We start from the raw sequence: 72,089 nt of genomic DNA, 5'->3' as shown, positions 1-72,089 counted from the left end.
TGGAGGATGTTTTAAAACAGGGTTTGATAACCCACGCCTCACTGTTCAACAATATACAGTATTTAAAGCTTTTAGAAATAAAAAGTTGGAAATTTTTTTGTATTTTCAAATAAAAAAATTAAAATCCAAGTGAACATATTGCGAACAATATGACAATTTTATAGCTAAGTAAAGCATAGGATACACATAATATTTGTTTGACATTAGTACCTGTGTGAAGGGTTGCTCAGTAGTCATGGTGTTGACCCCAGTACTATCACATTCCCACTTGGGCCCATGACAAAGGCCCTTAACCCTCAACTGCTTAGATGTCTAAGATGTCAGATATAAATGTATTTATAAATTTATTGTAATTTACTCTGCATAAGGGCATCTGCCAAATGCTGTAAGTGATTTCCCTTAATAGGTAAAATATGATAATTGTGAAGAAATATTTTTGAATAAATATACTTATCATCAATAGACATGATGTACACCAAATTATTAAATGACTCATATTACTTAAAAACATACACTACCGTTCAAAAGTTTGGGGTCACTTGCAAATTTCTTTGTTTTTGTTCAGTGATTTATTTTCTACATTCTACAACAATACTAATCAGCCTGAAAAAGGACCAAATAACAGCACCTCAGATTAGAGGCGTTATGAAGTCTTTACAGAGCATAAGGCAGACACATCTCATTATTAACTGTTCAAAATGTTTAATGCATTTTTTGGATGCCTTCAGCTCTCCTTTACAATGTAGAAAGAAATAAAAATCAGGAACGATCTAGAAAGTGACCCCAAATTTTTTGAACAGTAGTGTAAGTAAAAATGATACACAATGTGTGTATTCATTTACAGATCTAATATATTTATTGCCAATTACCAAAAATGCATTTAAAAATATATTTTTTTTTCTTTAAACAGTTAAGCCTGGTTAAAGAATGCAGCTAATTTAGTATAAATATATATGTATAAAAAAATAATATTAAAAACACTTTAAAAAGTTAATTCTCGTACAAAAGTCGAAATAAATAAAAGAAAGATTTTGTCTGTATATTGTACAGAATTCACGCTTATAATAATATTGTTATGTTTCATACATTAGAGGACCTGAAACCATTGTCTAAATCAAGGTTTAAATTAAATGCCAAAATCATTTTACAATTAGGAATAGAGTTTAGACAGCTAAACAATGTACAGTAATATAATGATGTTTTTGTGTGGTTTGGAGATAATTTGATATGTTTCTCAAAATGCAGTAAAGTCATGTAATGCATGAAATAGTTGAGCAGATTTTTCTGACACTGTTTTGGTCTAAATGTTAATATTCTGCAATGATTATTATTGAGTTGGCACGTTTCTGGCATATAAATGTGTGGTTGACCAAGGGAAAAAGGCACGGACGGGGTTCGAACCCGCGATCTTCGGTTTACGAGACCGACGCCTTACCACTTGGCCACCGCGCCTGCGCCGTTTCGCGGTCCCTGACCTCATTTAAAGAAAACTGATTTTACGTGTTTAAATGTAACATATTTTATGTTACAGTTAAACATCAAAAGTTTACACAGGATGAGTAAGGTTTACCGTTAACTCTTTATTACGTTAATTTGAATGATAATTAAGGACGTTACCTCGTACAATGTTAAATACGGACGTTATCATAAAGACACACGCTGGTTTTAATAATACTTTAAATAGTGTAGGATTAATTTGTAAAATGTTGAAATCGATTTCATTAACTTCCTGATTTTATGTAAGTTACTTATGTACTATTAAATTTAGAGCAAATCCCTAAGACGATTTTTCTTATCCACAAGGGGGCGCTATGTCGTCGCAATATTTCCTGAATTCTTTTATAAGGCTCATGTAATGGATCACAGGTGTCCACTCCTGGTCCTGGGGCTTCCTCTGCCCTGCACATTTAAGTGTTTTTTTTTTCTGCTCCAGCATCTTTAGTTTTTTTTATTGCAAAATGAGATTTAAAGGTCACCTGTTGTGCAAAATTCACTTTTTAGACTAGGCATTTTTATTCAGGTGGGCTTCAACTGTGTGTAGACATACAGTACGTAGATCAAAGAAACATAGATTAGTAAAGACAACCCTTCACATTTTTCCTTTTTTCCACATGTGTACAAACCATATACTGTATTTATTTATTTTTTTACTGGACTTTTCTGAAGCTCGTCTATGGGAGCTCTGGTCATCACCATCATAGTAGTGCACACTCACAAGATCTTTCACACACTACGTTTCATACAATTTGGGAATGTTAATCAGCCTAATTTGCATGTCTTTGGACATGAAACCGGAGTATCCACCAAGCACACATGCACACATGCACACTCCATACACCCAGACCCAAGGCGGGAATCGAGCCTGGCCCCTGGAGGTGCAAGGCAACAGTGCTAGTCACCATGCCACCATGCCACCTCCAGTTCATCCATAAATGAGCAAAAAGGTGAAGTGAACAGAGGCTGACTTGCCTAGCCTTATCTTAGCTTAAATGCTAAGGTAGCTAATATTAAATCATTCGCTTACATTACTTTGCATTTGATTGAACTCCATTATCCATACCCTTCGGGTCGTCATTAGGTCTATGATTGCACACAGCTAGCGATTTGACACTTCCAATTCAACTGCCACTTAATTCAGCCAAATCCATCATTTATGAATAACTTCATCATTTAATATAATTTTAACTGATAAGTTACATAAAAACTCTCATGAGGGGAAAATCTAGCTCCCATAAAAGGAGTTTCCATAGCGGATCATACGATCCGCATAAAACTAGGCACAGGTTTTATGCTGGATGCTCTTCCTGATACAACTTCTTTCATCATTTTATCCAGGCTTGTGAGACCGGCGGGGGTTTGGGAAGGAGTTGAACCATGGTATCCCACATGGCAGGCCAGAAATCTGCCACTGCGCCATGCTATGAAGACAAAACCCTTTTTCGTACAAGGCTGCAATTGTTTATTTTTGTTGTAAAGTTGGACATTTTAACGTTGGGAGTACCTTATCGGGGGGGGGGGGATGCCAGTTAGATATACCCATATCTCTCCCCCCAACAACATCATATTAAAATGATGAATTTGCATAGACCTGTCTCTGTCTCTGACCTGTGCCTCTTCTCTGTGTGTCATTGTGATTTCCTCTTATCAATGTTCTCTCGTTTGGAGTACAAAAGAACACTTTTCACTTCTATCAATTGCAAAGCACACAAGCACGCACGAACACACACATTATGAGCAATTTGGAGATGGAACTTAGCTTACTTTGCATGTTTTTGAACTGTTTAAAGAAACTGGAGTACCTGAAAGGAACCCATCCAGCATGAGGAGCCCTGAATGGGGAGCTGAGGCAAACACTCATTCTCATGCTCATTCATACACTATGGGTAATTTGGGAATTCCCATTAGCTTAATCTGCATATCTTTAAACACAGGGAGAACATGCAAACTCCATGCACACAGACCTGAGGCAGGAATCAAATCAAGGCGATAGTGCTACCCACTAAGCCACCCTGCTGCCTTGGAGTTATTATTTTATGAGTTATATCAGGTCAGTTTTTTAATCTGTTAAATTATCTAATTATCTGGTATTAAATCTCACTTTGCTATAGTCACCCCACATGTGTTCTACGTCATCCTCACCCCATCTCTCCTTTCCCTGTGACCACACCAACAACTATCCTGTTCTAACACACTGACTTCAAGGCTAGTTAACTGGCTAATTAGATACAAAAATACACGCCAAAAAAATCAGTACATGGGGTAGTCCAGGACCTGCTTTGGTATTCTATGTAGTATACAGTACAATATACAGCGATCTTCCTAGTTGAGGGGTGTTTTGAATGGGTGGGCAAGAGGCGGGGCATGAACCTAGTGTTGGGTGGCCCTAACACAGCAATACTCATCGTCTATACCACTTCATCCTGTGTATAGAGTAGCAGAGCACCTGGAGCCTATCCCAGGAGACTTAGGGCATGAGGCGGGGTACACACTGGATGTGGTGGCAATCCATTGCAGGGCACAGACACTACAAGCAATTTGGGAAGAACAGTTAGCCTAATCTGCATGTCTTTGGATTGTGGGAGGAAACCAGAATACCCGGAGAAAACCCACCAAGCACAGGGAGAACATTCAAACTCCATGCAGACAGACGTCACCGTGACGCCATACAGCAATACGTTAATACTAAATAATGTTAATGTTCAAATGCTATGATAAGTAAGGACAGAGCCTCATGGAATTGTCCTTACTTAATTCATTTAATGGCACCCCTGACTGTCATGTTTGCAGTGTTGTTTTTTTATACTCTTATATACAAGATGTGGTAAAGCCTACACCTTTTCACATTTAATAGATGGTTTAATAATTAATCTATGATTATTTTTACATAAGCAGGGTTACGGACAGATTTTAAATGTATATCCTGTCTAAGCTTTCTTGCCGTACATAAAAAAAACAAAACATCCTAAAACAGAATACAAATCTGAAATCCTCAAGGTGTTGACTATCGAAACATGATGAAAAATAGATCCGTTCAGACCCTGTAGTAGTGGAGACAGGGGTGTCTCCACTCTGACAATTGTGTCCAAATAGCTTTCATATAAAGAAAATAACAACAACATGCACAAAACCTGCATGTCATCTTTCAAAGTGATGAATTCTATTTCTGAATTTCAGCTTTCCGTGTGTCTTTGTTGTGGAGCGCTCAATATCTCAACAGCCGGCTGACCTTCAGGTTTGTTTACAGCCTGCCAGAACTGCCAGATGTAATGTGGTCATGTGTGTTTTTGGACATCACAAACCAAATACTATCACCACCGTCGAAAATAAATAAATAAATCATGCCACAACAGTAGCATACAGCTGACAGGTAAAACAAGCATTACATCATAATTTATTTAAAATGAAACTTTTTAAAAAACATTTTCTATTTTGGTACGTCCCTTTTATTATATACGCTAGTCGTCATTGTTGTGTAGTGCTTACATTTCAGCACAGTAAGAGTTAAATGAATAAAGTCTGTTTATCTATCTGTATGCCTGCATTCATATCTATCTATCTATCTATCTATCTATCTATCTATCTATCTATCTATCTATCTATCTATCTATCTATCTATCTATCTAAAACTTTCCTAAAGTCCCTTTTACCATCTTCTTTTTTTTTTTCTTTCAGATTGTTTTTTATGTCATTCGCACAGTTTACATAATATACACACTTTTCATATGTATGTTATTTTGGTTCTAAATAGAACTTGATCCCATCAAACTCTCTCTCTCTCTCTCTCTCTCTCTCTCTCTCTCTCTCTTCCCCCTCTCTAGCTATTATTAAATGATATCTTCTGTCTGTCTGATCAAACATGACTACTCCCCCTCTTTTTTGTCATTTCATGTTTCCAGGAGAACATTTGCCCGATTGTATATCTCTGTATCCAAATCCTAACTGTATAACCTCCTGCATGATGCCTGCTGTAGACTATATGTTACTTTTTTTCTTTTTTTGTTTTTTTACAATAATATATGAGTGCAAGATAAAAAAAAAAAATAAAAAAAAAAAACAGTAGCACAGATGGTTCGGTCAGATGCACTGCTTATATCTCTGTGTCCTTTAATCTCCCCTTGTTGTGTGTGTGCTCTTTCATGGCAGGCCCAGGCTTCAGTCTTACAGCCTGAAGGGAGGAATAAACAAGCACCTCTGGGAGAGTGGGAGACAGCTAGGAGAGGGAGGGGGAGCTGCAGAATAACAGAATAAAGATGGGGAGAAGAGGCTGAGAGGAGCTCAGCTTGGGATGGAAACCTGAGCTCGGTGTGCCGTTTCTGTTTCTGAATAGCAGAAATGTGGTATGTAAGTGAGACGTGGGTTGATTTCTGGTGTCGAGGATGTTTTACAGAGTGTGAGGCATTTTATGCATGCGTCACTCACTAGTCTTCATATCCACATGCACATACACATGTACAGGTCCTGATGGCACAGAGACAAAACACAAGCTTTTGGATCAGTAAAAATTGTGTTATATAGGCTATTTTATAAAAATATATAACTCTTTTCTGTAATGTGTACAATATGCGAATAGTAACTGTCAGTACAATGATACAATATTATCTACCTGTATAATTTCTACAATATTTACCAATGCTCTTGGGCCATCTCTGATACCCGTCTAATTTGTGCAATACCTTTTCCTTTTTCCCTTCCATGTGCAATATCTGTATATTGAATTATGTTTAGTTTGCAGTAAGGTATTTAAAAATGTTTATTTCGCAATACAGCATTTACTCTTTTAAGACCTGTTTCTTTTTTTTTCCCTCATCCTTGTCTAATTTATTACTCTTTTCCTCTCTTCGTTTACAAGAATAAGCAATTTCCCTCTAGGATTAATAAAGTTCTTTAAATCTTGAATATATACTGGACTGGACATATATACATAATTGTTTCTAATCATAAGCATACGTAGTGGCCTGGTTCTAAGAAGAAGTTTCTATGTTTTTGACATAGGGAAAATTGGGAATTTATCCAGAGGTTAAGCCATACAGGATCATTTATAAATAAAGGGACACAGAGGGTCTATTCTGTTTCTGGAAATAACCAAACATTAAAAATGTATAATTTACCAAAAGAAAAGAAAAATACAAACACATTTTGTTTTTCATTTGAGAAAAATATCTTGGTTTTAATTTTACATTTTGAATCAGTTTTTCTCAGAGTTGTTATTTTTCTTTAATACAATAGAGAAAGCCTTGTTCTTCCACTTTATCCAGGCATCATGGGGGATGGACTAGATGCTCCATTTGTAATTTTATGCAAAATTGATTTGTAGAACTGAGCATCCTCGTCCTTCCTTGATTTCAAATCAATGATGCACCATAACCTCAGATCTATTCCCCAGCTCTAGATATACCTCATAATGAGCCGTTTTTATTCACATGGTGCCCTGCTCAGCTTTCTGCTCTTCCTGTCTGCTCTGAGTGAAAATATTAAAGGACGTGAATAGCAGAAAACACACTAAAATGTGTATGTTACAGCGACTCACACAGATTGATTAATTATTAGATCTTTGAGGTGAAATAAGATGAAAAATTAGATTTTTTTTTGAGAAATAACACTGTTTGTTACTGCCTGTGATATAATGTGTCATTGATATTATCTGAGAAATGAATGCTATCTCTGGCACACTCACGTTCCCTCGGCATGAGGCAAGCTTTTTCCACCCATTTTTACAACAACTTTTGATGTCACATCACATTACAGTCCGTAAGTTTGATCTTAAGTTATCTTATCCTCCATCAGATTTGGAATCTTTCATCAAACCTTTTTATTTCAGGTTCATCATTCGTCTTTGCAAGGATAGGTGAGAGACGTACGCACATATCAGAGATTTAATCATTTAGATTTGGCATCTTTGTGAAAATGAAAGGAGGATCATTTACATAAACGTATATTGTCTTGGTTTGCTGCTCCCAACATGATTTCTGAAAGAAAAAAGAAACATCTAGCATTTAAGTCATTAATGTTGAATCACTTGTGGCTAGAAGTAAAATAAAAAAAAACAATTATCAAATTGAGTCTTGCCTCAGACACTGCTTTACATGAAAAAAAGATCAAAATTTACATAAATTTTATGAATTTACATGAATTTTTTTTTTTTTTTTTTTTTTTTGTTTTTTAAGAAAAAAGGAGTTGCTTGCTTGCATATTTCTGGCTTGTATTTGCATTTAACTGCTGAATAATGACCTAAATTGAGAATCACATTCTCTTGGCTTTTTAAAACGAGAAACAAATGATTTATAGTGTATGAATTTTAGAGCTTGTAGATTAAGAGTATTATTTACAATTGGATATCATATAATAAATAATATAAGTATGTCCTGTAAGAAATTATCCCCCCAATATAAATAAGTAAGTAAGTAAGTGAGTAAGTGAGTAAGTTGCGGATCAAATGTATGTTAAATTTAGCTGGATGTTTCTAATTTCGAAGCATTCCTTAAATATTTAATCGAAACGAGCTGTCGTACTTCAACATGTAGGTTTTCGCTCTCCCCTAGTACAGAATGACCCCACCAGCCCCCCAAACCCCAGGATCCTAACAGATGAGCCCTCAACTCCAGTGTGTGTGGTATGGAGCCACTGAGCCTAGCTGAGGCCAGCTGCTATACTATCCAATGATTTTCTTTCTTTTTCTTTCTTTCTTTCTTTTCTTTTTTTTTTTCTTCTTCGGTAGTCACTGTTCTGTTTTTGTACATGCAGCGTGCGGGATCCTAACCGTCTCTTTGGAAGCCCTCCACCGTCAGCCAATGCGATCCTGAAAGCAGCGGGACGAGTGGTCCGGCAAACAACACAAAGTGTGTATAGCGAATTTGCTTAAAGTGCGGTGGCGTCTACGCAAATGCGAGTGGCAGGCAACACCAAGGATGTTTTGAATGGAAAATCGGGCATTGTGGGAAGAGTTTGCTGCCTCTGACCCTGGCTGCTACCAGACAAGCAAGTGTGAAATCTGTATGAAAGGTAAGCAGCTGATAACATTACCCAACAAAGGCAATATCATCTTCTCCCCCCTCCACATTTTTCTTTCCACCATTCTCATCTGTCTCCGCCGATATTTTGTCCCCTTCTGTATTCGCTCTTCGGTTTCACTTTGCCTTTCTTAGCTATTTCCTTTTTAATTGAACTCTACCAACAAATAAATGTAAATTGCTGTTGTGTTAACAGTGTCGTACGAAGGACTGGTGTAGTATTGGCGGTGTGCTTCTGTGTTTTTTTTTTTTTTGTGTGTGTGTGTGTTATCCCGCTCAGGATGGACCGCACTGGCATCGTACAGCTGTCCTTTCATTTTCAAAGCTTGTTTGATTTTTCTAACCGTCCCCCCTCCACCGCACCCACCCCCGAGTCTCATCTCATACTGTGATCACATCCCGCTCCACGTTCTAATGTTTACTGTGCAATTAGGAGCGGAAAAAAAAACAACACTTGTGCCTGTGGGGTCTGTTGCCATAGTTACAGTAGGGTTTTCAAGGTCTATCATCTGGTCCTCAGCGTCCACCAATCAGCTGCAAGCGCCGAAGCTTCAACATAAAGTAAAGATGCACATCTTTTACCAACACCGTAGTAAGGACCTGAAACAGATCCATGAGTATTACAAAGTACTCTGGGGTGGCAAGTAAGCGACCGCGTCCGGTCATGGCGGATCTTGGAAATCACGGCAGGGGAGACACCCAGCAGGAGAGGCAGGTGAGAGCATCGTCCATTTTGAGACTTAGCTACAACTACTCCATGAAATAAGACTGAGAGTGAGCTAATAAGATTAGCATTAGGCGCCAAACAATGCAAAATGGGCAAGGGATGATAAATTCGGTTATTGTCGCACGGATGGTGGCCATGCAACGACAACAAAAAAAAAAACGGACGCAAAAACAAATGAAGATTGGCCATACTTCAAAAAATTAGGGTCGAAGCCTTCTTAGATCAATTGGCTCTCTGGAAACCGCGATCAAAGAGCTCCAGCCGGGCTCTTGTTCAGTTCGGATACATTTTTTTTCCTTTGCAATTTGCGAAAATGAGGACGCGTTGTGAAAACTTCATTTGATCAGTCAGAGTCCATTTACGTCTTCGTCTTTTGTGTGCAGAGCTCCTTGTGTGTATAAAATTGGCCTAGATTAATCATTGCACTCTAAATCTCATTATATGGAACATCTGAGAAAATGGCATCTTCAAACACGTCTTGGGATGGAAAGAGTGGGGGGGGGGGCTTTAAATTCAGGCCTTCATCAGATCAAAGGCCTCATATCAGGGATGAATTTTTGTTTTTCGCCGGATACGTTTGGAATCGAGCATGCTCAGAAAATGAGCGCCGTGGTGAGGCGTAAGCAGCCAGAACTCCATATTCACGCCGTCCTCCTATCGAGCGGCCCAGGAGCCTGTCAATACGGTGATATGAATTTAGTAAGAAAAGAGGACCTCCCTTCAATAACAGTCTTAAAAGGGGGCTAGAGTTGAAAGCAGACGAAAGAAAGGGACGATGGAGGGAAGAGGCGGATCGCCAGCTGAATCCAGCCAATATTAAAGATGGCGGCTGGGCATGCCGCAGACTGCGTAGCACTGGACCCAATCTGTGGAAAGACAATTGGAATAGTCTTCGCTTCAGTATAGGTACCACATACAGTCCTGACCCCACGTGAACATGGTAGGTGCATCGTTTGTGTAATATTTCACCACCACGTGTAAAAGCTGCTGTTACTTCTCGCTCCTGCTCTCTTTTCTTTTCCTATTTTCTCACCTTTATCTTTTATTTGTGGCTTACAATTTTTGTACCTATGATTCTATTATGACCCTCTTTCTTCTTCTTCTTCTTCTTCTTCTTCTTTCAACACTAGCACATGAATAGTTTTGACTGCTTTAACCAGGCTACGATCTCAAACTGGAAATAACGACAATCTTTTGTGTATTTTTCCTCTCTGTGCTCTCTGCGCTCTCCGTGTGTTGTCCGATTTAACAAAGTCTACACGATGTCAATCGTTCGTCTGTTTCGTTTATCTCTTGCTAGATACACCTTTTAGGTTTAAGCGCAACCTCTAAACTAGCAAAATGGAGCGAAAATGCATTTTTTTATGCTTTTCTTTATGCATATGGTAACATTAATGACCGGTTTGGTATTAAGTAAACTTCAGGCGGCAAATCATTTAATCCTCTGTGCCTAATCCACTTGGTGGATTGTTAGCCACGATATATTCAGCGATGACAAAAGATACCAGCAGGACTCCGAAATACACTTTGACAGGCTTTCGGGTTCCTCTTCTCCCAAGACTCTCAAATACTTAAAAGAGCAGCTTATCAATACACCAAAGACGCCCTCTCTTTATGATGTCCCAATCACTGAAAATAGCTCAAGTATTATTCAACAGATCGGGCTTCTCTCTCGGCTTCAAAGAGCGTATCCATAAATATCATCTTTATTTGTCTCTCTTCCTGTCTGTCTTGTCTGGTTCTGTCTCAAAAATTTATATTTCCTTTATTGTTGGGATTTATTATAACATTTTATCGCAATGTTCTGTTAATGGGACAATTAATTGACTTGGACTTGTTTTGCAGGAATATAATAAATTTTTTTTGTATGTATTAAAAGAACGTAGAGTTTTAACATCTAAATGGGCTTTTGTCCACTGATCATGCCGCTCAAAAGATAAGCCCGTTTTAAGCAAAGCCTACAAGGAGGCCTAAATCTGGACTGGCAGCTGTAACAAAAACCAACAGAGAAGGATTCTGAGGGAAGAGAATGCGTTTTCCTGTCAAGGGGACTTTTATCATGACATCAGAATGAATTCTTTAGTGGTTTTGAGATCGGCGATATAAATAATTTATAATAAAAAAAAGGAGGTAAAAGATAAAAAAGGTATCACGTCTATATTAATGTATAATGCATTGTGTTGTGAATGTGTCGCAAATGTGTCGTATAAGAAAAAATATAAAAAAAGAAAAGAGCACTAACTGACTGGCTATACAAATCTAAAACCATTTTTTCTTGACGTTGTTCTTATTATGACAGCAACTTGTTGCTCTAAAATAAAAGCATGTCAAGTTTTCCGGACCCAATCACCCCGACAAACAGCATGCTGCCTCTCAGCCACCGTGATTAAAGGCCAAAGGAACACCTGCAGAGCCCAGTGCTTTTCTTCGGCGTTTCATTCAACCAACATGGCTGTCATCACCTTTTTATTGAACACGTGAGGCGCATATTAGTCTGTCACAGCTCCTGAAATGCTTTAAACTGACTGAGCGGAGCGCACACCAAATTCAGTGACATGCTGCTGAGAGACTGAAATGTGCTTTGTCTCATTTCTTTTCTCTTTACAGTTGACATTCCTTTGTGCAACATTGTCTAGTCTCACGCCGTTAGCCTGGCGGTGACGTGGTTGTAGGACATATTTAGTTGCAGTAATTGATTAAATGAATTGCAGCAAATGGAAATTAGTTAGTAAATTAAATTAAAATAATGAAACGCATTATCAGATGATGCAAAGCTGAAAAAGGGATGTGATCACCATTAATGAAAAAATGGGGTGGGGGTGGGGTAGTGATAGTGGCTCAGTGTGTTAAGGCTCTGAGTTACTGATCAGAAGCTCGGCGGTTCGAACTCCAGCTCCACCAGGTTGCTGTTGTTGGGTTTGTTAACGCCGTCTGCTTCAGGGGCGCTATATAATAGCTGACCCTGGGCTCTAACCCCAGCCTACTAACCAACTGAGATACGCAAAGAATAAAGAATTTCGCTCTGCAATAATGTACGTGTGACGAATAAAGGATTAACTTTGATTTTTTTTTTTTCAACAAACACACAAAGCATCTTCTTCATTTTGACTTGACATCACAAGAGGCATGAAGATATGTTAGGTCATGTGACTTATAATTCACTATTCAACCAGAAGGAATTCCCATTCATAGCAGTCTCTTCCACCCTGAGTTCAGAAAGTTGTGTCAAATCAACATGGTTGCTCCCGGCATTAATTGCATGTAACTGTATTGTGTGTTTACAATATAGCCCGTATTTGCTTGAACAGACTTGTTAAGTCTATATCTCTCTAGGACTCTCACCATACAATATATACCACTGTTCTGAAAAGTAAAATAAACCTCACTCATTACGGTTAGATGGCTAGCTTTCAATCTGACTTCGTACAGAAATGATTGTTCTAAATTCTTACACTTTAAGGTAAGTTAAATCTTATTCGGTTCTTTTCTTCTTTTACATTTATAGAAGACCTAGCATTTACATTTACTGTATACTTACATTTCTGGTATTTAGCAGACACTCGTATCTAGAGCAATTTACATTTTATCTCCTTATACATCTGAGCAGTTGAGGGTTAAGGGCTTTCTTCAAGGGTCCAACTGCGTAACTTGGTGGTGCTGGGGTTTAAACCTGGGACTTTGTGATCAGTAGTCCTTACAGAGAGAGAATAGTTAAAGAAATAAAAAAACAAACAAAGATACATAAACGCCTTTAATGATATCGCTTACACTCAGTATTTCAGTATAACTATTATATGAACGATTATATAAATATGAGCTATAAAATCTATTTTTTTTAGATTCATTTTATACTTTTGCATATTTTTTTATATTCTGGCTTAATTTTATGTTGATATATATATATATATCCTTTTTATTACCTATTTTTTTAATACCCATATATATATTTTTTACAAAAGTAGAAAATAAGCATAAAAATGGAATTAGATTCCATTTTTATGCTTATTTTCTACTTTTGTAGTGGTATACAGATTTTTATTGTACGAAGTAAACATGTTTCTTTACTGTGCATAAAACTTAAAATTTAAATAACTATTATACACTCTCTGGTCAAAATAAAAGTCACACACTTTTGATTACAGCGCACAATGTGGAGGCGAATTCATGTATGAAAATGATTGCTCATGCTTCCAAATCCCTCTTTCATCTATTTAAGTCCTGAAATATGTCCATGCCATCAACAAAGAAAAACTCAATAGATGTGATAAACTGGTCATTCAGTACATTTAAGTCGTCAGATGACTTTTGACATTTTATTGCCACATAACGTTGCTGAGTCTAGACCTGAGCAACTGAAGCAACCCCAGATCATAACACGGTCTCCAGAGGCTTGTACAGTGGACACTATGCATGATTGGTGCATTGCTTCCCTTTGATTCCCGATGCACTCATGACTCTGGAATAGGATCAATCTGGTCTCATCAGACCACATGACCTATTTTCATTGCTCCAAAGTCCAGTCTTTATGCTCTCTAGCAAACTGAAACCTTTTTTTTTTTCTGAGGAGTTTCACTACCAAGTGGTTTTCTTATGGCCATACAGCTGTTAAGTCCCAATCCTGTCAAATCTTATATCACTGTGTGTGCGTGGAAATGCTTTTACTGTCACTATTAATCATAGCTTGGTTTCTACTGTCCATTTTTTTTCTTACAATGCAACTTCACCAAGTATTTAAGTATTTTCTGACCATTATTCCTTTCTTTAATGAAGCTAAGAGTTCATCAGTATAATCCAAGATTTTAAAAACTCATTGGATAATTCTTAACCCAGGTCTGATAATTTAAAATCTTCTTTTTAGTTGTTTTCTTTGCCTCATGCAAACCAATAATTTGACTCTCCTGACTTTTTTTTAGGCCAGTCAGGGTTCCCTTGTACACTCAAACATGATTGAGCTCTGTGAAATCCTGATCATTTTGGTATAGCAGAACCTTTCTGAGTCTAAGAAAAAACAGTTTTATGTTCACAGCAGTAGTTAATGTGTATCCCTTAAAAGTGGATCATTTTATTCCCCTTCCTTTAAATCACTTGATTGCAATCAAAACCTGAAATTACTTATGTACATTTTGTCCAAAGTCCAGTACAAACTCTAAAAGTTTCTAATTTACCAGATTATTTTTTTTTTAATTTTCAGTTTGGATTCCTGCTTGTGCAAGCATAATACATTACAGAATAATGTAATAAAGGGTATCGTAATGTGCTTAATCACTATGTAATCGAGCAGATGACATCATAAGCGACTGCATTTATTGGCCTGCTGTCATGCTCTGGGTCACGTACCAGAGCGTTCCTGTTTTATGGAGCAGCCTGTCTTTGTAACAGTAATTCGCTCCTGCTGATAAAGACATACTGAAAAAAAAATTTACTGAAGTGCTACAGCTGTCTCATCAAGCAAAACCTTTGGAATTATGTGTAGGGAATGACATGTGTGGAGGGTTTATTGTTTACTGTATAAGTATAAACCCTTATACATGATAAAAGGCAATGAGAGTAAGGATAAATACCCTTAATTGTGTATTTATTCATTACTACATGGACTGCAAATATTAATTTTCACAAAGTCTGCTGCTTCAGTGTTTTTAGATCTTTTTGTCATATTACTCTGGTATACTGAAGTATAATTACAAGCATTTCATAAGTGCCAAAGGCTTTTATTGAAAATTATATTACGTTTATGCAAAAAGTCAATATTTGCAGTGTTGATCTTCTTTTTCAAGACCTCCACAATTCACCCTTGCATGCTCTCAATCAACGTCTGAACCACATCCATTGAACCACATCCATAAGCCCATTTTTACATCATCAGTGCTTGGAGTTTGTCAGAATTTCTTTTTTTTTTTTTTATCCACCCGCCTCTTGAGGATTGTTCACAAGTTCTCAGTGGAATTAAGGTCTGGGGAGTTTCCTGGATATGGACCCAAAATTTCTGTGTTTCTTTCGGAGGATGTTTTCGTCCCATTCTTTACTCATGGTTGTGTTCTTAGGTAAAATTGTGAGTGAACCCACTCCCTTGGCTAAAAAAAGCAAACATCTAAGGGTGGTACTCACCTTTTCTTCTCTGGACAGCCTTTGGTGGACATTGCTTAATATATTCGTATTGAACATATATATATATATTTTTTAAATCTCACAGATTCCTGAGTTTTAGGAACAATCCTTTAGTCATCAGTATTAACCTTTATTTAAACTTAAATAACAAAACAACCTTAAACTTAAGCCACCAAACAAACTTCACCCCAGAATATTCTACCATTTGGGCAACTATTAGGTGTTCTATCAGCTTCTTTTAAAACATAGGCCTGAGTATTTATATTTGTATTTTTTGATGCTGGTGTTTTTTCACACAAACACATATTTGAATATTTGAGATAATAATATTTAAGAATAATTAAGAATCATTTTTATATAATTTTTATATGCCATTTAAAAAGCCCACAATCTGACTTTGGATAAGCGGTTGAAGATGAATGGATGAATGGATAGATTTAAAAAGCTTATCCAAAATATTGGTTGACATTCACAATATTTTTTTAAAGATTTAAAAGAATTATTTTTATTTTTTGTGCATGCTTTATTAAAATTTTATTTTATTTCCTTCCATCATTTCTGCTCATTTATTTTATTTTGATTTTATATGCATGTAGATTTTTGTATTTTTAAGGTTTAAGGATTTATAGTAGTAGAATTTCAGTTGGTGCTCATAACCTTTATACCACTTAATATGTAAGATATACTGTATTGTATTATTTCCTGAGTTGTTGAGATGAGAGAACCAGAATAAATATTGTATTCCGGGCATTTTACTTGATATTCCTTTTTACTGTTCTTTTATCCACAATGTTTACGCATTTGACATTTCTTTATAAAGAAGAAATAAAATATAAAAAATAGAGCATGGGGAAAAATGTAATGTGCTTAGGAAACCTGCATATGGTGTAAAAGCTGAAGATAAGATACAACATAAGGATAAAGTATAAATCACTTCTTTCTGCGGTTCCTCTCAAGATTATTAGTTGCTTTATAAAGGTACAGGTACTGAACACAGAGATTGCACCTGTCACATCATTTGTCTAGATGTTGCAAGGCCACTCAACAGGTAGGTGATTGACAGCTACAGCTGCCAGTCATGAACCGTGACAAACCTGCTGATAAATAGTTTCTTCTGAGACTGCGGATCGGGAGAACAAAGCAAGAGCACTGTTAAATGCAACCATGTGGTCATCCTTGGGATATTATTAAGCCAAATGACTTTCAAAGGACATAATTCTTGCTGCGCGCCTGCCCAAAAACTGTGCTTTGTAACAGCTCCAGTGTTAAAGATTAATTTGGGTTTTGAACAATTACCAAATACTTCTCCAATCTGTGTGATCTTGCCAAACCACCGACTTTGTTCCAAATGCCTCTATTTTCTCTTTTTCCTCTTGATTGTTTCCAAGTGGCTGGTCAGAGTCCTTGCCCTGAGTTAGTATGCACCCGTGGCCATGTGTTGGCTCGCAGTGGGGGGCCCAGTGATCAAAGCCAGGCCTCAGGAAGGGCAAGGATAGGGTTGAGTTTGCAGCTGCTGATGCCATCTGATTTGAATGCTGGCCGAGTGTACCTTATGCTATTCACTGGGCCAAATATGGAAAGCCTGTTACTCTGTGCGAGGTTTGCAAACCTGTCACAATCACCAGCGGAGTCCTGTGCTTTGTCTTGTACATGTTACATACTATACGTATTATACGTCTTAGCACATGTGGTAACACGATGATGACATAAAGCAATACCAAGTCGAATCACCTGTAATGGACCTTGTCCAGAAACTCCACGTTCCTAAGATTTTTTTAGACTCTTAGGTATAAAAAAAAAATGTGCAGTCAATTTTTTTTTTCCTCTGATGTTTTTAAATGCTTTGGATTTGTGAACTCTGTGGGGTCTTTGAATGAGAAGACTATAGATTGTTACACGAGTGTTTGATGAAACTCACTGGTCCTGCACATGCTGAACACTTTTGTGAAACGTCACTATGGTAGGCAGGACAGAAATGACTCATATCTTGATTTATTTCTTAACATTTCTACAGTATGTCTAGCATGAAGTAAAAAAAAACAGGACTTCAGCTTTTTTTAAAGGGCCACAAAAATGTACTGTATACTCAAAAATCCCAAAACTGTTATTTATACCACAAGTCTCATATCTGATCAATCAGAAGGAGTGCATTATTCTTATGTAACAGCGTTCTCTAACAAGAACTGTTAGTATTAATGCATTTGTTCTGTTCATCGTGTTACTGTTTCTATAGTAACAGCTCATACACAGGATTTATAAAAGTGCAATTGTTCAAAAAAAAGAGAAAAATATACAGAATTCTTGTTTTTTGTTGCGAGACATTTATTTAATTTTTTGTGGAAGGAGACTCAGGTGACAGGGCTTTACAACAATCACAGTGCTTTTTAAAGTTTCCATTACAGGAAAGTCTTTAGAAGAAAGAAGATTGTGCTGTCCAGCTGCATACTTTAAGAGAGAGAGAGAGAGAGAGAGAGAGAGAGAGAGAGAGAACATAAATGAGCATAAATGAGAACAACAACAAACTTGTCTCGCAACAACACTAAATCTAAACTATAAATCATTACTATTTAGAATTTTTCATTAATAAATGAATCATTATAATCATTTGCAAATGGCTGTGGAATTAGTGAGGTACATGTAAGTATCACAATCCAGACCAGTGCTGGGCAATTAACCAAAAATTAATTAAAACCAACAGAGCCTCTAACTGATGTAATATTGCTCATGTAAATTATTATTATCATTTTTATTTTCATTCTGTTGTTTATTTTATTACATTTTATTATTTTTAAAAAGTTAATACTTTTCCCGCTGTGTGTTCATGTACTGCCCCTCTAAAACATACTGTTGTGTCGCATGTAGTCACATGACCCCGCCATGGTCATTCTGCGTCCTACTACCAACATGGAGGAAAACTGTTTCATTAGAAAAAATGTCCCAGCTTTAGTTACCTTGTCAGTAAACTATGACAGCAAAAAAGAAATTATATATACACTTGGTAATCATATTAGAGGTGCAATTTGATTAATCATTATATTGATGAGATGTCAGACCACCCTGCCCTACCCCAGACTGCACACTCCTGCAATGTGGCATGAAATTAAAAAGTGCATTATTTTCATAAAAAATAACATGATCATAAAATGCTCAGGTTCACTGCATTCAGGTTCACTGACTTCCTGGATACAAACTACGATACAAATGGATACAAATAACGAAAGTTAGCTGACATTAAAGTGACCCTTATTCCCAACCGTTAGTGATTTCACACTACACCCTTACAAACTTACCTAAAGAGAACCCAGTTGGGCCTTTGCAATAACATGAAGCCTTTATTGCCATGTTATATAGAGATGCTCTAATGGTTTGAACATCAGGACAGACTCAATAACACATAAGGGTGCTAGATGGAACCAGTTTTCCAAAGATTATTTACCACAATAATACCAAAACCCAAATGCATAATTACTGTAATTACTGTACTGTAATATTATAATCCTAGAGCTTGCAATTTGCACTTTATGTTGGTATTATAATATGGTAATATATGTTTAAAGGCATAACCTTGATAGTTTGACAGTGCAGGTACAGTTATAATAACTATTCTTTATATATTTCACATGACGCTACATTCCAGACATCAAAGCATCTTCATATCTCTGTTTCAGATACGAATGGATGCAATAAACAACCAGGAATGGCACAATTCTCTGTGGATAATCAACTCGCTAACTGGGAGAAAGCAGAAGATGACGTCTTTACTGGCACTTGATCTCATTATTGGACTAGAGATGGTCTCTTTTGCCAGCGAATGGAGATTCGGGGGAAGCCTGCCAATGCAAGACAGAAGCATCACCTTCCCCCAGGTGAGGTGTTTTTTTTTTTTTAGAACGCCCGATGACGCGAATGATGATGTCTGATCAGCGATAACTCATTTCTATAACTCATATCATTGTAAAAGTAGCATCTCACTTTCTGGAGCGCTTATTCATCATTTCTCAGCGTGATCGTCAGTGCTTTGTATGGCGGATCGTTTGGAGCTTTTTGGTCTGTTTGTGTTTTGTTGGTGGTGATGGAATGACTGTTTAAAGCTGCTCTAGCAAAAGTAATAACAGGAACTAATTGATCTCACTAACATTTCACAAGCTTTACCATAAATATAAGCATTTGCTTAGCAAACAATGCCTCCCATTCAGGAGTTGGTGAAAGATTGTGGATTATAAGCTCTGTTTTTAGTATTTTGGTCCGTCCGCGTGCCATCCTGCAGATCGGGTGACGATTACTCCCCACCCTGGAGATACTGTACGTATATCAGGCACTTCTGTGGCAGTTAACTAGGGGGTCGAGTTGCCAGTAAGTTACACATTCACACACTACAAGCAATCTGAGAACACCAGTTAGTCTAACCTGCATGTCTTTGGACTTTGGGAGGAAACCGAAATACCTGGAGGAAACCCATCAAGCACAGGGAGAACATGCAACCTCATGCACCCAGACATGAGAAAGGGAATCGAACCTCAACGCTGGAGGTGCAAGGTGACAGTGCTAAACACCAAGCTACCATGCCGCCCTACTAAGCTCTTTTGGTGCTCACTGGTCCTAGATTTAGGTCTGTGTGCGTGGAGTTTGCATGTTCTCCCTGTGCTCGGTGGGTTTCCTCTGGGTCCTCCGGTTTCCTCCCACAGTCCAAAGACATGCAGATTAGGCTAACTGTTAATCTTAAATCGCCTGTAGCATGTGAATGAGTGCGTTATTGTGTGTGTGCCCTGCGATGGATTGGCACTGTGTCCAGGGTGTACCCCGCCCCGTGCCCTAAGTCTCTTTGGATAGGCTCCAGGCCCACCATGACCCTGAATATAGACGGTAAGTGAGAGTAGTTTATAGCTTGGTTTCCCAACTTGCAGTGTGTGTACCCTTGAGGTTTGCGGTAGTATTACAGGAAGTTTTGATGACTGTTTAAAAAAATAGGATATTTCCCAAACTGAATAGTAACGTGATTTAACTGTCATTTATTTTGCCATTTATTACAAATATTTCACTTAGCCTCTATAAAGTCTGAACCATTAATAAAGACAAATAATTTGCGTTAAAGCAGTTCATCTGACAACTAATATTTGGGAAACTTTGGCATAATTTTTTACCTTAGGGTAAGTGTGTGCAGAGTTTGCATGTCTGGCTCCTCCGGTTTCCTCTCACAGTACAAAGATATGCAGATAAGTGGAGTTTAGGAAATTGCCTGTAATGTCTGAGCGGGTGTGTGAGTTTGTGTATGCATGTGCCCTGAGATGCGTTGGCACCACACCCAGGGTGTACGCCGGCTAGTGGCCCAAGTCCCCTGGGATAGGCTGTAAGTCTCGCTTGAGCATGTACAGGAGAAGGGGTATAAAGAATAAGATGAATGAACCATTCATGTTTATCCATGTTTAACATTTAAACTCTAGACTCAATAAATTAGATAAATAAATAAATAAATAAATAATTATTTTTGGCCTGCAGACATTTTATGCATGGTTAGAGTATTGGTGTATTTTCATTACAAATAATATTCTGTTCATGAACTTTAATTGCTCACAATTTTGAAATTCTCTGTTGTATATTTAATTTTTTACTTATTCACACTTAAATAATATTAAATTAGCATTTTTTGCTCATGGCAATTCAAAAATTGGCTAGGAATCCTTTGCTCATGGCATTTCGATAAATCTTTTAGGATAAGTTATCTTATTTTTACACTTTATATGCCATGCAATTTTAAGTTAAATCAGTTTCTAAAGTTATAATATAAGGTTTCTTGCCTGCCATGCGAAAGGCCCGGGTTCAATTCCCACCCAAGGCACAAACCCCTGCCCTGGGATGCAGTGCCAGTCCCAAGCAAGGGTAAAATGGGAGGGTTGCGTCAGGAAGGGCATCCAGCAGAAAAACCTATGCCAAGTTGTATGCGGATTGGACAGTTCGCTGTGGTGACCATATACAGAGTCAGCCAAAAAAAATTCAGACACACTTTTATTGCAAAAAAACAAAATTTATTGCTATACGTTAAATATTGATAGGCATGAGAATATTATGAGAATATTATTAAAATTATTTTAATATAATATACATCATACTATTTTTCTTTTCCTGAAGTGTGTTTTTTTCTTTTTTTTTGGCTGACTCTGTATATACGTATATCCACTACAGCGGACCATGTATGTGTCTACGTGTGTGTATGAAAGAGTGATGTCATGTCAAAATGTCTATGTTAAGGGGTTAAGATTTGCACCAAGAAGCCTTTAAAGTAGTGGACGTGGGTGATATCTAATGCTAGGGGAGACTGAGCAACTATTAGTTGAGAAATGCTCCACAACTCTCCAGAAATAATCTGCAACAGACTCCAATTTTCAGATGAGCTAATCTGTTAAAGTCATAAAGTGAAAGAATGACATTCTGCATTCCATATGTCTTTGATCTTTTTCACTATAAGGGCCCGAGATTACTTGCTTGATTATATCCAGGTGTTGAGTAATAACTTATGCAGGGTCGGATCACACAGAGAAGCCCTCATTCCTAAAGACCACTAAAAGTTTCAAAGTACCTGAAATACTTGTAGGCTCACAATGAACTTTGACATAATGTGCAGTGTTGCCTTAAACTGCTAACTTGCAGATATGTACAAAATTAAATTCAAGCTTAAGGTTTAAGGCTTTGTTTGTTTGAGAGTAATTTGGGTGAAGTACTTTCTTTCCATTTGTGTGCAGAAGTATCATGTGTGTTATTGTTTAGCGACAGGTTTTAAGGTCCAAAACGAAAAAAAAAAAAAAACAGTTGAAGACCATACAGAAGATACACAGTGTAAACTAAAGTATACAGGTCTACTTTTGTACCTGGTACATATCCAACAGTTGGTATTAAACTGTGCACATGACCAAACGATTAAAAAAACACACAAAAGATCAATATAATGACTATCTGGTTTGATCCTGAGCTCAGGGGCACAGAGGTTCTCCTACGTGCACCCCAGTTTCCTCCCATTTAAATTGTTATGCACAATTTTCCCTAGGTGCAAATGACCATAGTGCCTATAGCACTCAGAGACAAACTGGCATCCAATTTAGGAGTTGGTTCCCATTTCCTGTTATTTATATTTAAAGCATTTGATTGACTTATTTAGCCGTAAATGTATCTCATTAATCATCACAAAGCATTTGAGCATTTGGGGCCTTGCTAAAGGGCCCATTAGTAGTAAAGCTGGGATTTGAATTAGATTTTGAATCAAAAGCAAAAGCATTAATAAGGTCAAGGCATGGGTGTTGGGTGAGGATGCCTGAGGTTGAATCAGTGTTACAGTTCATCCCAAAGGTGTGGGGTTGAGGTCTGGGAAGGACACTCCAACCATTTTAAGCCATGTTTTCATGGAGTTCCCCTTAGTGCACAAAAGCAGTCATGCTGGAACAGGTTGGGACCGCTTGGCTCCACTGAAGGGAAATCGTAATGCTACAGCATTCTAGACAGTGCATCCAACGTTGTTGAAATTGCTTAGGGAAGGGCACAAACTTTTGCCCATATAGAATATAGTTATTCTAACCTCATCTACAGTATCACAGCCGTTTAAGGGGTGTACCTTCAATAGAAAAGGTAAATATCTCATTCACAGACATGTAAAAAGTGAAGTGACACATAGCTATAGTTGTATGACAAAATGTCCATACCAAAATTGGTTGCAGTTATCATGATTATTATTTGTTTATTTTATTTGTTTGAATTGAAATATACCCATCTCTAAGCATGCCTAGAAATGTCAAATATTTATACATAGCTGCTTGAAGGTTCAATTTAATTTGGTTTTAATTTTGATTTTGGTCCCCGCGACTCTGCGTACAGGATAAAGCAGTATAGAAGATGAGTGAGTGGATAGTAGAAGGTGTGGTGTTATTATTGAAGCTGGAAAAGGAAAGTACCAACAAACTAATAAATTAGTTGCAAGCAATAATGTGCGGGTCCAAGCACCTGAAGCCATCGCCTCCCATGTACATCACTGTTCCATCATGTCTGCTCAACCTTCACACACTATACAGGGCAGCTTGGGCCCCAAATTTTTGTTGAGTGTGTTAGTGTGTGTGTGTATGGGTGTATGTGTGTACGTGTTTTATGTATGTGTATGTTCGTGCATGCATGTGTGAGAAAGAAAGACAGATGTGAGTGTTAACATTTCTGATGTGTACGTGTGTAGAATAGGGCGAATTTTATGTTTAGACATCCAAAAAGCCGCAGATGCTGGGAAAAAAAAGCATCACATTATAATGTTACTTAAAGTGATGTCATTTAATGTGATGTCACGCAATATAATGCCACACAGAAAGTTTTTAACTTTTCAGCATAGGGCTAAGGCATCGTCAAGGATGACCCATTTGAGAAATCTAAAAACCCTCTACAATTTTGCTTGATTTATTAAGATCACACGGGATCGGTTTGGTGGCAATCACATAAATTCCCTAGGAAGCATGTATCAAAATCTTTTAGGTGAGTTTTGCAAGCGACCCAAAATAACTGCCTTTGCAGAGTAGAGCCCATGACATGCAATACGAAAGTTGTTATCCTCAATAAGCTTTAAATGTCTTTCGGGTGCAGTAGAATCTTGTGTGTGGGCCCTGTGCCACGCCCGGGGCCCAGACTCTCAGGCACCCTAATGGCAGCAGTTTCTAACCTGTCTGCCAATGTTAAAACCCCCAAAAAGCCTGGATGCTGGAAAAAATCCTTAGAAGAACAAGAGTCCCTTCACACAATATCACATAATGGGGCTGATGTCAAAGTGCTTGGGCCCTAATAATGTATTCAGCTTAACTTGAAAGCAATCTGGGCATACACACTCACTCACTCATCTTCTATACCACTTTATCCTGTATTCAGGGTCACAGGGACCTGGAGCCTATCCCAGGAGGCTTAGGGCACGAGGCAGGGTACACCCTGGACAGGGTGCCAATCTATCACAGGGCACACAAACTCACACACTCATTTACACACTATGGGCGATTTGGGAACACTAGTTCGCCTAATCTTCATATCTTTGTACTGTCGGAGGAAATGGCATACACATTTTATATATAGTTAATGGTATGTGTCTTTTACCTCTTGCATGTCTGTATGGATTTACTTTTTTTATTTTTAAGTGCTCTATACACTATAAACATGTCCAGGTGAACGTACACCATATGGACAAACCTGCAATGACATTATCTTCAAATTCATATACTTCAATATGGCGTCCACTCTTTTGTCCCAAGGATTTTGAAGTGTTTTTGTGATAATTCATGTCCATTCAATCTATAGAGGATTTATGGGGTCAGGCACTGATTTTGGACAATAAGGCATGGCTTGCATTTTCATCTCCAGTTCATCCTAAAGGTGCTCGATGGGGTTGAGGTCAGGGCGCTGTGTGCGGACCGGTCAAGTTCTTCCACACCGAACTTATCAAACCATGTCTTTATAGTCCTGGCTTTGTGCACTGGGGCAAAGTCATGTTGGAATAGAAAAGGGCCTTCCCTAAATTGTTGCCACAAAGAGTAGTAAAAAGTTTAGCATTGTCCAAGATGTCTTGGTATGCTGAAGCATTAAGATTGCCCTTTACTGGGGATAAAGGGCATAATTAAAATTCAATCATTAACAGGTTTGGCAGGGTTGGTTAGTGGTTAGTTAGACAGTGTCACTTTGCACCTCCAGGTTCTGGGTCCGATTCCTGCCTTAGGGTCTGTGTGCATGGAGTTGCATCTCCCTGTGCTTGGTGGGATTCCTCCCACAGTCCAAAGACATGCACCCACTCTCTTACTCATCGATGTACTGTATATACTGCTTTATCCTGTATACAGGGTCGCGGGGACCTGGATCCTACCCTAAGGTGACTTAGGGCACGAGGCGGGGTACAATCTATCACAGGGCACACACAAACACATAGATGCTCATTCACACACTACGGGCAATTTGGGAACACCAGTTAGACTAATCTGCATGTCTTTGGCCCGTGGGAGGAAACTGGAGTACCAGAAGGAAAACCACCAAGAACATGGAGAACATACAGACAAACCAGAGGCAGGAATCGAACCCGGACCCTAGAGGTGCACGGCCACAGTGCTAACCACTAAACCACCATGCCGTCCAAAGCTAATTGGCATTCCCAAATTGCCCGTAAGTGTGTGTGTGTGTGCCAATCCTGCGAAGAATTGGCACCCCGCCTCGTGCCCTAAGCCTTTACACAGGACAGTGAGTGAGTGTATATACTAAAGGCACAAAATGTGCATGTTTGAGGATTTTTTTTTTTCCTAGAAAGCGTTTAAGTGTGATGCGAGCTCATGGATCAGATTTTTTTTTTTTAATTAGAATTAAATTTTGGAAAAATTTATGAATATTTAAGTGTTAAAAGGAAGGATTAAACGGGCGCGCGCGCACACACACACACACACACACGTTTTCCTCCGTATTCCTTTTTTCTTCTCCAGGCGGCAGTGTGATTTGTGAACGCGCGCGGCGCTACACATCACTCGCTCTTACACACACACACACGGATTGAGGCACAGGGCTCGGAGAGAGAGAGAGAGCCTGCTATGGAAAGGTGGAGAACGCACCGTTTCCTTTGTTATTTTTAAAGTCCGAGGCTCGCACCTTATGACCCGCTTCCCATGTAGCCGCACGCCGCGTCTCCGCGCTGTTCCCCGATGCGCTCCGAAACGCAAACTGGCTTCGCACAGGTATAGTTTACAGAGCACTTTTTTTTATTCTCTTCTTCTTCCTCCTCCTTCTGCTGATCTGATCTCTCCTCTCCCTGGCTGCCTTCAGGAGCTCGTTTTAATTTTTTTCGCGCTAGCGATTCAGAGAGAGCGAGAGATGAAATGAAGTGTTTGAATTTGAGAATCGACGCGCACCTTTTCTGCGGTCGACGCGTTACGGAACGCGAACGCACACGCACGAACGCGTACGCCTAATTGGTTGGGCTTCTTCTTCTTCTTTTTTTTTTTTTTTAAGATTGTGCTCGGATTAAGTGTTGAAATCCTTGTGTGTTTTAAAGTTATACAGACTGCGGAAGAAGGGCCTGGCTCACTGTGTGTGTGTGTGTGTGTGGAGTTTGTTTCTCCTCTTCCCCTCCCCCATCAATTACTGTGTGTGTGTGTATGTGTGTGTAGAGAGACTCCGAGGCCAAAGACATGAATGCAGTGAATGTGGGGCTCACTTCAAAGCGCTGGGAGCTGGGAGGGGAGCGCGGGGAGTGCTGTAATGTCGTCGGGGAAAAGAGCAACAAAGTCTCGGGAGTCTTTTAAGGAAAGAAATAATAATAAAACACCTGTAATCGCTGTCCTATCTTATCTTATCCTATCACATCCTGTTTTATCCGTTTCTCTCTCTCTCTCTCTCTCTCTCTCACACACACACACAGACACACTCGTTTGTACACCCGGATCTGCTTTACATTTCGTCCGCGTTCAAGACTTCTCAAAAAAAGAACCGTATCAAGTTAACGAGCCTTGCTAGTTCGCTTGCTAGCTAGCAAGCAAACCGTGTTAGCAACTTAGCCGCATTAGCAACCTCACCTCGGCTAATTCTTGTTCAAGTACTACTTTAGCACAAACACATAGCTCATTATTTTTAAGTGCTACATACTTGTTTATTCGTGTTATTTAACTTGTAAAAATGCTAAAATGTTTATTGAATATAGAGTTGAGAAGATGAAATGGAGCTAGCTTGTTGTGCTAGCTTGTCGCTAACTTAGCTAGCATAGTTTAGCACTTGAATCTGCAATTTTTATTGTTTTACCCACTTATAAATTTACTTTAAGGAATAATAAACGGTGTCCTGGGTAATCATGTTGAATTTATATCTTGGTTTAAATTTGTATAAAAAAGAAATGCGGGAATTTAAGAAGCTTTTCATTTTAAACCAATGCTAGTTCATTTAAATTTTAAGCTTATTGTTTTATTTTCTAGTGTCAAAGTTTTAATCTCTGGCCTCATATGTTGACACTGAAATTAATTAAATTAAATCAATCAGATTCATGAGTCCGGTCATGTTAGTTGTGTTATAAGCTTTCATTTTAATTTTAAGCTTATTGTTTTTATCTTAATTGTTTAAAAAAAAAAAAGTATTTTCTAGTCTCAACGTTTTGTTGTTCGACTGGATATGATGGCCTTGAATTTTATTTCAATTAATCTCCGGTCTGGTTAGTGGTTTTAATATATATTGGTGCAGTAGGTTGAAAGTTTATAGAAGTAGTGCTTGAACATAAGATTGTATCAGTTCTTTGAATTCGTCCGATCTTTAGAGATCAGATAGATATCGAGCCATCATGAGGTGACGGTTTAAATCTTTTGAAACAGTTTATGGCCGAGATAGAGAGAGAGAGAGCTGTGTACGGGTTTCTTTGTATCTAATCTTCCTTAAGTGTACACCACGACTTATTATTAAGACTACCTTTATATACAGTTACATTCGTAAACAAAATCTAGCCCGCACATTTTTCTATTCTGTTCAAACTGAATGTTGCACAGACTACACACACACACACACACCAAGAACTGTATCGAGGCTGCTGGAGACAAGAAACAGGACTCAAGGTGAATACGTCCAGATAAGAAGCGATGTTTGATCTTGCACGCAATTGTTAGAAAGTCTTGTGTGTTTCAGTATGACTGGCTTTTGTTGAAACGTTTGGCTAAATATAGAGTAGGTTTTCTGATAATTGTCTTCGCTCCGTGGTGCGCTCTTATCTCTTGTCGTCCATTCGAACCTTTATTATGCACAGCTTGTTGAATGCTTGATTGAGATACCACGTTGCACACGTTAAACAGTACTATTCAGTACTAAAATAAACATTTTTTCTTTTTTTGTTGAAGTACATTATGTTGATTCTCAAGTGCACGAAAACAATTTATAATTTTTTTTGCTCATGCTGAGATTTTATCTTAACGTCATTTTTCTTTTTTCCAGGAGGAATTATTTCACAGTGGCATTAAAGGAAATCTGGATTTGATTGTTCCCGTGCGTGGGCTGAGCTGGGAACGGGTGCATGGAAGTAGTAAGGATGAGTATAAAGGAGAAGCCTTACCTGGCGGACCTTGGGGGCAGCTTCACTGAGGATGCGCCCCGTCCCCCGGTCCCGGGTGAGGAGGGTGAGCTGGTGTCTGGTGATGCACGCTCGTATAGCTTGGGCTTTTACTCCCTCAAGAGCGAGAGCCTTAGATGCGAGGCCTCCATAGCCACGCCGAGACGACCCGACCTGGACCTGGGCTATGAACCCGAGGGCAGCGCCTCACCAACGCCACCCTATCTGAAATGGGCAGAGTCGCTGCATTCGCTGCTGGATGACCAGGATGGAATCCACTTGTTTCGCACCTTCCTCAAGCAAGAGGACTGTGCCGACGTGCTGGATTTCTGGTTCGCCTGCAGCGGCTTCCGTAAGCAGGACACCGGTGAGGGGAACGAGGAGAAGAAGCTGAAGCTGGCGAAGGCTATATACAAAAAGTACATCCTGGACAGTAACGGCATTGTGTCACGCCAGATCAAGCCGGCCACCAAGAGCTTCATTAAGGACTGTGTGATGAAGCTGCACATAGATCCGGCCATGTTCGATCAGGCCCAGACGGAGATTCAGGCCGTGATGGAGGAAAACACATACCCTTTGTTCCTCAAATCGGACATTTACTTGGAATACACTAGGACAGGCGGCGAGAGCCCTAAGTTGTACAGCGATCAGAGCTCCGGGTCAGGGAATGGCAAGGTGTTGCCTGGTTACTTGCCGACGCTGAACGAGGACGAAGAGTGGCGGTGCGAGCAAGAGACTGAGGAGCACAGCGAGAGCGACCCGACTCCTACCAACCGCCTCACCCAGAAGCTGCTCTTGGAGACGGCGCCGCAACGGGCAGCTAGCAGCAAGAGATACCAGGACGGTCGTGAGTACAGGTAAGCGCTCTTATTTCTCCAAGTCCATGTTTTTTTTTTTTTTTTTTTCCCCCCAATGACTTATTTATCTACAGTGAGGTGAAATCTTTACTCCGTGCTCATGCTGAGTTTACTGCAGTGCAGAGCAGTTCACAAGAGTCAAGGGCACTGGCTTTGTGTAATCTTAAAAGACTTGCCGCTTTAGGAGCTTTATCAGTTATTTGATATGCGCTGGAACCAGCGGCGAGAGTTCCTACAGTTCTTCGGGTGAGTGGCAAAGAGTCATAAGAAATTATCCTGCCTTGATTTAATGCGACTAGACACAGGTAAGCGCTGCTTTGAGACTCTCCTCCTCGTCTTTCTCCCTTTCTGCCTTATCCCCAGCGAAAACACTGCCCGAGGAGGCACATGAAACGAGAGGTGGAGTTTAGTACAGCCCTCCTGGGGAGATGTGAGGAATTCAGCATGGGTAAAAAGAAAACCAAAGCATAAAAAAATCTACTGGGTTGCAGAGTAGTGATCTGACGTGGAAGGTGTATTACTGAGGATAAGGAAAAAGAAAACGCACTGGCAGGATGTAGACGGGTCAGCACAGGCGTCTGATGTTTAGGAATCATAGTCACGATAATGTTTGTTTTATATTATATATATGTTTAATTCGCAGCGTTTTGATGCACAGTAATAAAAAAAGGGGGCGTATTAGTTGTCGCAAAAGTCAAACATTAAAACCTCATCCACGATTTAAAGCTTCTGCTATGTTGATCTGCGCAGGATAAGGAACGCGTTCTTGGCAGTTTCAAAGCGTTCAGTGTCAACTCGTCGAAAACGAATCAACCGGGGTCATCCCTCATCAATCTCAGAACTAATACCAGATACCAATGCCGATACCTGCGAGTGAGGGCATCCGTGCAGTCACGGTGTTGCATTGATTGCGCTGCTGCCTGCTGTGAGCGGATGCAGATGGGGCGCTCTTTGTCTTCTCTCTGCCCAGGTGTCTCATGAATGGCAGGCTGTTATTCCAGAATAAAGGTTTCCTGTAGAATAGCTTGACGTGTATTCCCTTTTGGCAGCGCGAGCCGAGTTTAATGCTGGAGGAGAAAAGAAAAATGTGTCAAGGAGTAAAGTTAAGGCATGTTAAAGCACCGAGCCTCATGTCTGGATCTCCTTCCCAACACACTTCAATAGGCTTTTGTAAAAGAAGAAAAAAAATATATATATGCATATTTTCCGAAGTATGTCCAGGTCTCTTTGGGGGTTTACTTGTTCCGTATTTTATATCTGGGAAAGTGACCGCAAAACAATCCTCTCGTCTTGTAATACATCTAAGAGAATTTGTTGTTGTTGTTTGCAATGTAGTAAATATCCAGATATCCTATGATTTAAGCTAAGATGCAAAATTTGCCCCCAAGTCGTTTGAATTATTATAGACACATCTGTTAATGTGAACTACAAACCCGTTTCTATTCATCCCCTACAAAACCAGCCTAATCTTATCTTAATTGCCCCCCCCCTTTCAACTTGTTCCACGATCATAAAAAAAAGTCTGTTATGTTAAAAAAAGTTATGTTTAAATAAATTGCTTACTTGGAAGTAAGTAACTTTCAAGAGAAAGAAAGAAAAAACATACGAACAAACGGTTAATCGTATAGATATAGGACTGCAACTGACGATTATTTTGATAATTGTTTAGTTGGGCGATTATTTAATCGGATAAAACCTTAATGCTTCTTTAATTTGATGTTTTGCTTATAACTATAAAAAAGCCATAAATCAGGGTATTATTTATGTATAAAAATAAACTTTTAAAAATGCAAAAGCCACAGAGTTTAATGATCTTTAATTGTGACATTTTAAACCTTAAATGAAATGTGTGTGTGTGTGTGTGTGTGTATATATATATATATATATATATATATATATATATATATATATATATATATATATAATTAGTTTAAAAAATACACTGACATATTCAGTTGTTAAGATATAAACAGCTAAAATAATGTGATTTTGTATAAAAAAAAAACAATGTATGCATGAGTAAAGCCACAGTAAATTACGTTTGTTACAACTTTGTAGTGGACAATAAAAAAAAAAAAAATGTAGAAATGCAAAAAGCATATGTACTGTTATTTGCATTCGCTGGAAACCACAACAATCACTAAATGTAATATTGTACTGTTATTCGCACCGTGTAATTTAACTAATCTAAAGTAGCGCCATTTAACTAATCACTATAGCTCATAAGGTGATTGCGCAGTGTGATGCTAGCGAGTAGCACGTGAACAGATCTAGCGCGACTGTCCCGAAGTTAGCAAACAGTTTAAACAAAAGCACTTAAACTATACAACTTTTACACGATGAAGAATTAGTTTTTACTGACTCTGCTGACGTTTCGCCACCCGTAACACCAACATGTTTTCTTTTTAAGTGTTCGTGCATGACTGTGGTACTACCATGCCATGAAAGCTCAGGCTTGCATAGCGTGCAGGTTACCGTCTTCTTAGAGGCGTTTAATGTAAATTGCTCCCATACCTTGGAGGACTTGGGGCGCACGCTTTTTCCTGCAGACGCTTCTGTAGCATCTATTGCGTGAGCTCCTGTGTATCTGTGTGTATCTTTGTGTATTTGTGCATCTTGTGGTTGCGCTCCTCAGTGACGTGAGCAGCCCAACTAATCGATAACGGCATTCGTTGACAACGAATTTCATTAACGATAATCATCGATTTTATCGATTAGTTGTTGCAGCCCTAGTATAGATATATGGACAGTACAGCCGTACTATTTTACTGTGAAGTCTGATGGCGGTAAAGTTTATTTAAAAATTTGTTTATCAACCTGTATGTATTTTCCTAGGCCAAACTGAGTTTTTTGACTTCCTGTCTAAGAGAGATAAACGCCCTTACTGCTCCAGACCATTTGACTTTAAGTTTTTTTTTTTTTTTTTTTTAAGCAAGGAAAATCATCCGAGTGTCAGTGAAAACAAAAAACAGACGAACCCAAGTTACAAAATGTGTAACACAAAATGTGTAACACTGTTTTGTGTGAAGGTTTTGGTGTTACTGCTGTTTTGTACGAAGGCATTTTCGGAAGTAAAAAAAATTACAATATTTTGAGAATAAAGTCATAAGATGAGTTATTAAAAGTCATAATTGGCCATGCCGCTTTGAGGATTGGATTTCTGGATGGAGTTACAACTGTCGCGCTGCAGATGAAACCTTCGATAATGTTAAAAGCAACCGTTCAACCATTAACTTTCTTCATCTAAATGTTCTTTCTTAATAAACACATAATCACAGTTTAAAAATTCGTACGGTGATTATTTATCTGGTGTGCATTTATTAAAAAAAAAAAAAAAGAAAAAAAAAATCCTGTTTCTGTGCTATGCGTTATGTCTAGAGACGTGCCGAATGCAATTTTCTTGGCTGATTGTAATTTTCTGATTTGGAGAACGAAGGCTATCATGCGCTTCCTTTGAGACACGAGCATTCTCATGTTACCAAAAGTTTTTTTGATTCTGATACCGTCATGCATTTTGTTACTTTTTCGATACCCTCACTATGAGCCAGATGCACGAGACTCCTGTAAATGGATTATAAAGGCTTAATCAGTTTGTGAGATGCTGTCCCTAGAAAATATTTCCATCAGACTGATTAGATATATCATAATCTAGGACTTGATTAAGTCGAATTGTCAGATTATTTGTAAACGTAAATCATGTGTTTCTGATGCTGCTAATCTTTGTAGAATCGGACACAGTGTTCCAGGTCGTATGTTTTTTTTTTTTTTTTTTTCTTAAACTCCCTAGATTACTATAAAGCACCTGGTTTTAGAAGGTTTGAATGAGAAAAAGGCATAAATATATATTCATCTGTATTATCTGTTCCCACTACAGAGTAAGATGATGTATTTGTATGCGTCTATTTCTTATCTTTTACCGTACGCCCCCCACAAACCAGACGCTGCGTGCGGATCCGTTCCAAACCCTGTTAAAAAATAGAGGTTAGGGCAGGAAGGGCGTCCAGGCGTAAAAAGGATTAAAAAGGCCAAGGATTTTTTTTTTCCAGCATTTATTTATTTATTTATTTATTTATTTTTGGTACAATTGACAAATGTTACGACTCTTTATATATTATTTCCCCCCCCTCAAATCATAGATTATGACCTGAAATTCTATATTTGTGGCAGTGAAATCTAGCGTTGTTTGGTTAATCCACAGGACAATTAAAGAAGTCTAGTCATTGCAGAGCACCTCGGTCCTAAGGTCACAGACTCAACCTTAAACAGTGGGAAGGATAGAACTTTTTTTTTTCTTCTTCTTAGGAGTAGAAGAATGTTTGGAGGACAAGGTTGTTCCTTATATTTACACTGTCTACCTCTGTAGCAGACGAGTCAGGTAAAAATTTGCTCCTTGTCATGACCTAAGGGGTCACATCCAACACTTTTTATTTTTTATTTCCCCCTCCCTGTAATTTCGTGTAAACTAGCACAGTATGACCCTTTCTCCGTCTCGTCCATTCAGTTCATGCCGTCCGTCTGAGTTTTTTTTTTCTGAGTCACATGATGGCGAACATGCAAACGGCAGCATAAGGAAGACATTGTTTTTGCTGTTGATTCTTTTGAAAACTTGAGGCATGTCGTGTCTGAAGGTTGACCCAATTTTTCTCTCAGATGTCTGAGAGTGCTGCTTGACATGAATAGAGAGGATGTGGTCACCTTGTTGTGTCCTAAAGCTCTTGGGGTTGTAGAGCTTTAACATTGAGAGGAGAATGTCATGAAAAGCTTTAAAGCCAAAAACAAGGGCAAGGAAAGTTTCTATGTTTAATCAATTTAATCAATATTTTGTTGGTTGATTTCAGTTAAGTGACTTGATGGGTCAGTTTTCCATTCAGGACAGATTCAAAGCTTGCAAATGTTTAATGTTCGAATGACGAAATCCTTAAAAATATCCCGCAGGAACTAGAATCTTCTTGCACCTTCCAGAAATAATCGTGTTTTGTGAGGATATCGCATCTTCTTCCTTTTGAGTTTAGTGATACCGAAGGAAAAACAAAAATGCACTTTGAATTTAAGCGTGACGTTTAAATTATCAACAACACAAAATTCAAATATAGCTGCTTGAAATAAATCAGACAGTAAACTTTAACGCTTTGAATCGCGTGAAATTGGATTGACCGCCTGTCTCCGATTCACAGCTCCGACTCCTAAACAACAGAGACCACACATTGAGGACGTCTTGTCTTCTGGCCTCTGGACATCATGCGTTTTTAATCAGCCAGTAATGTGTGTTTGAGGTGGTTTCAGATGATTATTTTATTTCGCCCACGTGTTCGGTTCGAGTCACAAAAAGATGCCATGTTCATTTTTAAACAGCGCTTTAGGCCTCGCCCATCGGTGGGCTTTCTTATAGAGCCGCATGCTGCAGGATTTATGCGCCTCACACTTGCCACACTTGACAAGAAGCTGCACAGAGCCACTGAATAAATGAATAAACGAGCCTAAAAAAAAATAAAGATGCACTGGTGTAGCGCTTCCCAAGTGTGTGGGGCGCTCTAGATTTAAGAATGGGATCGTGAAATCCGGTGTATCCTGTTTTGTTTTATAAACTTATTTTAATATTTAATATGAAAACCTCCAAGGTGGATGTTGTGTTTTGAAAGAGTGCTTTACTGCGAGCCATGTTTAAATCAATAGTCCATGCTGGTTTTAAATTCTTTTGCTAACGCTAGTTTGTTGATCTGCATTGGTGTGGCAGCGACTTTAAAAACTGGGCGGGCTGTCGTGCATTCAGTTATAAATTGCGATTCTTTTGTGTGGAGATTCATGTAGTGACACACGAATTCCAAAATCGATTATTATTATTATTTTAAGCTTATTGTGTTTTATAGTAGGGATGAACCTGTTGATCAGCCAGTGACCAGAATCAGCTGGTTGTCAGTTTGATTTGGTAGTTAGTCGAAGATCGCATGCGTTAGAACCATCATATTCCCGCGTGAGAGGATGCTCACATCCGCGAGCTTGCAGCTACTTAACTTTTGTGACTATGGAAGCCTTTAAGGAGTTAAAACATCACGGTTTCTTTGTAATCCGACTAGTAAACTGTTTAAAGTTTTCATCCCGGGTGTTAGGAGTAAATTATTTGTTTTAGTAATAATCACGGCGGAGGACAAAGATGCGTGCTGCTCAGTCAAATGTTAAACTCTGAATGGTATTTGAAGTTTGTTTGTATTGTTTAAATGCTGCGCTTGGTTTTTAGCGAGATAACTAACGTTATAAGTAACCAGCTGCATTTAATTACTCATAAACCTTTTTTTAATGGTTAAAAAAATGTAATAAAATGTAGTATTAAAATAAAGTTTATAAAATGGTCATATTTGTAGAATCGCAATTTTTATTGAATCGTTATCAATATTGTATAAGGAGATGATTGCTGATTTCCATTCCTAATATATGTGTAGTCATCATGTAGTGGATGTACAGTACGCCCCGACATATGAACGAGGTCATTCGTAAGTCCAACAAACATCATCTAGGTAATAGGATACTGACACAATTGCCTATTAAAAGTATAAAAAATAACACGCTCCATGATCTTGTCCATGTGCCGCTGGTTAAATAACTGATGTTAAAAGAGCGAGTGACGTCTACCGTCTTTTCACCTGGCTGGATTTTCTCAGTTGTTTTCTCTTTCGTCACCACAGTCATTGCTTTTTTGCAGAATTTGCATCAGGCCGTGTCATGTGACCTCTCCACTTAACCGGTACACCGGTGCACGCAATAGAATTTAATTTGATTTACTTTAATTTCCAAAGATACGTCTTACTGACACAATAAAATTTAAAAAGTTGTACCGGTTGTTCTTTTTGGTCGAGGCTCAGTGTCGCAAGAAAACTTACTCACCAAAATCTATTCTCCATTACAGATCAGAGGTAGAAGCGCAAAACAAAGTCTCACAGCGGACTTGACTTGCCGCGCACGTAGCATCCATTGTGCTGTCAAATCCTGCAACCCTTGAGGTTCTCGATGTTCATTATAGTTTAATGAACACCATTGCTCTGCCGATCTCCGCATCGCGATGCATCACGACACGGCTCTTCTTCTTCTTCTTCTTCCGTGTTATACTGTATCTCAGCCATAAGGAAAATTCTTAGATGGATAGTGATTTTTAAGATTTCATTATTTAAATGCTAGCAGCTCAGACGCTTGTGCATCACGGATAGCTTTTGATCATTGTGACTCAATTATGGTTGTCGTTCACTGCGATGAAGGATAAAGCCTGTCTAAGGGTGCTTTTACACCTGTTTATCTGGAGTCTGAATCAGAGAGAAAAAAAAAACATTGGCTGAGGAGTGTCGGGCTGGAAAAAAAATCCTTTAATCATTTGGTTGGATTTTATTTGTACGGTGGAAAAAAAAAACCCCAAAACAAACAAAAGCTCTGATTAGTAACCTTGGAACGTCTTGTAACATTGTGTAATGTTGAAGAAAACGTATAACCGTCAATGCTTTGAAATGTAATTAAATTGTGCAGAGAAAATCTAAAGTGTCTGTAGGTAAGACTGGAATCATCAGTAGGTCTTGGGAATAAAAATAGCAATTTATGTGTCTCTATTAGAAAATGTTATAAGTAAAAGTAACGAGGTTGTGTTGTTTATTATTTAAATATTATGTCTGGTGCAAGGCAGTAATCTTTTTTTAATTTCAGTAATTTTTTGGACTCTCCAGTCCAGTAGGTGGTGGTATTGTGACAACCGTACACTAACTCCAAAAGAAAAAAGAACAAGCTCTAATTTCACACAATGTTAACGTCCGTGTTTTTATCAAAAGCTTGGAAATATTTTCAAAGAATTGTTCAGTTTTAGATAAAAAATGAACCCAAATAGTTTTAAAGTGCGAATCCGTACTGGATCGGGAACAGACTGATCGATTTGTCTGTAAAACGCCAACAAGTAAAAGCTGATCATTACAGTATACAGACATTTCCTCTGCTTCTCCCAACATTTTCCTGAAGATTCGTTTGTTAATTCCAAGGGTTCATTCCCTGATATTAAAGGACGCAAAATTAAATTCAGTCATTTCTAGACAGGTCGTGACCATGTATGAAGAAAGCAGTACCTTTCGAGAGAGATTGAAGTATCACAGTTCCTTATCTGAGGGTTATTTCAGCCGGAGCATTAACACACAGACTTACTTTAATGGCGCTCCGATATCCGTTAACTTGTTGAAGAAATACGAGACCTTGAAGGATCTGAATATTTTGTAGAAATTCATGCGAATTTAGTTTTCTCTTGTGCTTTTCTGCATCGAAGCGTTACAGCTGCACACCTGTTTGGCAATCAGGAAGCTAATTGCACATTTGCAGCTAATTGTGCTTACTCGTTCTGTAGCATGACTCAATTCATCTTGATTATATTTGCTGGAATATGTAGTGGTCGTGAAATCGTAGTTTGAGATAATGTAACGAGTAACCTGAGGTCGAAGGAAACGTCATGACCGAGAGAGACTTTCGTTCTCTCACGCACTTCACACGACGTCTCGTCGTGACGGGTCACACTTTAAGAATTTTTCAAAGAGGTGCCTCTCATGAATTCGAAAACAGAACGAAATTGGAGCAACGATACGAGGAACGATCTCGCGTAAGGCGGATTTGATGCTGAAGAATCGAACACTTGGAGTGTGGAGCGGTTTGACGTTTGCTGAAGGCAGGGGAGCATCTCTCCACAGGCTCTGTGAATATTGACACGCCTGCTGCTCAAATCATTACAAGCCTGAGAGCTGGGACTAATCACTGGAGGCTGCAGTAAACTCGGCTCTGCTGCCCCTTCCCTGCCCTTTTTTTTTTCCTCTAGCCCCCCTCACACGTCCTAGCAGCACAAGGCTCATAACAAATTCCTTCAGTGTAACGTCTGTGGTTCACACGGCATGCGGCTATTCCCTTTGTACCGCACTGAAACAAGGACGAGGTTTTACATCTCGGATCAATAACATAAAGCGGGCCAAAAAGCATGGGACGTTCCGTGTGTCCCGGTCACACAGGAAGACGCTTGGGTTTAGAAGGTATTACGTGATGTTGATATCGCTATCAGACAATAACACGAGTTTTAATAACCCTTCTTAGAAGATGAATTCAGATAGTTCAAGTTAATTATTTCTAAGAATAGTTGTATTATTTGAGTCATGTTAAGATGTAACCGGCGACGTCTACTGCTCTGTTGTATTGTGAACGCACGCCGCCTAGGGCTCCTAGAATCTTACCTACTCTAATTAAAACATCTCTAATAAACCAAAAAAAGAATTATCTGAGACGATATGAGAGCGCTCGGCTGCTGATCTGCCATTTTTTTGTTGCGCCGGTGGTTCAAGATGGTGGGCGGAGCGCATGCGCCGAATCGATTCCTCTTACCTGGGATAGTAATGCCTGTGCATGTGGCCTTCATGACGTATTTTTGATAGTGATGTAACACTCTATATTCGAGGGCATAATTTTGTTCTCGAGTTGTAAAAATGAGTTTTGACTGTAAACGGTCAGAGTCGTCCTGTAACAAACACACACGCACTCTCGTATCTATAAACTGTCGTCGCCGTAGATTATGTAATCCAACTCGGACAAAACGCATTACACACAAATCTTCTGAATTATGCATGATAACTTTTTATAGTGTTTTTTTTTTCAATGGAATAAAATCAATCTTTTCTTCAATTTTTGGTGTGTGTGTAATGAGTGGGTTTGAGACTAATTTGCTCAGTCACGAAACACCGCAAGCGCACATTGGTCAAAAGTCGTGACAAGACGCATGCAGCTTCTCGCGCCCGCTCACCCCGCGTGGTCGCGGAGAAGTTTAGAGGCATCAAACAACCTACAGTAAACTATGTGCAAATAGTTAACTCTGAACACATGGGATAAAAATGTGTCTAAAGTTTGAATTATCATTAGAAATGATAATTTTAATAAAGGAAAGAGATGCGCGCTGCTCAGTTTAAATGTTAAACTCTTGTATTTGAAGTTAGTTTGTGTTGTTTAAAAGCTGTTCTGGAACGGTTCTCTTGTATCCAACTGGTTTCTGAATGTTTGTTTAATTTTTGGAATTTTCATATTACAATATAAATGTAACATTTTTGTTTGTTTTTTAAAACGAGCGGATGTGTAGGGTGTGTTTATCGAGGCATAGATGTCGATTCCACACGTCAATAACGATTCATCTTGTGCGAAAACAGCAAGCACAATATAATCAACTTCTAATTATTTCAGTTAGCGAGGTATCGACGTTCGTGTGAAATCGGAATCGAACCAATCAGGGTTTGAAGACTCCTGAGGGGTAAAAAAATCTCTTCCACTGATCGATTCTTGCAAACGTAGAGTACAAATTTACAATAAAGGAACGCATCCGTAACAGACACAGGAGGAAACGTCAGATAGAGACGCGTTAACGTCGAAGGTCAACCTTGCACTTCTCTGTTCGGATCCTGAAGTCGGTCGATAAATAAGAGCGAAGATATCGGCTTAATGACGAAAGCAGTGCTATCGCTGAACCTTGTGCTGATGAGTTTCTGCTTCAGCTCTGAAATCACACAGTTAACCCCTAGATAAACCTTTTTTTTTTTTTTTTGCGCACAACGAGTTATGAGTTAAATACTTCCTGCTGCTCTAAATGATCCCAGAAATTCCTGCTGTGGGTGTTGAGCATGTTGGCTCACCCCGTCTGATTATATCTTCTGTCATTACAGACAACAGGCATGATTTAAATATAAACTATTAAACCCCAGAACTTTAACATAAGTGTCTTGGTCCGAAAAGTATAAAGTATAGTGGATTAGTGAAAGTAGTGAAGCACCAGATGGTTTAGAAATCAGTTAGATTTTTGGGCATTTGTGATTTTTATTTATTTTCTTTCGATTCCATAGCACTGATTTCTATATATATATTTTTTTTGTCTGATTTGTTCCCAACAACTACAGGTAGTCCCCGACTTACAAACGAGTCCCGCTCTGGGAGCACGTTCATAAGTCGAATTTGTTTCCAAGTCCAACAAAGTGAGTCGTATACACCATTTAATACAAATATACAATATAAAGCAAACCAATTCGCTTTTACGAAATCCGTCCCATTTCCCCACGATGTAACTGCGCTAAGGAAAGTAAGTGTCTTCTCTGTGCCTTAAAATCACGAGGGCATCTGCTCGGATGTTTGTAAGTCTGGGACTACCTGTATATTTCTTACAGATTTAAAAGCACTAAAAACGAAAAGTAAGCCATATTGGTTGAAATCCTGTGTTGATTTAATTTTTTTTTGTAAAATGTTTGTTATAAAACGTGTCTCTACAAAGTCATTACAATAAATTTTTCTTGCCAATCTTCTTCGCCACACTCCAGGCCAGCAGGTCGAGTTACAGAGCTTGTAGACTTCAGGTCACAACGTCTGTTATTTTTGTTTCTGCAGCGTCGTCTGTGGGTGAGACACTCTCTGAGTTCAGTAAATGATAAATTAAACATTACTTTGTATGTCGGTCTCCGTCTGTCTGCAGCCTCACTATTCTGGCTGTTTGCCTTTTCTTTGCGCTGCATTATCACTACCAACCTGTCAGTCGTGCATTCTCATTTTTAACAACCAGAACCTGACTCGCACAGCAAGAAGCTCCCGTCACCTCGTGACTCATATTTCACTAAATATTCCACAATTTTGCATTTTTGCAGGTTTGTGGACGAGTGCTGTAGATCTTGCACAGCAGAATTGTTCATGAGCTTCATGAGCTGACTTGTACTTTTTAAACTCTTTAAAAGTGTAAGCACTTATTCCAAAAAAAAAAAAATCTGATAATAAAAATGTCAGTGTGAGCGAGGGAAAGAGAGAGAGAGAGAGAGAGAGAGAGAAGCCTGTGTCTGGGGTTTTTATCCAGTCTTCAGCTACCAGGTCATACAGATCAATGTTGTACATCTCTAAAGCCTTCTCCAAATACCACTGCTTTGCCCTGGTGTTTAACCCCTCCCCGTAGGGTCCCTTTTTGTTTAGCTTTCCCATTTTCAATCTGTTCTCTAGAAAACACTGTCAAACAAATTTGGAAAAAAAAAACACGGCCAAAACTTTCTCTGCCTATTGGGAAATCACCATGGCAACCGATATAGCATTTCAACCTTCCTAAAATGTAACATGGTATGAGAATAACATGCCGTAACACTGCATACTCTAACGCACAAATAGACAAAAAGAAAAAATGGTAAAATTGATACTCTTGCAAAACATGCCAGATGAAATGCAAGCGGTCTATTTTTTTAGGCGTTAATCAATTTTAAATAATTAAATTAGATTTTAGATTTTCCCTAAATAGATAGTTTGAATCACTTTAAATCAAAAACTGACTTGATTGAGTCGATGAACAAAAGATTGATTAAATCAAATGGCCCTCTTTCTAAATTCCTGCTTTAAATTCTTTTGGATTTTCTAAATTAATAAAAAAAAAAAGGTTAAACGTTTTTTGATTAGACCTGCAGATCGTAATGACAATCACAATGATGGTGAAACACTGGGAAAGAAACCGAGCTCGTCAGTCTCTGCTTATGAAATTGCAAATCTTTTTTTTTTTTTTTTTTTTTCTTTTGTTTCCAGTTCGACTCGGAACCGAATAGCGATGTTTGGGTTCGGTCGTGCCATCTGGCGGACTTCACGTGCAATTCTCTCGACATACAAAACGTACACAAAAGCGAGTAACTTAACCATGACGTGTGTGTGTGTATGTGTGTGTGCGCGCGTGGCTGTTTGGCAAGAACAGTAACAGGTACACACACACACAAAGTGAAATACTTTCAGATTTTCCAGGTTCTTTCAACTGCAGAGAAATGGATCATTTTACTTCTTATAATAATGCATCACTATAACAAGCTAGAACTGAATGTTTGTTCATCTTTTTCACATTTTACAGTAAATCAAGAAAATATTAAAAAATTTTAAGAAAAAGAAAAGGATTATTATTATTATTATTATTATTATTATTATAGGCTAATACATGTTTAGTTAATACACAATAAACAATTTGTTAATTCCTCCTGTTAATGGCTAACCAGGTTAGGATAAGCTGCATTCTGCTCTCTGATCTCGAGCTTTTTTTTTTTTTTTTTTGGACAAGTTTATTTTTAACTTCTTCACAGGAACGCGTGCCTGAATGGTTTATAGGATTTATATTATAATTGTTACCGGCACTGATTAGTTTTTGGAACCGATCCAAACCGGGTCAAGGTCACAGCAGGGGCGAATGTTTGAAATAGTTTTGCTTCAAAAACTTCCTTCCTGTTTGAAGCGTATTTTCAGGCTTTTCCCGGCTTGCAAACTACTAACGAGACCGACGAGCCTCGTTGGCGACCTAGACATCCTGGAGTTGTTTTTATTTTTATTTTTTTTACAGAATTTTTTCTTCTGAAGATTTTTTTCTCTTTTAAATACAATGTTTGATTAATTAAATAATTAATTCCAGGCAGTAGTTAAAAGTAATAGATGTTCAAGATGTGTAATATTGTATTGTATTCTATTCTATTCTACCTTGATAGGAAATTGCTTCCTTAGTATTTCCCAAAACAATAATCTTCTCTTCTCCCTGCGTTCTAATCCTGTAGACACGGGTCATGGCGGGAACCATTCAACCCTTACTACGTCAACACGGGCTACGCGCTGGCACCCGCCACCAGCGCCAACGACAGCGAGCAGCAGAGCATGTCAAGTGATGCCGACACCCTCTCCCTAACAGACAGCAGCGTGTATGTACACACGCACACACACACACACACACACACACACACACACGTGTCATCCTGAAAACCTGTGCACCAGCAATTTAATTAGATCATCTGGTTTCCCCTTCTGGTTTAAATAAAAGTTTCTCAGTACCCCTGTGTGCGTTTCCTCTGCATGGGGACTGATCTCAGAACAGCATCTCCAGCACTTCTATAGGACCAGGAAAGAACCAGGCTCCCTCTAAGGTGGCCACCAATCCGCTCATTACCCACCTTAGTCAAATAAAAGCCTTAAAATATCATTACTTATGCTAATTATAGAGCTTACAGCGGAGCTGCGATGAGGCTACCGTGGGCTATAATTTAAAGGCACTGATGTTGGTGTTGTCTTCCTTTAAAATTATCGCTCCTGAGCTTAAAGCGTCATATCGTGTGGAGATGGAAAATAAAATCCCGACAGCAGATCAGGTTTCCTAGATCTTCACAGGAATCCTGACCACATGCCTGATTTTAGTAAAAACAAGGCTTTTTTTTTGCCTAATATTAGTTGGACTGTAATATATATATATATATATATATATATATATATATATATATAATGTTTGTTTTTGTTTTTTTTACCTTTTGAATCTGTAACTAATCAGCTGCCTTCTTTTATATTCTCCTGGGCCTCTTTTGCAAAACCTATACTATCACACATGCGATCATTTTATCGCCCTCCCGATTTCCTCCATCCAGGCAGGAAGTGCGTTTCCTTCTGGGGAAGTCAACGAGGACATGAAAGAGGACACGCAGCCAAAGGAAAAGACATGGGAATGTGATAAGTTCAGAGATAGCACCAGGCAACCGTGTTAAAAGAAACATGAAAGGCAGGAAAAAAACAAAAACGGTGTGTCTGATGTGGGTTAGATTAGAGGTGTGCAGACACGGCAGAGCAGGGTGTATCCGGGGAGGGATAAAAGCGTCTCTAGGAGCAGCCACAGGGGGCGCTGTTTCCAGCACAGTCACAAAATCACAGAACACGTCTTCCATGCCTGGATATGAACAGCCCTGGTGCAGAGCGTCTCACATCCCCTTATTCCTGTTCAGATTTTATTCCTGAAGACAGCGTACATGTCTGAGTAAGTTTCTCATCTGCCATGCAGAAGGCCCGGGGTTGAAAGACTAACAATGATAAACAGCTTATACGTCTGTGGTTCCATAAAGTTATAATAAAGTTCCAGCCATATAATGGTCCAGTACGTAAATAACGTGCGCTGCCTGGCCCAAAAGAATGTTCAAGTCCCAGCACGGTGAGATTATTGGCCTGCACACAGCTAAGGAGCTCGCTTATTAAGTGACTGGATTTGGAAGTTTCCGAAATACTTGGAAGGATAATACTGAATCGTCAACTTTAACGTCAAAAAAAAAAGAAAGATTGGAGATCACTTAAACGCTTTATGAAGTTGTATTTTAAAACATAGACGATAGGACAAGTGTCAAGAATGAGCAGGATTGGGACTAAACAGTCGTGAGTCCTTAAGGCCTTGTTTACTTTTTCTTGGCGTTCGAATCCCAACGAACGCAAGAAACGCTTCTAGTGCGTTTTCTTCATGCTTCGGAGGACCGTATATATCCCATGAGCCTACATGCTATTCATAGGAAAATACGGAAAAAAGCTAAATAAAATGTTTAAAAAAATTGTGCAGAAATTTTTGCATTTCTTCATAAACCACAAAAAACTTCCTTTATTCTGACGTTGTGCAGTCAGAGGGTGAACCCAGTAGCGGCTGCGATTTTCTCTCTCCCTACATCGCCGTATTATGAGAATTTTTAAAACGAAGATTAATGTCTATTATAGCAAAATGGTCCATATTAAAAGAAGGCACCTCAAATAAAACGACAAGGGATTTCATATCCAGTTCCCGACACTGCCTCCACAGGTTAACACACAAACTACAATCTGGGCTGCAGCCAAATGAACGCCAGTGTAGAAGTCAATCGAGCGCCACTACAAAACGCAACATAAACGTCTAGGACTTTCAAGGCACGTTCGTTTATCCAAAAATTTAACGCCTGTGTGAACAAGGCCTAAGAAAACCACTAGTTAGTGAGACTAATCAGAAGAAAATGATTCAGTTTAGTACGGAGCAGAAGATTAGACTTTGGAGAAATGGAAAAAGGGTGAGGTCAGGACTCATCGGATGCCCCGTCTGTCTCTTTGGGATCCGTCTGGGGACAGTTTCACTCTACCCTAAAGACGGTTCTGGCCTCGAATGATGTTTATAGCTGTTTCTCCGAGGACTTGACTTGGCTGCAGTCGCTCGATAGTTCAGGACTGGAATTTTCTACAAGTCTACCTGAGTCTCCAATAACTACCTGGACTCCATACTAACATCAGTTAAGATCAACTGTTATAGCTGAACTGCCTGCCAACTAACGCACAGTATGAATGCAGATCAATTCTTGCTATCCGTTATCACACAGATAAGAATGGGTTCCCTGTTGAGTCCGTTTCCTCTCAAGGTTTCTTCCTATTACCATCTCGGGGAGTTTTTCTTGCCACTGTCGCCATTGGCTTGCTCACCAGGGACTATCTGATCATTTTGATTCATTCACGTTCCATACAAACTAAAATAATTCTTTTGATTGTGTAAAGCTGCTTTGTGACAATGACAATTGTTAAAAGCACTATACAAGTTAAATTTAATTGATTTGATGAGTCCAGATTGATCCTATCCCAGAGTGATGGGCGTGTCAGGGTAAGAAGGGAAGAGCATGAAGCGATTCACCCATCATGCATAGTGTCCACTGTACAAGCCTCTGGAGACAGTGTTATGATCTGTATTATGAATAATTTTTTACACCATAATAAGGTGTACTGAATGAAATATTAGTGTGTCAGGTTTTTTTATTTTTTTATTTTATTGTATGTTATTGTCTTGATAGTATTTATTATAACTGACTTGTTAGAACTGTTCTGTATTATATTTTTCAGCCTTATTTTAATGTGAACTTTTTTTTCCTAAAGGTTAAGTTTACCATATACCAGTGCATGTTTTGTTTCGTAGACAGCAGCATAATTTTATCCCTTCAGTTTTGTTATAACGTTTTTCTGTACAATTTATTATTTATGTATGGTGCAGTGTCATGTTGCTTATTGAATATTTCATAGATTAATTCAAAATCCCATGTTTATCTCCCGTTAGAGATGGAGTCCCTCCCTATAGATACCGTAAACAGTCTCGGCGCGAGATGCACGAAAGTGCCAAAGCTAATGGGCGAGTGCCACTACCTCATATTCCCGTAAGTACCCTTTAAGCACGACCTTGTTGACTTTCCACACACTGCAGCCATTTTTGCTCTTCCTCCCGTTTGTCTATTCTATGTGCAAACTTTCTTTCTTCTCGCTGCCCATCATTTATGATATTTTTTACATTTTATCCTTTTTCTTTAACATCTCCTTCCTGTCTTCTCCTTGCCTCCCCTGGAATGAATGTGCATTCTTAAGATGCACAATAGTGTCTGTGGGGACCTTTGATCATGTGCTGGTGAATAGCAGAGAAAGTGAGAGAGAGCGAGAACATGTGTGTGTGTGTGTGTGTGTGTGTGTGTGTGTGTGTGTGTGTGTGTGTGTGTGTGTGTTAGCGCTGACTGATGCTGTCTCCAACTATACAGTACCTGCTCGTGAAGGCTAGGTTTCCCCCATTGCACTGACTGCACCCTAATTGGAGGCTCTGAGATGGCGCTGACCTGGGTTTCCTCCCATCAGGAGCTTTCACCCGTCATATAAACTCTAAGAGGACGTTTTGCATTTTATATCTATACGTATTTTCTATTGATACAGTGCAGGAATGTATTATAAGCTCTAGTTCCACATGTCATCTTATGTTAGGTTGAAAAAAAAACACTCATCACTTACTCGCAGATATCTACGGCTATATTTTAAATGTTCATGCTGTCTATCAAAAACATGCCATCCCAGATTTATTCCACTGTTGCCCGCTATTATGGGAAGATCTCCCAGTTCATTTTGGAGCCTGGCTGTTAGGATTTGTGTCGATCGAGCTACAAGAGCATTAGTGAGCTCAAGCACTGGTGTTGGGATGTCAAGGACACTCCAGTTTCAGTTCGTTCCAAAGCTGTCAAGTAGAAATTGGGGGCGGAGAGATGTGTGTGGCGATTCACATATCTCAAAAAACCTATTACGTTGTTGCATTTACCATTTTATCACAGCATTTTATTATTTTTATTATTATTATTCATTTTATTATTAGGGCTGTAGCTATCAAATATTTTAGTAATCGAGTATTCTACCGAAAATTTCATCGATTAATCAAGTAATTGAATAAAATGTACTTTTGCTTAATTAAACAGCACTGTAAAATATATAAAAGAAACTTTTTTTTTTCAACTTTTGCATACAGCATTTTATTAAAAGTAAACATTGTCATTATTCTCTATACAAGGAATAGCTTAAAGTTGACTGAAATGAATTAAGTGCATTACAGTGCCATACATTCTTATTTTAAAGCCTTTTCTCAGATGCAAAAAAGGTATTTCAAAGGACTTTAAGTAAAAAAAAAATAAATAAATAAGGCACACATTAAAATAAATTTTAATATAATTTTATCGCTTCTTTCAATTTTGCAGCCTGCAGTAAAACGCTCCCTCAAATCAATACACCGCTAACTGTTTGCGTCTCCTTCCGCTTAGTGGGTGACGTAAGCACCTTTTCCTTCGTCTGTGTTTACTGGCGGCTTGCATGTGGAAGCGCGGTGTCACGCCAAACAAATGATTGCGGAAAAGCATGACACAAGCTTTTAAAATTAACTAAAAGAAGCTTCAAGGCAGAAATTTTTTTTTTTTCATTTTTTGTAATCGAGTTACTCAAGGAATCGTTTCAGCCCTAATTATTATTATTTTTTGCATCTCATTATACATCTGAGCAGTTGAGGGTTTAGGGTCCTTTTGCTTATGGGTCCAATAGTGGCAACTTGGTGGTTGTGGGGTTCGAACATGGGACCTTCTGAACCATCGTCTATTACTTATTTCCCATGACCTACCCCTGACCATAATAGAGATGAACCAATCGATTAGTCAGTGTCCAGAATGGGTTGGTTTTCAGGTCGATTGGCTGTGACCCGGTGATTAAGTGATCAGCCTCAGTGGTATGGGAGGAGGAATACAAACATGTAGGAGAAATTAAGTAGTCTCTCAGTGCTTAAACCTTGACCACATGGATAAGAGAGGAGTATGTCTCAGTGCGAAATCCTTGAAAATTGACAGATAACTCGTCACCAACTTGCAGAAGAGACGCTTCTGTCAGTGAAGGATTGTGTGTACAGTTCACACAAACACCACTAGCATGTTACAGGAACTTGTCTTGGAGGTCAGGACTGTACGTGGGTTGTGGCAATAACTCCCAGCCATTTTGTCATATCTGGGACATAAAGAGTTCCTGGGAGGCCAGCGTTTCAGATGTGAAGCAGGAAGTCAGATCATGGCTTTAACGTACTGAGCGTACTTTCTACCTTGATGGTGTCCAAGCACTAGTGAAACACTGGGATAAGTGCATAAGTGTAGCAGCAAATTATATAGAGAAATAAAGGGAGTTTTTACTCTCATAACGGTCTTCTGTTCATCTGCAAAAATTTAGATTATGATGAGGCTTGTTATGCTTCTGATTTTCTATAGATAAATCCTGCCCTCTGTGTTTTGATTGATTACGCGAATTCAGTCTCATCTGATCTGTGATTGGTTGGAACTTCAGTGAGTAAAATGCGAGCCAATTGTAAGGCACCAAAACAGGATATAAGTTTAGGGTTTCTTGCGTGCATTGTAACATAGAACATTAGCTAATATTAATTAAATTATTACAAATTGATTATGTGAATATTTATAAATTATGAATTGGTGTCAGTCTAAAACACTTTCATTTTTAAATAACGTCTCGGTTAATGACTGGAATTATTTGGCCAGTGCTTTTCTAGCCATTAAAGAATTATGAGGGTTTTTCTTTTTGGAAGATCTCTTAAAAGTTTCTTGTGTGTGTGTATATATTGTGGCTTGTCCTGACTGATGGTGTTGCTTACTTTATACACAAAGTAAGAGTCACCGCTTTTCAAGTCTGCAACTATTCCGATATGAGCTGACGGACTATACAAATATTTGGCACAATAATAGTAAATTAATTTTAGTTTGCATTAAATAGTTCAGCATACAGTAATTTCATGTCTGTTCTCTTGCTTTGGAGACAGTGCTCTGATTGCAGCCTTGATGTTAAAATCATGTTTGGTGTGTAAATACCAGTCCGGTTTTAACTAGTACTGGGAGATTTTCTCCGTTAATTCGGTTATTTGTTTTAACATGATTTTCAAAATGAAAATGTTGTTGTTACTTATGCTAATTTTATGTTAAATTTTTTTTTTAAATGAAACAAATAATGAACACTATTGCAGCAAATGTTTAAACCAATATCAAGTAAAAACTTTTGAAAAAAGAGTCACGCCATTTATAGCGAATGGAACAAATATAATTATAAAAATATCCTTCAAGTATCCCTTATTTAAAAGAAGCATTGGTTATGTGGTTTTCTGTCGGCAGTCGTTACCTTCACTACTTATTGCACTTGAGTACATGGTTATAGCTGTTTTTTATGGTCAGTTTGAAAATGTTTACTATTACACATTTAGCTCATAATAAATGAAAAAGTTCTATTGTTCGCTTTACTGTACCAAAGACTAAGTGTATTATATAACAACTACTTTGCGGTATTTACAGAATTTATGTCGATTTTTTATCGAGCCACTAAGAAAAGCTATAATATAATATAGCACCCGTGTTACTTTGCAGCTAGTCAGCTCTGTTCTTCAGCAGATTAATTATGCCTTGTCTCACAGAAGAGCGAGAGAGAGAAAAAAATATATAAAAACCCTCTTTTGTTCTTGAAGGGTGGTCTGCAGCAGTGAAGCTTAGTCAGTAGCCACAACATCTTGTCAAGGCTTGACAGATACTGCTGCTTCACTGGGCATGAGGCCATATAGACTGGGAATCAGACTGACGCACCTAAAATGACTCAAGATTTGGAACAAAGGGAGCTGTAACGGAGAGGCCAAATCACATTCGACCCCATAATCAAACTTTTAAAAGCTTAATGCCACTCGAGGCTCTTGTGATTAATTCCTCGTTTATGGATTAGCTCATCTTCAGAGTTGAACAGAAAGAAAACGCGATGCTTAGATATGCTGCAGAATTATAGCATGTATGTAACAAGGGGGAGAAAACCTTTCTTTTTAAAATTGCGTACATTAGCGAGGACGGATGCCAGATCTAGTAATGGTCATGGTATTGTAAGCGAACGGGTCAATCTGGTTCTTAAAGCACACAAGAGCTTGATTACGCGCAGCACAATAGAGTTGTTTGAATTAACTGCACATTCCCATGTTGACTAGAAAGAACAAACATATCAAGACTTGTATTTCCACTCCAAGGGACAATCAGCTCGACAGTGACGGGCTAATGAGAACAGCCTGGAGATACCAGTGATTTTTTTTTTTTTTTTTTTTTTCCCTTTTACTCCACCCCCTTTCTCTTCTTGCTCATAAGGAAGTACAAGTTGTATTCCTTAGAGTGCGTCTGTGTGCTAGTCTGGCGTCGCTGTGATACTTAAAACCAAAAAGAAAGTTACGATTGAGTAGTATTTAGACACTTTGCGGTGCATACTATCAAAGTCAAAAGTTTGTGGACACCTTCGTGTCTAAATGTCAGTCTTCTCCAAATTGAAGAACATAGTAGTTGTGGATGTCTTCACTGGAGCTATTTGGTCCAAACCTGTTCCAGCATGATGATGCAACCGTGAGATCCACAACGTGAGCTCCGTGAAAACATGATGTGTTGAGGTTGGAGTGGAAGGACTCGAGTGCCCTGAACGGGGACCTCCTCGACATCACATCATCAGCACCTGACCTCTATATAGCGACTTGCTCCAAACACAAGCACAAAAAGAGTTTTCAAAAAAGTAAAGTGCATTTTAACAGGAAAAGGAGATTAAGAGCGTTTTTCACATCAAGTACTCTGGGTTGTTTCCAAGATTACAGAGACCCCCCCCATACCCCAGTGATGTCCATCTGAAATCTCCATACCGTAGAAAGGCACACGAGAGACGTTAAATTTTTTATGACACACATTATAAGCTAACTTCTTCTGCGACGTCTTCTCTTGTGTTTAACGGCGGCTTACATACCAAGTAGTTGAATACTGCCACCTGCTGTATCGGAGAGAATAGTGTGTGCGAGTATAGGAGTAGGGAGAGGGTACAAATCAATCAAGCCTAATGTGAAAACGCTCAAACTCATGTGAGTTAATTCTGTTTGGCCAATAATGGGTCCTTTTAATTATTTATTTATTTGTTTGTTTCTTTTTGTTTGGTTATATTCTATTAGCATTCATTGTTATTGTCCCACTATTTAACTCTGACCGGACATGTTTCTGTGCAGCGGACAAACCGGATGCCAAAGGATATCCACGTGGAGCCAGAGAAGTTTGCGGCAGAGCTGATCAGCCGGCTAGAGGCGGTCCTGAGAGAGCGCGAAGCCCAGGAGAAACTAGAAGAGCGCCTCAAGAGGGTCCGGCTGGTGAGTCTGCATCCAAAACTCAGTAGAGCGATTTGTTTTCTTTCTGTGAGCCTAATATTTGATGTGCGAATCCATTTCTTTATCTGAAAGGCAAAGGTCAAGGGAATAAGCATTCTTCAGGATGCCTCATGCGTCGGCTTATCAGACATTTCTGTTTATTTCAGTTTTTTTGTCTTTGCATCAGGTGAAACACCTGCGCTCGGCTGAGGCCTTGGCTAGTCCGGCTCTGAGTAATGACGTTGTTTGAAGTGAGCTGTGGCTTAAAGAAATCCAGCGCTCGCCACAAATCGCATCTTTTTTCCCCCCTCCCTACACAGTCTTAAGCCAGATAATTCGCTTAGTTTGGTCGAACGTTAGACGCGCTGCCGTCACGGACAAGCAGCTCTCGTTTATTAAGAGCTTGAAGCAGGAATTTCATTGCCTTTTAATTGATATTCTTACCATTCTCTGTTCGCTGCTTTCCTCTCGAGATTAGCCTTGAAAAGTTGAAGATTTTTCCTCAGAACTGAACTAATAATTGTTCGCAGAAACCACCGGCATTTTGCACAAACTGCAAATCTCCTCTGCAAACTTTTTAATGGCTTTTATCATGGCAGTATATAATTTTTCACGCTTTTAACACTTAAACTATTAAGAACAATCTAATTTTGTAACCTAAATATTAGTGTAAATTCAGCTAAATTTCTATATAAAGGAAAGAGAAGTACTGTAAAGAGAACAAAAAGCGACCATGCAGGAAAAAAAACGTGGCTTGGGCCGGTGAATTATTACTGTATTTACAGTACTCATAGCAAAGAAAACGACAGCGCAAAGAAAGAAAACGTGCTTGCATGAATTACTGTACATATAGGGAGAACATCGTTTTTTAAATTCTATCACTAAAGGAGATGCAGCTGTACAGTACTGTACAGTATACAGGTTTACCTTTACATTCTGTTTTTTTAAAGATATTAAGCGAGTTTAAAATGAAATTAGTGTTTTGGAAGCATATTTGGCGTTTAAATGATAAAAAAGGCATTAATTCCTTAAAATGGTTAATTTTTTCTTAATAACCACATCCAAAATTTGTGGTTTTTCAAAATTTGCAGGTGCTCTAGTAACACAACCCTCGTGAATTTCAGGGGTCGACTGTAATATTAATATCATATTATTTTACATCATGTATATCAATATATAATGTACATAAGTAAATTTAGTATTAAAATATTTAGGCAAGTTTTTCTTTTTCTGTAGTGTGTATACATTTTTTTGGCTCACTCTTGTGTGTGTGTGTGTGTGTGTGTGTGTGTGTGTGTGTGTGTGTGTGTGTATATATATATACTTTTTTTTTTTTTTTTTTTTTAAGATTAATTAACATCCTGCACAGACTTTACACATTAACAGTAAAATTCTGGGTTTGGTTAGGTCTGACAAGGTGCTGCCAAGTGACTAACTTGTTGTTTCTGCGTTGCACTTTGCATGCTGTACCAGTCATTCATTGGATTAAAATCCAACCGCTATGAGTATTTGCTCATAAGCCTTCCCCGGGTGAGGCCCTACTCAGGGGCTCAAACCGCCTCTGTTCACCAGATCCGAGATCGGAATGCGTTAAGAATGAGGCTGAGTCAGAATCACTGAGTCACTTAAGAATTAATGGATTTTGTATTGAAGCTCATGTCAAGCCACTTATTCTTAACTATTCGCTGCGTCGTTAAACTACCGTGCAGTAAACTATACTTCTCGCCTGTTGTTTACCTCTGCACGTCAAAATCAATAATGATCATTAATCTATTTCCTTAAAATGAGACCGAGGTCTGGAAGTCATCAGTAACGTGTGTGTGTGTGTGTTGTCCCTGCAGGAGGAAGAAGGAGATGACGCAGATGTGTCCACTGCACCATCTCTGTCTAGCCACAGGCTGCCCCCTGCTGTGCATGTGCAGCACTACACGGCACGCTACTCAGACACCGCCTACACTGGGCTGGGGCTGCGCGATGCACACGAGGAGAACCCAGAAAGCATTCTGGACGAGCACGTACAGCGCGTCATGAAGACGCCCGGCTGCCAGTCACCCAAGTCCCGGTCACCTGACGGCCTTCCTGCGACCAAGATGCCCGGGCATATTGCCCCGCTGCCAGGCGGCCAAGGAAAACACCCGGCAAGGCAGGGACCCAAGGGTGAACTGGGGCATACGTACCACCACAAACATGCACACCACACACACCACGCTGAGGGAGAAGGGATGAGGCAGTGGAACATGGATCAGCACCATTATGGCCCCAAGACGAGGAATTACTCTGATGCCAACAACGCTATTGATCCCATCGGGTATAGGTAAACTCTCTCTCTCTCTGCCTATTAAAAGTAATACACAATCAAACCTGATACCGGTTGTCAGGTTGGTGCAATCGGAATAAAATATATGGTTTATATATAATTTTATTGTAGCAGTAAAGGTGCCACGCTGTCGAAGCGGCCGTACAAGAAAGGTGAGGACATGCGGAATTTCGAGGCGCGAGAAGCGCCTCCGGAGGACCAAGACAGGAACCAGAAGATCCTGCAGTGGATGATGGAGGGAGAGAAGGAGGCAGTACGCTACAAAAAGAGCCCCTACGGGTGAGTCGGACACACTGGTCTTACATGATGATGGGAGATGGCGTAAGATTTCATGCACTCGAACTGGATCTACATTCCGCAACGTCGGAACCAGAGACAGTGATGGCAGTCAAAGTCCAGTGTTTTTTTGCAAATCTTGGTATTTTTGACCTGAAGCTAATTCTAATCGGTTGTTTGAAGACACACACTGATTGAAAGTAGAACTGGATGTGTGTTCTTGCTTACTCAGGAGCTCAGTATTTGAATGTGTTCTCCATCAATAGAAAACGAGAGGCGGTTGTTATGATGGTGTGCACTTTAAAAGCACCACAGAGTGCACTAAAACCACTAGACACAGAAACATACGGGAATCTGCATTTAAGCGTAAACGTGGATTGTCAACGTAAAAAAACAGACTTACCTTGTTTTTTAAACAATGCTTTGCTTTTTGTATAATATATATATATATAAAACAGATGTGCTGTTGACAGCTGATGTGAAAGTGCGCTGGGAAAAGAAAACAAGAACAGAAACTAGAAACGGATACTTTTAAGCTACCTTCAAAGGGTACTTTCAAAGCTTTCTGGCATTAAGAAGCTTTTTGTTATCTCCTCTGTTCCTCAGGAGCATCTCAGGCTCGAAGAAGGCGCAGGGTCACGAGTCGGGCAGACCGAGCTCGGTGGAGCGGCCGGGGGCCGTGCATCCGTGGGTGAGCGCGCAGCTCCGCAACAACGTTCTGCCCTCGCACCCCTTCATCCAGGATCCCACCATGCCCCCGAACCCTGCACCCAACCCCCTCACACAACTGGAGGAAGCTCGCAGACGACTCGAGGAGGAAAAGAAAAAATCAGGAACCCTTCAGACCAAGCAGAGGTGAGCGTCTCTCTCTCTCTCTGAAGACTAAAACAGATTTTTCTTCCTTTCTTTCTTGTCAGGTTTTTCTTGTTGCGTCTGAGCGTGTGCATTGTATGATTTGTATGTTTGTTGCACAGTTTGGTCGCCTTTTATTTATTTATATTTCCACTTTTCATCCGTGCATTCCTGTAGTTTGAGAGTGAGTGTGCGCGGTTCCTAATGTAGGAGTTGTTCCTTAGGTATGTGATGGAGGTGATCCAGAGGGGACGCGCCGCGGTCCGGCCCACCGTTTTCCCCATGCTCAACGTGGTTCCCGCCGTGTCCGACATGGAACTCTCCGAGGCCCAGTATGTTCCACTAGGCCCAGTTCCCCCATCCCCATCATGGCTTCCTTAGTGTGTCATCACTCGTGTCGTTGCCTCTTGTCAGAGTGTACACCATCCCGCAACCACTTGCTGCAACTTTTGTCCCCTGCCTGGGCTGCATACGTCCTATTAACACGTTGTCCAAGTTCTCACCCCACACCCCAACCCCCTAGCCTTTCTTGTTTAGTTTTGTAGCCATGTGGTGTAGTTAGCAAGTAGTCACCATCGTCTTGATGTTAGTGTGTTCTAACATGTTGCTGGAAATGTGAAAAGCAATAGCAGTCGGTTATGATGAGATTTTTTTAAATTGTTTTTAAAAAAAAACTAATGAATGTCGGGATTTGGGATTGATGTCACGCTGAACATGAGCTCATTCACACCACGGTCATGCCGTCAGAGCATGATTACTGCGAATAGCAACAAAGATCTTTTGGATGATTGTTTTTTTTTTCATCCCTCTCAAAAAGATCGTCTATGCAGATTTAAACCTTTTGTGATCTTTTAATGCTTTTAATCAAACTGTTTTTGCTTACCACTGATTTATTTATTTTTATTTTTTAAATTCTTTGTTCCAGACACAAAGGCATGAAAAAGCAGCAGTGCGAAAACATCACCGTGGCATATTACTTCTGTGGCGAGCCGATCCCGTACAGGACCTCGGTCAAAGGAAGGATCGTCACGCTAGGGCAGTTCAAGGAGCTGCTTACCAAGAAAGGGTGTTACAGGTAAAGTTTCAAAAACGGTGCTTTCAAAATGGTGAGAAGGATAATCATCAGGCAGCTGTCCTCTGTGGAGCTCTTGGTGAATGAGTTGTGTGCCTACGAGTCCAAAATAACAAAGTATTGAATGAAGCAGATTTTATAGGGGAAATATGAATAAATGCTAGAGTAAATAGCATTAGTTACTGTCTAAGCAGAGTTTTTCCTCATGTTCACATTGTTTAGTGTGTGTATGTGTGTGATGTTGTGTATGTCTGGGATGTTTTCCTGCCTTCATGGAATTGCCTCAGTATCCAACACAAACTATTAAAAATACCATGATGAAGTGATGACTGAAGAGTTATGAGTGTAGATCAATATGAGTGCAGTGCTCTAAGATGTTGATTTGAATGTCAATGTATATGAAAAACATTGAGTTCTGTTTGATGTGAATATTTCCAGTTCTGTCACGTTCATTTGACATTTCTAAAATTTGAACCAGTTTAGCAATCTGACCGGATTAATGAAATAAGTCCACAGCAAATCCAAATAATCTATAACTAATAACAAATCTATCTAATCCACCATGTCGGTTCTAGCTGCTGTCTGTTTTAACACCAATGCGTACAATTATTCATACAATTACATAATGGTATGTATTATTTGGAAGGCATCACCAGGGACCAGGCGAAACAATGATACTAAAATAACTCGGTGCCCTTTCTGATTGTAGTGCGATTCTGTTTTTATAAATATCTTGATTGAGTAGGATATTTATTTTTTTTAGAATTTGGTATAGTTCTAAACAAACTTGGCAAAGAATTCGCTCAAACTACACAGGATGTTCTGCTGTCTGACAATGGAGAATAGGCTAGAATGCCACCTGTAGGATTATAGAGGAACTGCAATATTTTACCACCTCAAATGCAAACAAATATAAATTAGAATATAAATGTATTTATTTATTTATTTTAAATTGAGTCAGTAATTTTGAGTCATTGACCAAACTCAACCCTGACGAACACCTTTCGATGACCTGGAGTGCACCCCAGACCTCTTTATTCAACATTAGTACCCAATCTTACTCATTCTGACCCTTTAGCATTGTCTAAACAATGACAAAGATATTACTGTTGTTGGACCACTTCCTGCTGTTTTCTGTTGTACAAGAACCAAGTGTGTAGGTCGGTTAAGCATGATATGACCGGTCTAGATATATATTTATATATAATTATTCATTTCTGTTCACTATTCTCGACAGGTATTATTTCAAGAAAGTGAGCGATGAGTTTGACTGCGGTGTGGTGTTCGAAGAGATACGCGAGGATGAAGCCATCCTGCCCATCTTCGAGGAGAAGATCATCGGCAAAGTGGAGAAGATCGACTGAAGATAAGGAAGGAGGAGAAATCACAGAGCTGGCATAGCCTTTTAGGAGGAGGAACAACGTAGAAGGCAGTAAAGGAAGGAAGCTAAGAGGAGGTGCTAATAGATGGTACTGAGTATGTGTGGATGGGGGGCGGGGGGTTGAGTGGGGGAGGGATATGAAGAGTGAGTGAAAGGGAGAGGAGAGTGGGAGCACTGTGGGGTGTACGCTATTGACTCAAAGGCTTCTACCTCTGCATTAGAGCCTTCTCTGGTTTCCCACAGGTGCCCTGGTCACCGTGGTTTGCAGCCTTAGGACTTCAGGACGAGGCAGCACACACACACTCACCATTTTGGTGCATTTCTAACTTTGAAATGTAATGTAGCAGTGTAAAGTTTGGCTAGAAAAAAAGAAATACAACTTGCTAAGAAATATGTTTACTAAAGCTGCATATTTTTGATATGACATATCAGAAGGAAGGTATCCTTTCTAATGTAACATCTCTTCTAATTTTATATGTACTGGTACCACATGTACAGTCTGGTAAAAACAAAAAAAAGAGTAAAAAAAAAAGAAAAAAAAAACGGTTTTATAACTATTTAAATATTTAAAAGGAATAAACCTATTGGTATGATCTTAAAGTTTTTTTTTTTTTTTTTTTGGGACAGACCCGGTTTGACATGATCATAGTTCATGAAGCCCTTTCTTCACAAAGGTGGCTGGATTAAAACCCAGAATCACCACCGTCCATGCTCTGTTAAGTGCTTTTTAACTTTTAAACCCGACCTTTATACGTTCTAAAGTCAGAGTGGCACCCGGTCGCGCTGCTCTTTTTCTGAGATATCACAGAGGAGTGGACGGAAGTTCTTAAATGATATGGATGGCTCAGCCAGAAGGAGGCAGTGTCCAGACCCACGCTTCATTGTTGTTTTATTGAATTATTATAATTATTATTGTTTTTTAAATATAAATCTATAGCTGCTTCCCATATATGCACCAATAAATACTACCACCGTCATCCGGCCTGAAGTGCATGGACTGGCCCCAAGGAGATGTCTGTCAGCATTAGATATATTAACAGAGTATAATGAACCTTATAAAAATTAGTGCATCCTGCAATTTGTAAAAGAGCTATTTTTATACATACTATATCCGTAACCAGAACAGGACGAATAACTCGGTTGTGCTGTCCAAGCGCTTGGATACCTTCATATTCAGAGTGCCAGCGGATCACTGAGGGAGGGAGCAAGTGAATGTGTGTGGCTGTGTGGAGCGCTGCTGTGTACCACATACCACTAGCCTAAATAAATAACAGATCATGTTTACACTTACCTTAAATGTATTACAGAAAATAAGAATAATTGAGTAACGAATTGTAGCCTTTTAGCTTCACACGGCTGAATATGGTGCCTGTCAGGAATTATTATTTTTATTATTATTATTATTATACAATTTCATACTTGGTCACATTACACCAAAGAACAGTATACTGTAGGAATCACAAATTTCCATCCATTTCCATCTTCTTTTTTTGTTATTTCCGTTTTTGTTTTTTTGGTAAATTTTCACCGATTCACCGTTGTATCGCAACATGGAGCTCTTGCACAGTCTGTGTGGTTTTTTTTTTTTGGTTTTTTTTTTTTTTTTTAGGGAAGTTTTCTTGGGACGACCCACAGGATGACTCTTGTTTTGGCGTCTGCCACTGGGAAGAGGCGAACGCTGAATGGTGCTGAAAAGTCTACACTCGCAATGTCCTGGTCTCCCATATCCAGTTCTCGTCTTCCTGTGTTAAACATTCTGTTCTAATTTCTAGGATCCCTCGTCTGCGTCGTTTTCTCCCTCTCATCAAAACGCTATTATTCCTTAATTAGCTTGAACTAATGGGTACTTCGCTACTATGGAACTTTTTTCCTTTGATTTTTTTTTTTTTTAATCTGACTCATTGTAATTACGGTGTAATAGTCCTCATGCTTGGTCTTTGTCAGTGGGCATGTAAAAAGGTTCATAATTACTGTGAAAAGCCTGAAAGTGAGCGCCTCTCACTTAAGATGGATTAACTGTATATAATACTTTACAGAGTGCCTTGATGAGCATGCTCACGCTTTGCAGTCTCATCCCTTCTGCTCTTTGACAGACACCAGCAACTAGAATCATCACTTTTTTTTTTATTATTTTCATTTCTAGCATTATGTTTTTATTTTTGCTTATGTACATGATCCTGTTTTTCATGTCATGTGTCGTCACACGTTGAATAAGCCTTTTCTGTGTAAATATGTACATTTTTTTGTGTCTTCAGCCAGCAGCCTGACTTGGATATTTAGTGCCCTGGATCTGCTTAAGTGTGCTGAGTTGTACAGTTATCATTTTATGGTACTTTGGACAATAAAGACATGTAATAAAACACCCCATTCGTTTCTTTGTTATAACTTGTACACTTTAAAGGTCCCATATTTTACTATTTCTCTTACAAGTTCTGCCAGGCCTCAGAACTTCCTTGTAGTGCGCCTTCATGCTGTCTGAACTTTTTATTTATTTATTTTTTATACCTTAAACTTCCATTGGCCTTCTCTACACACAGTTTGTAAATGAGCTGCTGCTGAGCCCCACCCCGCCAGGGAACACCAGAGCCAAGTAACAAGTCGTTTCATGTCATTAGCTGAAAATTTTTTTTTTTTAGCCCTGGTCAAAAAAAATGGAAAAGAAAAGTTTCTCTTTTTTTTTCTACACACGCACTGGAGACTTTTGGTGTCTCAACATTATTAAAAAATGAAACTTTGCGTATTAAGTACCTTTTAACGACTGTCTGCTTAAAGCTATTCTACAGAAGAGGTATTAGTTGCATATTGCAATGCTATTTTTTGTCATCCAGATTTATTTCATAAAGAATTGAGCAAAAATAGTAACAACACAGATGATGTTTGGATAAACTGTTTCGCGCAGTAGTGTGCTGTATGAAATCCTGCTGAAATTTGTGACTAAATAAACGCCGCTCTAAATGCTGTATTGTAGAAACATCTGGAGAATCAGAAAAAGAAAAAAAAATTCACTTGTGCACTATAGTCATAGAAAGGGACAAAAACCTTTTATATGCTCGAGTGTACTCCCTTGATGCTCGTCAGGGCTTTTCGCTTCACCAAGCCTTAGACACAACCTACAGTACGTATGTGAAATGCTATTAAATGTGCTGTCTAAAGTGCAGTGTAGCGAACAAAGCTATCACATCTGTTTACATTCCATGTGTATTATTCATTTATTTTCAATACTGCTTATTCAAATCACTATTATTTCAATATCACATTAATCAACGGTCTTTGTCGCAAAGCAGCTTTACAAAATTAAAAGGAAAGTAGGGAAATGAGTTTGAAATGTGTGAGAATGTGTACAAGTCAAAATGATCAGTTTGGCTCTGACGAGCAAGCCGAGGGTGACGGTGGCGAGGGAAAACGCCCTGAGATGACAATCTTGTACAGGGTCACAGGAAGCCTTAAACCTGTATTAGGAAATGTGTTTTGTGCACTGTGAGAACTGTAATACAGTAAATGGCCACCGATGTTTGGTGCAAATCAGAAATGTGCGTGGGGAAGATCATCTGCACAAATATATTAGAATTTGTCTTTTTGTGTAGCTTTCAAATTGTAATTGAATTCCAAATTTAAACATTTTCCCCCCAGAAGCTCCTGTGAACTGTTGTCCGAGGGGTTAGTGTTAATGTAGATGCTTCCTGCTGGATCTCCACGTCCACACATTGTAGAAAAAGAAACAACCTAAATACATCAGCTACTGTACTGTTCAAATCTCTCTATCTAAAGAAGCATTACCTGTTCAATCCTGATTACTCATATTCGTAATTGCTTTCCACTGTTAGTATTTGTACAGAGTGTTACGAGCTACTTCCAGTTATTCCTTAAAAACGTTATAAGCTTGTATGTTTTAAAACCTACACTACAAAGAACAAATACAACAGTTTGTGTGTCATCGCTCTACGCATAATGTTTTCGCCCGTTTTTAGGACTCTTTTACTGTGACTCACATTATGAGTAACTAATACCACTCATTCGAAAATCCTTCACAAACTATTTCTTGCAACAGATAATGAACGTGTCGTGGGTGTGGATCGGGGGCGGGTAAAGAGCAGCTAACTATTGTTCATTCTGCACATAGTAAAAAGTATTTACAGTATAAATCTGTTATCACTGGACGGGGTGTACTGCATGCTGCATCCTGACCCATCATTTTGGGTTATACATACAATAGGACTGTAGATGTGCATTACTATTATGTTGATCCTTTTGGCTGTCCAATATATTAGGAACCCATGGACATTTGTGCAATTATCCAGTTTTTACAATTCATAAAATTCTACAGATCCAAGTCACGATAAAAAAAAATTAATTGTGTATCTTGGCCTGTTTTTGTAGGTCATGTCTTATCATCTATATTGCTTTATCCTGTATACAGGGTCACCAGGGGCCTATCCAAGGAGAGTTAGGGCACAAGGTGGGGTACACCCTGGATGGGTTGCCAATCCATCTCAGGGCACACACACATTACACACACTAACTATCATCCGGACCCTGGAGGTGCAGGGCCACAATGATAACCACTAAGTCATTGTGTCGCCACAGTCAGAGAACAATTATTATTATTAGTAGTAGAAGTATTACTATCTGGGAGCACAATTAGGGGTGAAATAATCAGTAGATTAACACCAATAAGAAACTGTAAATGCAGGATGAGATGCTGTAAAATGACTCTTTCAGGTCGAATGTCCCTTTCTCTAGGTATGACTGCATCTCACAGTATGCCTTAGGGCTGTCACGGAAAAGTGATTGCATTTCAGAGTGGCACTGATGAGCGTGAAATGCAATGAAACAGATAATTACACTCACTGCTGGCACAAAGTTGTTGCACTGAACAGGCAATTCACCGTTGATCGCTTTCCAGCGAAGAGATCTGTAAGGCAATGCCATGGTGATGTTGGTTTTAGTCGGTCAAGGTTTCTGTTTACCACAAATTAAAATTTTGCTTTTAAATGTGGAGAACATTCACTTCTGAGCGCTCAGCGCATTTAAAGCGATTCAGTTTTACTTTTCAGCGTGGTTCAGGTTTGTAATCAAAAGTAATCAACACTGTGTGTGTATTGGATTTCTGGTGTGACTGGGTGTATTTCCTTCTGGGTTGTGGAATTTCTTCCATGCTACAGTACAGACTCATGAGCACATAAAATTTAAGTGAAAATATACCCCTTTAGGTTCGTATTCCATTTGACTTGTGATCCTGAATTGACAGCCCAGAAAATAATACATTTGGTTTATTTTATTAATCTTTTTGACATGTCGTAAAATGCAAACATAAAAGGGTCATCTTTAAAAATTTTTGTATGTTAAGTTATTATGTAAATAGTATCATAAAGATGCAAGACTAATAAAACGTTTTGATGGCAACGTCGTGTCCCTGGCCAAAAAGTACGGCATAAATTGGTAAAAAATGTGATGCTGAACATTTCCTAAAAATGCATTGAGATAAGTTTGACCATGTCTACTTTTTTCCGGGGCTACGTGTATCTTTTTCTTTGACTTTTAGCTAAGTGTTGTTCAATATATACCCTCCCAGCAAGCATTTGGACGTTTGATGACCATTGAAGACAGCTGTTGTGAATCAGATAATGTCAAACACGTCCGTTTATCTTTTTGGAACAAATTTTCACCCATGCGGGACGTGTCGGAGGGACGTCATTTCAACATTCATCAAACGTCCAAATGTTTGCTGAGGTTATTGCAGAATTTGAGCTAAAGCATATTTTGGTGTAGATTTAATACATGGATATGCACCAATCAGCCATAACAATAAAATGACCTGCTTTATACTGTGCGTTAGTCCCATTTGTGTCACCAAAACAACTCTGAACCATTGAGGCACAGACTTCACAAGACCTAGTATGTAATGTGTGTTGTGGCATCCAGCCCCAAGGTGTGTAAGTTGTCTCCACGGATCAGACTTGCTTGTCTAGCATTTCACACAGATGCTCAATCAGATTGAGATCTGAGGAATTTGGAGGTGGGAATTACATCTTGAACAAATTTTGCGGTATGGCCCGGCGCATGAAAGAGACCACTGCCATTAGGTAATACTTGGTCTGCAACAATTTTTGGTAGGTGTTACATGTCAAAGTAACAAACACATAAATGCAAGAACCCAGAGTTTTTTAACAGAGCATTGGCCAAAGGGTCATTCTGTCTACGGCAGGAGGTCTTCTTCCCATGGTTCATCCTGGAACCATCTATTCCCCAGGTAAGTGATGCACGCACACCCAGTCATCCACATGCAGTAGCTCAGTGGTTACGGCATGGGACTACTTATTGCAAGGTCCTTTGGATCAAACCCCACCACCACTTACCATTATTGGGCCCTTGAGCAAGGATGTATAAAGTGATAAAAATGTAAATCGCTCTGAATAAAGGTGTCTGCCAAATGTTGTAATGTAAAGTCTACATAATTTAAAAGAAAATGTAATCCATCAAACCAGTCTTCGTTCTTCCATCACTCCTTGTTCCAGTTCTGTTGCTCACAGGTCCATTGTGGGATTGTTCAGCATTGGACAGGGGTTAACATGGGACCAGTTAGTAATAACCCTTTTAATAAATTGTGCTACATTACATCTTGGCCCAAACAGGAGCCTTGAATGCCCATGTCTTTGTCTCCAGTTCCCTGGTTGTCCTTCCTTTTTGTAGGTATTAACCACTGCATATCAGGAACACTTCAGAAGACTTGCTCTGAACCAGCTTTTTAGCCATCTCAATGTAACCCTTATTCAACTCAGATCCTTAAACCTTTTTCTCTACTGTAACTTCGAGAACTGACTGTTCACTTGCGGCCTGTTATACAGTATCCTGTCACTTCAGAGGTGTCAAGGGCATGATCAATTTTATTCACGTTACCGCTCAGGGCTTTTGATGTTATGATGTGTCTGTTATATATGACGTTAATAATAATTATGTATTTACTATAAATATAAATACAATTACTATTATTAATCGGATTAATCAGAGCAGCTTGGGGACACTTATTTTTTAATAAAAAAAAAAAAGATATGCAGTGTGTAGGTTTAAAGTTTTTTTTTTTTTTTTTTAAGTTGTGAGTAATCTATAATTGTCTCTTCACTGTCACGTACTTTACAGATGATGGCACTGTTGGTCTCCAATACTGGTTTAACACCAATTAAGAAGCTTGTGGAAGTTTAAAACTCAAAATTTAATTATACCCAAGTGTATGCAATCAGCTTCATGCTGACATTCATTAATTGTTTAATAGCTTTATAAGGATCTTGTCATTATTTTTGTGAAAGCTGTTTCTCCTCAGCTGGTAATCACAGGCTTTTGTCTCTCTTTGAACAGAATAATCCTGCACATTTTATTTCCTACCGTAGATTTATTTGCATCATCTGAATCTGTTGGATTCATGCTGCTTTCAAATAAAAGATAGAAGAATTATATGCTTAAATGTTAAAACACAAGCACAAGCTCATTCTATGTTCATGAAAATGTACTGATTCAGCACGCATTTTTATTAATCAGTCAAATACAAAGTAAACTCTTTAAACAGTGACATAACGTTGATTATACAACAGTCAGGTTCTTCTAAGGAACCTGAACTTTTAAATATATATGTGTCACTCCACTTCCAAGGTGGTCTAATAACTGTTAATTACACTAACTTTGCTGCAGCATGGGCAAACATAGGTCGATACGTTATATATGACACAACGCTCCAAATCGTTCTATAAACCCTGATCAAGAGCCTACCCTACATAGCGCACTAGCTTTCTATTTAACATGATTTGGGACACAACTCAAAACTTGGAAGTTAACAGAGCTACATTCTAAAATAGAATAAGTGAAAATATAAAGAGAAACTTACAGGTCTGTCCACCACGTCCATGGTTTATTCTCCTTATCTAAAGGCTACATTATACCATTAAGAATTTAAAACTAGTTCTCCCCTGTTAATTACATTAACTTTCAGTTGCCAGCTCCACCAGTCATGGAAGGATATTTTTTGGAAGAGCAAAATAACTGGTTAAATAAAGACACAAATCATTATCTTATAATTATAAATAATGTTTGCAGAACTGATGCCATGCTGTATTGATGGATATGGTAAGGCTCAGATGCCTTCAGCATGCAGACTGTGATCTGGTGCCTACGACCACATCACAGCCATGGTATATCCAGCGGTACAGCACTCCCTCTCATGGGATATGAGGTTTACTGGTGGTTTAGGAGATTTTTTAAGTTATTTTAAGTATCTTTATTTCTTAAAACTATACTATATATATATATATATATATTCAGCAAAAAAAAAAAAACATCCCTTTTTCAGGACTGTGTATTTCAACAATAATGTTGTAAAAATGTAAATAACTTTACAGATCTTCATTGTAAAAGGTTTAAACAATGTTTTCCATGCATGTTCAATTAACCATAATTAATTAATTAACATGCACCTGTGGAATGGTCGTTAAGACCTTAACAGCTTACGGAAAGTAGGCATTTAAGGTCACAGTTCTAAAAACGCAGGACACTAAAGAGACTTGTCTACCGACTGTGAAAAAACACCCAAAGAATGATGCCCAGGGTCCCTGCTCATCTGCGTGAACATGCATTAGGCATGTTGCAGGGAGGCATGAGGACTGCTGATGTGGCTAGGGCAATAAACCGCCATGTCCGCACTGTGAGACGCCTAAGACGGCGCTACAGGGAGACAGGAAGGACAGCTGATCATCCTCGCAGTGGAAGACCACGTGTAACAACACCTGCACAGGATCGGTACATCCGAATATCACACCTGCGTGACAGGTACAGGATGGCCACAACAACTGCCCGAGTCACACCAGGAACACACAATCCCTCCATCAGTGCTCAGACTGTCCGCAATAGGCAGTCCATGAGGAGGAGATGCACTGCAGTACTTCAAGCAGCTGGTGGCCACACCAGATACTGACTGGTACTTTTGATTTTGAGCCTCCCTTCATTCAGGGACACATTGGGAAACATTTTTAGTTTATGTCTTATGGTGTTGACTCTTTTAGTGTTCATACAAATATTTACACATTAAGTTTACTGAACGTAAAAACAGTTGAAAGTCAGAGGACGTTTCTTTTTTTGCTGATACATTTTTTTTCAGACTATATATATATATATATATAGTCTGAAAAAAATTTAACTACTGCAATTTATTTCAGAAAACTTCTAGAATGTCATCAAGAGGAAGATGGAGGGTCACAAATCATTAAGCAAAGCTGAACTGTTTGCTTTTTTGCAAAAAGAGCGGTATAAAGGTATATAATAGTTATATAAAGGTATAAAGAGAGCATGGAGAGCATGCTGAAACACATGGAAGCTGTAATTGCAAGCCGGTGTTATCCACCAAATACTGATTTATTAATGTTATTTAGCAAAAGCATTAACACAATTTGTTTACAAATTATTTGCAATTAGCAAATACTGCTCTTCAAATACTGCATAATCTTGGGTTATTTTCATTCCTATAAATATACACTCTAAATAACAATAAATATATTTTGAATTTAAGAGAAATATTGAACTAAACTGTTCATCTTACTAATGCATGCAAAAAAAAAAAACTTAAGAAACTGATAAGATCTCTTATTTTTTCCACTGCTGTATATACAGTACTATAGGTCTGAATAGTGGTTTACAGTATCTTCACCCCAGGCCTGTTGAGGTTCTTGGTGTTATTCCTTACAGCTCTCACAGTGTTTTTCTAGACCTACCATTTTAATGTCGAGTTGTTTGCACACCAGGGATTTCATTCTTTTTCAGGATATTCCAGTTGATGTATTGTCTATACACAATGCTTATGCAATAACTCAGATTGATTTTTTATTTTTTTCCCTATCTTCAAAGTGACTTGTTTTTCTCACATAGACAGCTGTCTGGCCCTTACAATGGTTTATCTTTTTAACAAACAGGTGAAACCCAGGGCTTAAATCAACAGTACACATTAAGAGCCATTATTAGTTTAAACATTAATCTAACAGTGCACACCTAGGCAACAAGAAACAAGTATACCACCTGGTCAAAAACAAAGTCATGGACAGTAATGTTTCGTCAGACCGATTACTATGCACATGTTGTACAACATTCTCGACATTCTCGTACAACATCAGATTTATTGCCATCCAGAGTTTTTGGATGCAATGTTGTGTTGATAATGGGACATTCAAACACCTTTATAAAGTCTTCTCCAGCACATCTCATAGACTTTTACTGGGGTTAAGCGCAAGACTTTTGTGGCCAATCTGTGTGTTAAAACGATTCCTTATGCTCCCAGAAAAGCCCTTTTGTTATTTGAATTCTGCAATATACCTGTGCCATCAGGGAGGAAGAACTACATAGATGTGATACCCTGGTCATTCAGTACATTCAGGTCGTTAGCTGACTTCATTTTATTGCCACATAATGTCAGCTGACTTTATTTTATTGCCACATAAGTGTTATGATCTGAATCAACCCCAGATCATAACAGTGCCTCTAGAGACTTGTATAGTGGCCACTATGCATGATGAATGCTTCGCTTCACCTGCTTACCTTCTTACACATCACTAGGCTCAATCTGGACTCATCAGACCACATGATAGTTTTTCATTGCTCCAAAGTCCAATCTTTATTTTCCCTAGCAAAAAACAAACCAACATTTTTTTCTAATTAGTCTCACTAACAAGTGGTTTTCTTATGGACACACAGCTGGTTCTTTTCCCCAGGCAGTGTATTTTGTATCACAAGAAAGTAATGGCACAATGGCTTGACATGTTTTTGTGTGTGTGTGTAAATATGGAGGAACAAAAGCTTTTAGAATGGTGATTCTACATATGTAAATGCTACAAACATTAATTCAACCAATTTTTCATGAGATATCATGCAGATGAAAATCTTGGATGGGTGCATAGATAACCTGAAGCCATAGTAGCTGCACTACTTAAAAGCAAAATGATTATGTATTTCTAACAGCAAGTTACAGCAGTAGTGAGTGATCTCTTTAGAGAAATAATGGTCTCTGTACTTAGAACTACTGTACATTAGGAATTTTCTGTGGTCATATTTTACTACAACTATAATTTATTTTTTTTATTACTGGTACCTCCATTGCTCAACACATTAAGATGTTTTATTGCTATTATTTAACTACAGTATTTAATGATCTCATTACTTGAAAGCATTTTAGATAACTTACCCTTGCAGTAGTTCTACTTGCTTAACATTCATGTAACAAAATGGCAAGGCTTCTTACTTGTCTTATCAGATGACATGGAAGGGAATCCACGTCACATGCATACTCCACTGGTGTCCTACAAGGCTTAGTATTGGGTCCTTTCCTTTTTTGCCTTGCTACTTGTTCTTTCATCTCCCATATTTTCCAATAGATTTTTTCCAATCCCAGCAAAACTGAGCTACTGTACATCCTCATGTTGAGATGCTGTGATCTCCCCGGACACCTCCCAGATCTTATTATCTGTCAGGGCACGCAAATGCATTGTAATCTCTATCAAAAACACATTTTGATGCTAGTTCACTAGGTCAGAAATTCTTTTGAAATAGTGCCATGGACAACCAACTGCCCTTTAAACCTTATGTTCTTCCCTTGTGAACCATACAGATTCAGTAGCTAACCTGAAATGCAGCTTCAGGACTAGTTTTCAATCTCACCAAGTTCTCCCTACACCACCCACTCCTATACTCCAATGGCTTCCTGTAGCTCCACACTTTAGATTGAAAACTTGATAGATCCTTGCACTGAACCTACCTTAAAAACATTTATCACATATTACTCTACTCCCTACAAATCACCTAGCACTTTTTGTTTGAACCCACTATCTCTCAGAGTACAAGGAACATAAGCTTCATGACTTGTCTCTCTCGTGACAAACAGGTGAAGAAACGAAGTTCCCCAGGCTGTTTGATCAGCAGAGTCTTCAAATAGAACAAAGACCTACTTCTCTGCCAGGTATCTAAATTAGCACTTTGTTATTTATTTTAAAAATCATCTTTTTGTCCTCTTTTTAACCTCTGTAATAACTACTTCAAAAGAGTTTCTGACCTAATGAACTAGCATCAAAATGTGTTTTTGATGGAGATTACAATGCATATCTGGCTGTTTTTGTTTTAAATGTGTGCCACTAATTCCCTTTTGTTATGCAGTAAATGAATAGACAGGTAAATGATAGAAGATACATTTAGTTGAGAATTTTTTTTTTTTTTTATTGTCAGGTTGGAATTCTTAAAACTGAGTGGGGTCTCTGGATAGCAGCTTTGCTCTGTCTATCAGATCAACACTAGGTATTGACAGAGCTTCTGTGACCTCATTTATACAGAAGACAGGAGTTGGTCTGAATAATTAATGACTGAATTGCAAATAAACTGATCAGCCATAACATTAACACCACCGCCAGGTAAATTGAATAAAATTAATTATTAATTATTCTGGTGCTGCTGCCAGGATCATGGGCACCCAAGTCCCCAATGATCTGATGTCCAGGTCCCGAATGAGTTTATGTTTAAATCCAGAATGATACGCTGATAACATCCAGGTGCCAGTCACAACAGCGCAAACCCCAGAGGTCTTGCTGCAGAGAGGCCAGAGCCCTTTAATGGTTTTAATGTTAATGTTATATCCCTTGCATGTTTTTTTTTTACGTTGTACTATCGGTTCCAATCCCGGGCACGTTTGCATATATAGACAACCGGATACAGTAGGTGGTGGTAGAGATGTAACTCATCATCCATATACAGAGAAAGATAAATGAGGTTCCAACAAAAGCTTAATTCAGATGTATATGCACCCACTAGGGCACTACACCTGCATTTGGCCTTCATGTATTTTGTAAATTTCAACATTTTGCCAAGTTTTCAATTATTTTATTAATATAAACACCTACTCTTATTTACTTTTCTGTAATTTTCTATAATTCATTTATTTATTTTTTTCCAAGTCATATCTCAAAATTTGAGGTTTAGTTATAAGGCTTATCTTTTTAAATAGCACATTGTTTTGAGGATAAAAATCTAACACAGACAAGCACATTAATTTCACAGATGAAAGAACAAAGAACAATTGATTTCATATCTAAAATATTTTTATTTTACAAATATGACTTTTGCATAATTAGTTTATTCGTTTATTTATTTATTTTAAACATAACTCATGTTATTTTGGAATGTTGCCACTTTACTGTGTTGAAGCACCTTGAGGATACTGGCTCTCCCACTTTTAATTAGTTTCAATAAACAATGCTGGGGTGTGTTCGGAAAATTAAGCAACTTAATTGAAAAGGGAAGATCATTAGCATGTTTTGCAACAGCGTCTGCAGCAAGCCATAAGGACCTAATCAAAATAAAAGTACCTTCATTATTGAATGGCACGTACCTAAAATAAACATAATTTCATACTTATTTGTTTTATAACCTCACCCTAAGAAATCAAACCTGGTCTGGTCCTTGGAGAATGAAAAACTGTGCCAATTCTGCAGGTCATGATTCTAATTAAATATACCTAAATAAATATATTTATATTTATTTTAGGTACATTATAATAAATATAATATACCTAAATAGTTACCTTAAACTCAGTGTAAGTCTGCATAGTATCAGCCTTAGAAGTTTCACTTGACCAAATGTGCAAGTAAAGGGATGGAAAACTGTAACATACAGCTTGACGGCCTTATTAGCAGATAAGCTCTAAATGTTGGTACTATCTTTACTTTGAGGTAAATAATACATACCCGGCTGTAAGAGTTTCTGTGCACCAGAGCCGATTACTAATTCCGTGTGTACCTCATGTTTTAAAAGCCATACATCCATGCAAGTACATGTACTGTCTTTAATACAGTACATGTGCCACACAGTTAGCAAAGGTCTTCATAGATATCTTCAATCTGTCCCTAAGCTATTCATGGCATACTTGTTACATGTTACACATCTGCCAATCCTGAATTACAACTATGGACCCTTTCCAGTTGGCACACCACTCCAATCCACAGCTGATATAATTTTCTTGAACGATGCAAACTGTGCTCACACGTCTAAAGGAAAATGACACCTATGTGACATTGTTTATTGATTAACCTGTAGCTTTCTAGTTAACTGCATCAATCCCACAAAGCTCATCATAAACACCACAGGGTGCAAATGGATAATGGACTTCCTGACAGTAAAACCTGACAGTTGAGACCTCCCCCACACTAACTCTGAAAATAGGTGTCCCACAGGGATGTATACTCTGCCCCTGTTCCTTTTCACATATAAGTGACAGCTCCAAGATCAGTTTCATCCTGCATTTCATTACAACAGATATAAAACTGTTGACATAAAGGAGTTCAGAAGTATGTCACAATTGTGCCATGACAATGAATTTTAATGACTTACAAGGTCTCTTAAAATCAGCAAAAAAATTATAGGCTTCCCCCGGTGCATCAGTAGGACTGAGCCATCCATGTTAAGCTATACTGCTCAGTGTAGAAGTAAAGAGCGTCGTCCATGTTTTCTGACAGACTGCAGGAAGCGCTCTAAGCCAGGACGTCTAAAATGTCAGTGAAACTGTGTCTTTCTGTGGAAGTAGGCTGTTTTGTCACAAAACGTACCAAAGGTA

General features: G+C 38.7%; 1 protein-coding gene and 1 non-coding gene across 4 annotated transcripts; one reads left to right on the top strand and one right to left on the bottom strand.

The window, feature by feature from the left end:
* Positions 1 to 1,380: 1,380 nt before the first annotated feature.
* On the bottom strand, positions 1,381 to 1,452 carry trnat-cgu (transfer RNA threonine (anticodon CGU)). Its single transcript has one exon. It is a non-coding gene; the product is annotated as a tRNA-Thr (tRNA).
* A 17,731-nt stretch (positions 1,453 to 19,183) lies between these two features.
* axin1 (axin 1) lies at positions 19,184 to 57,565 on the top strand. Of its 3 annotated transcripts, none has more exons than XM_053493469.1 (10): positions 19,184 to 19,205; positions 28,288 to 29,259; positions 42,840 to 42,980; positions 46,145 to 46,241; positions 51,434 to 51,571; positions 53,410 to 53,882; positions 53,997 to 54,164; positions 54,768 to 55,016; positions 55,939 to 56,088; positions 57,323 to 57,565. In XM_053493469.1, exons 2-10 carry the CDS (start codon positions 28,367 to 28,369, stop codon positions 57,447 to 57,449), a joined length of 2,436 nt encoding a protein of 811 aa, XP_053349444.1. In that variant the 5' UTR covers positions 19,184 to 19,205; positions 28,288 to 28,366; the 3' UTR covers positions 57,450 to 57,565. The 3 variants fall into 3 exon arrangements, with proteins under 3 accessions (XP_053349444.1, XP_053349442.1, XP_053349443.1); XM_053493467.1 differs by lacking the exon at positions 19,184 to 19,205 and adding an exon at positions 25,875 to 26,057; XM_053493468.1 differs by lacking the exon at positions 19,184 to 19,205 and adding an exon at positions 26,511 to 27,914.
* The last annotated feature ends 14,524 nt before the right edge of the window (positions 57,566 to 72,089 follow it).

The sequence above is a fragment of the Clarias gariepinus genome, chromosome 3, assembly GCF_024256425.1.
Source record: "Clarias gariepinus isolate MV-2021 ecotype Netherlands chromosome 3, CGAR_prim_01v2, whole genome shotgun sequence".
Lineage (NCBI taxonomy): Eukaryota > Metazoa > Chordata > Actinopteri > Siluriformes > Clariidae > Clarias > Clarias gariepinus.
This window is presented reverse-complemented; position numbering and strand designations above follow the sequence as displayed.

What these genes read in the sequence shown, in the direction of transcription:
- axin1 (XM_053493469.1), top strand. Translation starts at nt 28,367, where the DNA reads ATGGAAGTAGTAAGGATGAGTATAAAGGAGAAGCCTTACCTGGCGGAC. An exon ending in GCCTCAAGAGGGTCCGGCTG is followed by an intron (nt 51,572 to 53,409) that starts GTGAGTCTGCAT and finishes TTGTCCCTGCAG; the next exon opens with GAGGAAGAAGGAGATGACGC. An exon ending in TACAAAAAGAGCCCCTACGG is followed by an intron (nt 54,165 to 54,767) that starts GTGAGTCGGACA and finishes TCTGTTCCTCAG; the next exon opens with GAGCATCTCAGGCTCGAAGA.